Below are 69,874 nucleotides of genomic sequence, written 5' to 3' on the forward strand. Positions count from 1 at the left end.
GAGCTGTTGCCCAGCTCACGTCCACTGCACATGTGCACATGCCTCCTTCTGGCAAGCTGATTTTCGGGATGCGCATACGGGAGACGTGCACACATGCGAGGGGAGCGCATGCTTGTGTGGGGGTGTGGAGAGCGTGGGATGAGAGCGGAAGCTCTCCATTTCTTCTGGAAGTGGGGAAACGGGCTTGTTTCGAGCCTTTGGAGGGCCCCCGAAGCCGAGGGGAAGCTGTTTTCGCCCTCCTGGAGGCTCGAGCAAAGCCTCTAGAGCCTGGGGAGGGTGAAAAACAGACCTCCTGGAAGTTCTGGAAATGGGCCTGTTTCCGGACACTGGAGGGCCTCCAGAACCTGGGGGAGGCTGTTTTTGCCCTCCTAGAGGCTCAAGGAAAGTCTCCGGAGCCTGGGGAGGGCAAAAAATAGGCCGCTTGGAAGTTTTGGAAGTCCGGAAATCAGCCTGTTTCCAACCTCCAGAGGGCCTCTGGTGCCCGGGGGAGGCCATTTTCACCCTCCCAGAGGCTCGAGGAAAGACTCTGGAATCCAGGGAGGGCATTTCTGCCGCGGTGCAGGTTGCTAAAATTTTTGTATCCCACCTCTTGCATGCATGCGTGGGGTGGGGGTCACGGCGGGGGTTGCATAGTCTCTTGGGGAGATTTCAGCCTCTTGCTGGGACTCCAGTTTAGATTTGGCTGAGTCTGAAGTTGGGACAGTCCTGTCTTCTTCTGAGTTGGGAAAAGGCATCAGAGTTCCTCCCCTTTCAAAGGCTTTGGTCAAAATGTAGCAGAGAAGGGTTTTCATGAAAAATCTTCCTCCCCTCCCAATTCTGCTCCATCCATCTTGGAGACAGGTCTTTTTTGGGACAAATCTGTTCAGTTTATAATTTGAAGATCTTCCTGTGTCTCTTAATAGGAATGGCCCGGAGTCGTTGTGACTAAACAACTGTAAAATACCTCTGGGACAGGGGTGAAATGTAAAATGTTTTACTACCGGTTCTGTGGGTGCGGCTTGGTGGTGGTGGGTAATGTGAATGGGTGGGCGTGGCCAACTTTTTTTTTTTAACTTTTCAAAGCATTTTTTCTAATGCTTGAAAAGCCTCTGCCGATCAGGAAACTCAGCTGGGATCATCAGAGACTTTTCAAAGCATTTTTTTTTACCACCTCTTCAGCCAAGAGGTTGCAGAAAAAAATGCTTTGAAAAGCCTCTGAGGATCCCAGCTGAGCCACGCGATCATCAGAGGCTTTTTTTTTTTAACTTTTAAAAGCATTTTTTCATCATAAGAGGTTGTAGAAAAAATTTACTTTTACTATTTTTTACTTTTAAAAGTAAAAAAAAAAAAGCCTCTGATTATCGTGCGACTCAGCTGGGCATGGGGTGGGGGGCAGGGATTTTTGCTACCGGTTCTCCGAACCACCCACCGCCATCGCTACTGGATTGGGTGATCTGGTCCGAACCGGGAGTATTTCACCCCTGCTCTGGGGGCTTTTCTTTCTAAACAGGGGGAAATTCATATGCTCTCTGGTGGATTCTTTTGAACTTTGACTATTTTTTCTTTTTGCAGAGAAATATCAAAATAAGTACAGAGCAACATCAAGTGAGTGTCCTCTTTACATGGTAGGTCCAAGTCAGGGTGAGAATCAGAGGCAGCATCAGTTGAGATGTAGATGTGAGTATGTATGTACGAACACAAAAGAAGCTCATGAAGAGTTGTGTTAACTTCCTCTTCCTCTCAAGAAATCATCTGTGGAAAGTGGGTCTCTTTTCACAACAGCCAGGCTGTTCTTGGGAGTGGAGACCCCAAGGAGAAACATCTGGGACAAGGAGCCCTCAAGAAGGTGAGAAGATCCAGCTGAATGGAAGATCCCTCTGACTGAGAAGCTGCTCTGTTTTCCAAGAAGGTGGAAAGGAAAGGCTTGGACATCATGTTATTTATTTTATTTATTTTGTCAAGCATGTATTAGATACCAGATATAAGTGTAGACATAATTATGAATACATGAGATGGATACGAATAAATGGGGACAGTAGGACAGGGATGGTAGGCACGCTGGTGCGCTTATGCACGCCCCTTACAGACCTCTTAGGAATGGGGTGAGGTCAACAGTAGACAGTTTAAGGTTAAAGTTTTGGGGGTTTGGGGAAGAAACCACAGAGTCAGGTAGCGCATTCCAGGCATTGACAACTCTGTTGCTGAAGTCGTATTTTCTGCAATCGAGTTTGGAGAGGTGTACCAGGAAAGTCAATGCAGAAGCGGGCAGGGAAAGTGGCAGTCATGTGATGTCTCTGTTATGTAAAATGTCTAACTTGTCTATATCTTGTCTGTATCCCTACCTCCCTACAGTTCTGCAAGGGGTAACAATATCACACGCCCTCTCATTTCCATAATCCTACCTGATTCCTGACTCCTCCCCTTTGGTATAAAAAGGACTCTCTGAGGTAATCTTGTTCCAGTTCCAGCTGTGTATCTGTATGAGATAAACATAAGGTTAATAACTATTGAATAAAAGGATCTATCCAGGTCTAGAATAAAAGACTGAAAATAAAATACTCTTTGATTAGTGAGTTATTGGGTTAGAACCATCATCCTTAACAGTCTTGCTTAACGACCAGGGATTCACCTCATGTGCTCACATGAAGTTTCACTGAATGACCACACTTCTTGATGACAAGTTTTCCAGCCTCTATTGTCATACATCAAGGACTATGTGCAGGAAAACGGTTTGGGATGCAAGCAAAGCTTTTACGACAGGATAGTTTAAACTTTAAGATAACGGAGAAAAGGCAAGATGAACACACAAGTGTTTTTGGATGAGACAAGAAAAAGGAAGTTTTTCAAAAAGTTTCCAAAGAGGACAACTATTGCCTGCCAAATTAAGCTTCCACGAAGGCAATTCTCTATGAAAATTAATAATTAAATAGTTCACTAACAAAGTGTTATCTGTAAGAGAAATGGAAATCAAGATGAATTATGCAAAAAAAAAAAAAAAGAAATCTGGAATTTGCAAACACTGTGAAAATGGTTGGTATATAAATTGGGTAAAGAAAAAAAAAAACAGCCGTCAAAAGGAGAGCAGAACAGAGGTCCGATTGGTCATTGCCTAGCAACAGAGTAAATGTTCCGATGAGTGACAGTTGGCTGCTGCCTATAGAAGAGGTTGGGATGCCTTCGTTCTCTTTGCTGGAAACCACATTTAGCTCAGATGGATATGAATTTCACATTTGAATCTCAGCCCTGTAGACCTGCTCGACCTTGGGCTAACTTTAGATGATTCTTGGAAGCTCCTCTTTGAAGAACATATTTTGCAGGCCAGGCTTCACTTTGGTTGAACTTCCTGGGGATATTTGTGTTACCTGATAACGATACCTGATATTCTCTTGCAGGACTAAAATTAAATACAGGCAGCCCTTTGCCTGGGATTTCATTATTGGCATTTTAAAAGGGGACATTTGCACATTTAACATGGCAGTTTGGATATAATTTTTTTAACATTAAGGCAGCGTGTTTTTCTCTCCTTTGCCAAGGCCGTTTCTTTTGGTATGGGAGAACTTGCTTTTTCAGCAACTACACAACAGAAAGTGTCTTCTGGAAGACTTTTGGATGCACCTGCAAGTCAGTGGTGGGTTCCTACCAGTTCGCCCTGGTTCACCCAAACTGGTAGCGGCAGCAGCGAGAGGCTCCACCCATCTGCCTGGAAGTCATCACAGATGGTCTGCGCATGCGCAGAAAGTTCTGCGCACGTGCAGAAGCAATGCGCGTGTGCAAATTGCCCACACGTTCACGAGAGCGAAGCAGTAACGAAGGAAAGTGGAACCTACCCCTGCTGCAAGTATTAAGCAAGATAAAAATTTATCTGGAAAAGAGAGTATATAGACCCATGATGGCGAACCTATGGCACGCGTGCCACAGGTGGCAGGTGGAGCCATATTAGTGGGCACGCCAGCTCAGCTCTGGGGCGCATGTGCGTGCTGGCCAGCTGATTTTCGGGCCTTCTGGACCCACCAGAAGTAGGGAAACAGGCTGTTTCCTTCCTCTGGAGGGCCGGGGTGGGGGGGGAAGGCCCGTTTTTCTTTCTTACCTGGCTCCAGATCCTCTCTATTTATCTGGGAAGGGTGAAAACAGCCTTTCCCACCCCCTTGGAGGCCCTACGGAGGCTGAAAGGGCCCATTTCCCGACTCCCAGTGGGACAGGAAGTGACGTTTTTTCCTGTCCCCAGCCTCCAGAGACTCCTAGAAAGGCTCCTACAGACTCCTAGAGAGGCTCCTACAGACTCCTAGAGAGGTTCTGGAGGCTGGGCTGGTTTTATTGTTTGATCACTTGCTTTCTGTCATTTCATATATAACAAAAGCATGTATTGTTTCTGTAACCAATAACTATTTAAAAATAGTTTCTATCCTTGGGCTGTCAGACTCTTAAACATGACCACAATCACTCCATGCACACATGGAAATGTATGACTAATTTTTATTTTTATTCCCCCCCCTAATTGCATAGGGATTATTCTTTATACTATTTATGTTGTTTGTATTTTTTGTCGTGGATTGCACCAGTGAGGCTAAAACCATTTTCGTTGTATACATGATGTACAATGACAATAAAGGCTATATTATACATAAAAAGATTTGGGCCCGTCAGATTCTTTAAACTACCGTGTTTCCCCGAAAATAAGACCCTTGGATTTGCAAGGCAATGGGATGCGTGTGCATGAAGAACATGGCGGTGACGAACATGGCGGCCAGGGCGAGCGAGTGGCGACTGGGGGACAGGTTCGGGGGCGTGGCCAGCCAGCCATTACTACCGGTTCTGCGACCAATGACAAATTTTTACTAGCGGTTCTCCCGAACCGGTGCAAACCGGGAGAAACCCACCACTGGATCAGTCAGTTAAAACAGAGGAAGGTTACGCCTGCTGTGAACCCAGAGAGAAAAAAGAGGATCTGAAGGGGAGGCTCATCCTGCAGACGGCCAGTTTCCAGGGACTCCCCAGGAATTGGAAGCTCCCTCTAATGGCCTCGGCCTACTTCATCGGTAGAGATACAGACGGGTGAAAGGGAGGCAGAAGGTCCCTCTGTAAGCTGATGCCTCCGTTGGGTTCTGTTTTCTTTGCAAGGGTGGCTGGAACGAGGGAGAAAAGTTTCATCTGTTTATGTTTACAGAAATGGAGAGCCTCACCTTTAGGACAGAAGTCCAAATCTAGCATGTTGTGTAAAATACAGCGCAGATATTCACACAGAAAGTTTGTTATTTACAAGCAATCAATGGGAATTCTTTCACAGGATTACTGTTCACTCCCAATCAATTACATTTGTCCTTTTGGGTAGAAGATTACACTTATTGTACTTGGTACAAGAGAACAAAATCTTCCTATCCAATCATTGTGAGGAATTGCGTGTCGCAGGTCTATAGTTTGTCTGTGTGTCTCTCAAGGAAGCTGCCAAAGAGAAGGGAAGCTTAGACAATCCAGTAGGTAATTTGATCAGTTCAGCTTTTGCTGGCTTGTTTCTACATAATTTGATTTGTTTCTGGCTGGCTTGGTGCTTCAACACTAGTTGAGAGCTTTCTTTTGATGGGATTGTTTTCCTTTTACCCCCTTTGGTAACTGAGAGGAGAAACTTTTCCTACTGGTTGAGATCAGCCAATCACCAGCTCACACTGGATTATTGTATTGTTGGTCTTTGGGAGCGTGTCTTTCTCTGCCTGCAACTTCAGGAGAGAGGAGCGCAGGCTGAGGATCGCGGCCAGGATGCCTCTGCATTCTCTGGCTCTGTCGCTTCTGCTATTGGTGGTGGTCACTTTACGGGAGAGCTGCTTCGGTGAGTCCCTTCCGGGGCCATCAGAGGTTCTGGCCCCTTTTTCTGTTGGTGGGAATCCATCCAGGGAATCTTTCTCCTCCCCACTCCCCAAAAAAGATTATTCCCAGAAAGAGAATCCTGATTTAGTCCTCTTTCTAGTCCGCTTCCCCTCCCCCTCTGGCCACTCTCAGAAGGAACCTCAAAGGGTGGATGGGATTCTGCTGCCTCTTCTCCCCCAGGAGAGCCCCTCTGGGAACAGGACAAGGGTGGCCCCTCCAGATGTTAGTCAAGTCTACCTGGGCACCCTCAAGCACAGTTCTTTTCCCTCCCCCAAAGTGGAGGTTTTCAGCCGTGTTTCCTGGTGATCAGGTCAGTTCACAAACCTCTTGGTTACCTTCGCCCAACCCCTCCACCTGGATCCTCTTTCCTGCCTTTAGCTGTGATCTGTGGCTATTTGTGGCTTCTGGTGTTAGGACGACCGGGGTTGTGTCTGGAATCGGTTCAGTGTATTGGCCGACGCGGAGGCTGGTGTAATTGAACCGTTGGGATAAGGCTGCCTTGTGACTGCAACAGGATAAGAGACTAGAGAGAAACAGTCCTTGAATAATGTTTCTAAAGATCCCGCCTTCTTGACTGTCACTTTCTCCTCGATCCTCTGGTTTCTCCTCTAAGGCAGATTTCATTGCTCAGCAGGACAAGGGAAAGAAGCAGGTTCTGGATCACGGAGAGTCAGATTCCCCCCCTCCTATTCTTAGAGAAAAGCTCTGATCCCTTTGGATGCTGAAATCTCCCCAGAGCAGGAAGTGGATCTGGGGCTCCCTCTCCCCAAAAGCTCTGAGAAGCCCCTGGGATTGTGGGGAGGAGCAGGAAGAAGGAGACCCAGGCCTTTTCCTGTGACTGCGAAGGACTGGGAGACCATACTGGACAGAATAGGAAGTCAGACTATTTCTTTCTCTGGGCTGTGCAAGTATTTCCTTTTTCTGTGTAGATCCAGGTTCTGCCCAAATAAGTCCCGTGAATGATCCTGAAAATGATCTTTAAAATCTTTGGTGCCCTGGGACACCCCCCCCCCCACCCCAGCAGGGGGTGGGGTTTTGACGGAGGCCTTTCTGGAAGGGGAGAGGGCAGAATTGAACACGACTGCACAAAGTTTGGGGATCCTGCTCTCTCTTTGGCCCTGGTTTCCCTTCCCTTCCTCTCTCTCCCCCAACATCTCTGCCTTCCAACCCTTCAGGCCCTCCAGAAGATGCTCCTGTCAGGTTTCGTTGCTATCTTAAATAAACTTCATTCTCAAACGCAAGGTCTCTAATGAATCTTTTTTTTTATTTAAGAATAGGAGAACGACATCCCTGAATTCTGTGTGCAGCCAAAACTGGCACCTCCTTCCAACCCCTCCCTTTCCGTTCTTCAACCCCAATGTCTCATTGGCCATCGTGCAGATCCATCTCTTCGTCCCAAGCACTTTCTTTCCACAGGAATTTCCCCCCTCCCTCTGTCAGCCAGGTAACGCTATCTACTAAAGAGCAGGGAACTAGGTAAAAGTTCATCTCAGCATTAAAGCAAAGCTTCTCCCTCTTTCATTCATGTCAGCGCTGGAGGAGATCATAATTTGGAACTCTGACAGCTCCTTTGCCTCTTGGTCATTCCCTCTTTCCACCCTCTGCTTTTTCTTTCTCTCCCAACATCTCTCCCTTCATTTTCCCCTTCCTCCTCCACCCCCCAAGTCTCTTCTTCTTCCTTCCAGACCTGAAAAGGGGGCCAGCTGTGCCCCACAGGATCAGGGTTCTCCAGCCGAAGTCCATTAACTCTGTCCCTCTGGCTCCGTTCCAGGCGGTTCCTCCCACTCGCTGAAGTATTTCTACACCTCCATCTCGGACCCCAATCAGGAGCTGCCCCACTTTGTTCTTCTGGGGATTGTAGATGGTCAAGTCTTTGTTCACTATGATACCCACAGCCGGAAGCTGAAGCCTCGAGTCTCCTGGATAGAGAAGGCGGGAAAGCTGGACCCCAAGTACTGGGACAGTCAGACCCAGATATCACATGGCGAAGAGGAGGCATTCATAGTAAGCCTGGAGAATCTGAGGAGTCGGTACAATCAGAGCGAAGGTGAGTGATGGGGTAGGTGGTTCCTCCTGCACCATATTCCCCATTCCCAGGAACCAGGGGGGAGGGGAGACCAGGGGGTTGTCCATCTATATGTCTGAATATTGATAGGATGCCCCTGGTGGAGAAGGGAGGAAGGAGACAAGCCAGAGTGGATGGGAGCCTCCTTTTTCAGGCCTGTTTGTATGTTTCTGCTTAGCCCAAAATGGGAACCACCCAGTAGTGGGTTTCAAATCCCATTGCTACCAATTCGCTTTTGGGCACGTGCGTGCGCACATGCACAGAAGCATCTGGGTGGGTTGGTGGAGCTTCCTGCCACTGCTACCAGTTTGCCCAAACTGGTAGCAACCCACTACTGGAACCACCCCTTGTGACCTGCCAATATTTGTGAATATTTGTGAATATAGAGCCAAGATTTATAGTCACAGGGATCCCTGCAGGCTTCTTTGCAGATCTACCAGATCCTCTTCGAGGCCACAAGACTCTCAGTCCCTCTTTGCAGCCACAGATTCAGCAACTCTCTGGGATCCATCCCTTCCTTTCCCCCCCAAGAGTCCGCCCTGCAGAGGAATGGCAGAAGGAAAGATGGAAGGATATCCATCCCTCCAATATTTCTGCAATTCCTTTTTTTCCTGGGTCTCCCTTGGGATCCTCTGCTGGCCTTTCCAGGTTCCCTTTTCCTGGGGAGATTCTGGGGCTCCATCCTAGGTGGGGGGGGGATGCAGGGAGGCAGGTCGAAGGGGGGGGAGAAGGGCAGGTTATTGATGGGGGCTTTCTTTCCCTTGAAGGCTAGGGAGGAAATGGGGGTGTCAGTGCCCTTGTCAACGTTCCTGCAGTGAAGGAGGGTCTCTGTCTATCTTGAGGACTCTCCAAACCATCATCTTGCCCCTATTTCAGGCCTTCACACATTGCAGAGGATGTATGGCTGTGAGCTCCAGAGAGATGGGAGCAAAAGAGGGTTTCTGCAGCTTGGATATGACGGAAGGACCTTTATCACCTTCGACAAGGAGACCCTCACCTGGGTGGCTCCTAACCCCTTGGCCCAGATCACCCAGAGGAAATGGGATGCTATTCCGGGAAAGAGCCAGGGACATAAGGCCTACCTGGAGGAAATCTGCATAGAGTGGCTCCAGAGGTACCTGTCCTACGGGAAGGACACGCTCCTGAGGACAGGTGAGCATCTGGATCCAGGCGGGGCTTTCCTTCTTTATGGCTGGATCTCTTGTACACATTCAGCCCCTTTGGGTCCCTGGCCGGATTTCTTGAATGCATTTGGCCCCTTTGGGTCCATTGTCTTGGATGCCCAGGAGGAACTCTCTTTCCAGCACCTCTCCAGCACACAGGAAGCCCTGTTTGGTTGTGGAGTGGAAGGTACTGGGAGACTTTCCTGCCACTCCCAAGTTTCTCATCCACCTTCTAGGCTCTGGTAGGACTCAGTTAATTCTGGGGGTGCCATTTCTGCAGAGCCCCCAGTGGTGACAGTGACCAGAAGGACAGAGACTGAGGATGGGATGGAGACGCACATCTGCCAGGTCCACGGCTTCTACCCCAAGGAGATCGATGCCTCCTGGAGGAGGGACGGGGAGGTCTGGCTGCAGGACACCCTCCATGGGTCTGTGGCCCCCAATGCGGATGGGACCTACCACTACTGGCTCAGCATCCGGATCGATCCCAAAGAGAGGGGCCGCTATTGGTGCTATGTGGAACACGATGGTCTGCAGGAGCCTCTGGACGTGGCCATAAAAGGTAAGAAGCTGCAGGGAGGGATGGGCTGGGCTCTTTGCAGGCTGGAGGGTTGTGGGAGAGAAATTTGATCTCACCTGTGTCCAGCTGTGAGCATACCTGACTTTTAAGCTGTTGGTTTTTCCTGTGTTTGAGGTTGATGGTTCTGCAGGGACCAGTCCAGGGGTGAAATGCTCCCAGTTTGGACCAGATCGCCCAAAACTGGTAGCGATGACGGCGGGTGGTTCGGAGAACCGGTAGCAAAAATCCCTGCCCACCCCCCAAACCCAGTTGAGCCACGCGATCCTGAGAGGCTTTTTTTTTTTTTTTACTTTTAAAAGCATTTTTTCTTCAGCTGAAAAAATGCTTTTAAAAGTAAAAAAAAAAAGCCTCTGAGGATTGCGCGGCTCAGCTGGGATCGTCAGAGCCTTTTAAAAGCATTTTTTCTACAACCTCTTCGGCTGAAGAGGTTGTAGAAAAAAATGCTTTTAAAAGGCAGCTGAGCCGCATGACCATCAGAGGCTTTTTTTCTTTTAAAAGCAAAAAAAAAAAATTGTTTTAAAAGAAAACAAAAGCCTCTGATGATCAGGCAACTCAGCTGGGATCGTCAGAGCCGTTCAAAAGCATTTTTTTCTACAACCTCTTCGGCTGAAGAGGTTGTAGAAAAAATGGTTTTAAAAGTAAAAAAAAAAAAAAAGTTGGCCACGCCCACCCAGTCACATTATCCCCCACACCACAGAACCGGTAGTAACAAATTTTACATTTCACCACTGGAGCAGTCCATAGAATTGGCTTTATGTGATTTAAGGGAAGCAACTAAATCCTATGACAAGAATTGACAAAAATTTCCGCTATTGGTTCCCCCGAACCTGTCAGAACCTGCTGGATTTCACCCCTGGGCTGCAGGAAGGGAAAGGCTGGGCTATTTTTCTGGCTGGAGGGTTGTGGGAGAGAAATTTGATCTCAGCTGTGTCCAGCAGTGAGCATACCTGAGCTTTAAGCTGTTGGTTTTTCCTATGTTTGAGGTTGATGGTTCTGCAGGGACCAGTCCATAGAATTGGCTTCAGGTGATTCAAGGGAAGCAACAGAATCCCATGACAAGAGTTGACCGGTCCTGATTAAATGCCCTTAGATCCTCTTAGCCTTTGTCACTGGCCTGTTTCCTATCTCCAGCCATGGAGCAGCAGTTATACTGAGCACCCAAAAAAGATTTTATTTTCTTTAGCCTTCCCAAAGTACAAAAATCAGGCGGAGTCTCGTAGTGCCTTTTCTTAAGGCCAAATTTCATTTAAATTATTGAACTGCAGCTGACTTCAAGAAATGCACAGAGTGGCTGGACTGAGGCCTCCGTAGTCTGAGTAAAATAAAATTAAAAAATCCTTTTTTTAAAAAAAACCAAGCATCAATCCATCAGGGCCGTGGCTGCTCTTCAGTGAGAGTCCTGAGTTTTGTGCAAGAAAAATGGAAAGTTCCCTTCCTTAACTTTGCCCCCCTGGAGCCCCCACCAAATCTGATTTTGCCATTTGAGGGACCCTCTAGAAATTGGATATCACCACATTCCATTTTTTCATCCTGAAATTCTGAAAGTAAAAAAATTACAATGTCAGACCTAGAAGCCATCTTTTTCCTTTGAGCCTTCAGGCCTGCCACAAATTCTACTGTGGGAAAATGGGAGGGGGGAATTGTATGGAGTGAAGATGAAAGAGTCAAAATAACATTATTTCTAGAAAGTCAAGGCTATTGTGCCCTGCAGCTGTGCTGAGAAGAACGAGGAGGTATCTTCTGTTTCGGAGGGTACCTGATTGGTTCGTGTGATGGACATGTGGGTGAAGGGCAAGGACTTGAACTTTCTTTTGGGAGAGAAAAACCCGGAAGTTCTCAGATTCGGGTTTTCCCAGATGTGCCAATATGACATCTCTAATAAAAGTTAGCTTTGAGGAACTTCAAGCCTCGGAGTTTGATTTCGTTGGGGGTGTTACTTGGAAACCTGACATAGAATATTTCTGTTTCTGGACTGGTCACAACTCCTCACCACCATCCAGAAATCAGGAGAGGAAGTGGCATGATATAAATTACTTATTATAAATTATAAATTCCGCCCCTGGGTACTTCCCCCCTCAAATCCTACAATGCATGTTCCAGATCAGCAGAATTTTGTATTTTTTTATTTGCAGTTGAGCAGAATGAAATAGAGAACAGTTAAGGGATCTTTAAAAGATGAGAATGTCATCTGGATGTTCCATGGTATTAAAGTTTTATGGTAAATCAGGCACTTTGTCCCATAAAAACTCAATCTGGAGTCAGTCAAAGGCCTCTTCGGCTAATCAAAGGAGGCCAGATGGCTGGACAATGAAGGGGAATCCAAAGCTGGCTTGAAAATCTTCCTCCAGGAGTCCCCATTGATGGGTCCTCATCAAGTTGAAGATATCAAATGGGTGCCAGAAGAATTAGCCCGTTGTCATCTGTTCTTCAATATTCCTTTTAGTGATTTGGAGGAATCAATAGAACAAATAGTTATCGAATTTGAAGGTGATATAAAACTGGCCGAGTGAGCTAATATCCTCAAAGAAGGAAGTGAAATTCAGAATGGGCTGAGAGGAACAACAATGAAATGGAAGAAGGACTCAAAAGAAAACAATGTCCAGGAAGGATGAGAATCTCAAATGAGCTACTGAAGTCACAATCACATCCGACTGAATTTAATGGATCCTGTACCGAGCAAATGGTAAGACTAGATGACCTCTTAAATTCCTTCCTTCTAACTCTAGGATTCTAAGTGCGACATTCTTCATTTAAGAAATAAACATCAAAGGAGGAAGTATTGGGTAGGGGATATTTGGCTTGACAGGAGACAGAATATGAATCTGAAGTATAGTGTACCTTTTAAGAAGGCTGTGTGCAATTTTAGGCTACCCCAAATAAAGTATAACTTCCAAATGATAAAGGTAAATTTCTCTCTGTGTTCTGCCATGATCAGAGCCAGCCTCAAGGAGAAGGTCCAGTTCCAGGCAACACCCTTTAATTGTTCTGATCTAGGCTTCCCCAAAAAACACGAAGCAGAAACCTGGTTCCTGGTTCTTTTATTAAACAAGCAGTGAATTCCTCTCATTCACCTTCAGCAAAGTCTTTCAAGAGAGAATTTACAGTCACAGACCTTATCTGGCTTGGAGACCTGCCAGGCCGATATCTTCAAAACTTGGCAAAGAGTCTCAGAGAGTCACAAACCAATTAGCGAACTAATTGTCTATTGCAAACGCCACTCCCCTTTCGCTCCTCTTTTTTTCCCTCTGGGAGGGGTCGCCTGTCCACCTGTGGCCTTACTCCCAAGAAAGAAAGAACAAGGGTTTAAAGAAACCCTTTGTCAGGTATGCTTCCTTCAGTATCCAGGAAAGAAAACCCCAAACTCAAGCATTTTGAAGAATTTAGTAACTTTTACTGAATATGAAATGATAGCAACCCAGGTAAAGCTGGAAGTGAGCAAAACGCGCGAAATGCATCTACTAAGCATCTTCCCCCACCCTTGTCCATAGATCATCAGCCAATCCAAAGGTCTTCCAAAGGTCAGGTGGCATCACGTCTGGCAGCGTCATTCATCAGGAATGTAGGGCAGTTGGTCAGCCATCCCCTTTGAAGAATCACTTTCGTTTCTTATGAAGACACATCCTACAAGGAAAAAAAACAAGTCTTGCATCTTCCCACCCTTCGCCCTATAACTAATCCCTCCCCCGTTTCTTATGGCAGCTGAAGCAGGCAAAGCTGAGGCTGACACCCTTGTTTTTAGTTGTTCCCTTCGTCCGGCAACTCTGTGCATGCGCACAGTGGGAACAGGCTCCAGCTGCTCATCTGCCTCACTGATGTCTGACTCTGAAGGCAGCTGATAACTGTCAGACGGCCCTGGCCCCCTCTCTGCCTCCGATGCAGAGCCCTCATCAGAGCCTTCCCCAGACTCCAGGACTGGCCCATGTTCCTCCCCAACCTCCTTACTGTCTGAATCCGCTGCCAACTCCGCTGGCAGGACACAACATTAATATGAATTCGGAGCAATTGGAAAACGTTCACAGTACAGCAACAAGGCTGATCCAGGAAAGGAAACTGAATCCTCTGTAGACGAATAGAAGAAGCTCAGCATGTTTAGTCTTGAGGAAAGAGCAGTGGTGGTGTTGGGGGGGTACATTAATGGTGCTGCCATGGGATTCCCACCTCGGTTGGAAGCTCCAAATGCAAAGACTGAAACAATTTCTATCATGCCACTTCCTGGCTAGAAGGCTGAGTACGTAAAGTGAGCGTTCATTCCTTTCTTCTCCTCCAGGGGGAGAGACCCATCTTACAAGAGATAAAGAAAATGAAACTATACTTTTAAAAAAGGGGTGGGTGGATGATATGAAGCCTTTTGCTTTAAATAATAACATGCTACTATTCAAAGAAAAGAAAAAAGATAGCTACTGGATTTCCTGAAGAACATAATGAGCAAATCAGCCAGCCCTGGCCTAGGCAACCCATATCAATCAGGACCTCCCCAGTTTCTCTAGGGCAGTGATGGCTAACCTTTTTGCCGTCGCGTGCCAAAAGTGGGAGGAGCATGGGGGGTTGCAGGTACGGGTGCCCACATCCATAATTCAATGCGCCCCACCCTCCCGCGCATGCGCACGTGACCTCCCCACACTTCCCACTGCTTTTGGCACACGATGCCATGGTGGGCACGGTAGGCCTGCTTTTCCCCTTCCCCAGGCTCCAGAGGTTTTCTAGGAGTCTGGGGAGGGCAAAAACAGCCTTCCCCATCCCCCGGAGACCTTCCAGAGGCTGGAAACAGCCAGTTTCCCGACTTCCGGTGGGACCGGAAGGCCTGAAAATCAATTGGCTGGTGCGTGCATGTGCGTTGGAGCTGAGCTAGGGCAACACTCACGTGCCCACCAATATGGCTCCGCGTGCCACCTGTGGCACCCGTGCCATAGGTTCGCCATCACGGCTCTAGGGTTCACTTATAGGGTCCTTGGAACTCTTCCTGCAATTCACTCAGCCACCTGAGTTGGACCCCGGTTCTTTGTGGACTATCCAACCACAATAGACATAAGTGTTGCATCCAGAACATGTTCACTGATTCATGTTTCACTAATTGCAAAATTAAAATGACCAGGTGCAATTTTTCTTCTTGGGCCATGAGATGCTTGAAGTCAAATTAACATAAAATAATCATTCAAAAAAATGTATTAGGATCTGTTGCATGGGTATATTGGGAGCGAGTCTTCAGTCTCATAAGCTCTCCTGCCAAGGATTTTAATCATGATTTTTTTCTCAAAGCCGGTTAGATGCTGGCTGAATTAGATGTAAGAAAAGTTAAGGCAATGGTTGGGTTTAAGTATCTCTTAAACATATCGTGGTTTGATTGTTTAGACTTAGCACACAATAATCATCCTGGCCTCCTTCCCCATTCTAAATTTTTATATGCTGTTTTTATAGTTTAAGATTTTATTGTAGACTGCTTAGTGTTCTTCCATGAGGGAGACGGGCAGTTTAAAAATATGGTGTTAGAAACTGGATCTAGCCCAATAACTCAAAGACATAGCCCAATTCCTTTTAGTAGTTTTATTGTTGATCTGTTGGTACTGGAGGTCACTGACCTTGTACCTTTCTCTTTCAGGTATACATCTGGAATCAACTGTGGAACATGTCGTTGGACCTTTTGTACCCAGGAGGAGGGGTCAGGAGGTAAGGAGTGGTTACAGGGATTATGGGATATGTGGTTAGTTAACCCTTGAAGGACCGGGTGGTCAGGGAGATGTAGTAGTTAGGCATTTATCATGACAAAACCCCCTCTAAATGCCTAACTGGATACCAGGGGTAATGTATGCATACATACAGGAAATACACGAGTACAGACATGAATTACAAGCAAACACGCATTTTTGACATTAGGTAAGCATGTTGTTTATGTGGTAGGGGTTTAGTGAGAATATCTGCTGTTTGCTCCTCTGTGTCACAGTGTACTGCTCTAATGAAGCCTATCTCTGAAAACTGCCTGACGTGTTTGTATTTAATGTCAATGTGCCTAGAACGCTGACCTATGGCATCGGCCCTAGAGATCTCTATTGCTGCTTTGTTGTCTTCGTGGATAACTATTGGATATGAGGGTTCAGCCCAGATGTCGCAGAGCAGGTCATCGAACCATACTAAATTGTTTGCGGCCTTTGATAGGCAAACAAATTCTGCTTCCGTGGTTGATGTGGCCACCAGTTTTTGCTTTCCAGTGTACCAATGGATGGGGCAATTGTTGAGTAGTAGCACGTAGCCAGAGGTGCTTTTTCTGCACCCTATGTCCCCAGCCCAGTCAGCGTCAGCATAGCAGGTTAACTTTGGTTTCTCGGATGTTTCTGGTTCTAGGCAGAGTAGGGCATCCGCGCTGAATTTTAAGTATCTGAGTAGTCTTTTGATGGCGTTCCAGTGTGTTAACGTGGGCTTGCTTACATGCCTGGACAGTAGATTGACGGCTAAGGTGATGTCGGGCCTGGTCCAGTTGGATATGTACAGCAGTGACCCTATCGTTGATCTATACAATTTGTTGTCTGTGAAAGGTTCAGATTCCTCATACATGGTTTTCAGGAACTCAGGCTGCATGGGGGTCTCGCTGGGTTTCGCTTCGGACATGTTGCATTTGAGCAGCAGCTCGATGATCTTTTCTCTCTGGGAGAGGCGGAAGCCCTTGTTGGTTTTTATCACTTGGACCCCTAGGTATCTGTCAATCTTCCCAAGTGACTTTAGGGAGAAGTGGCTACCCAGGTCAGTGGCGAACTTGTCACATCTGTCCTTGTGTTTGCTGATGTACAAGATGTCGTCCACGTAAACGAGCACACCCTCGAATGTGTTGTTTTCTCTCCTCGTAAAGAAACATTTGTCGGCTGAGGTGGCCTCGAAGCCCATGGATCTGAGGGCCTTGGCCAGGCAGTCATACCACCTTTTGCCTGACTGCTTGAGTCCGTACAGGCTTTTGTTCAGCAGCCAGGTTTGGTCCTCGCCTTTGTTGTACCCAGGCGGCGCTTTGACGTATATTTCTTTATCCAGCTCGGCGTGTAAGTACGCTGTTTGCACGTCGAACTGGAAGACCTCCAAGCCTAGGATGGTGGCCACCACCAGGGCGCTTTTGACGCTTTCCGCCCTGACGGTTGGCGAGTAGGTGTCTGTATAGTCTTCGGGGTATCTTTGGGCGAAACCCTGTGCGACTAGTCTTGCCTTGTATAGGACCTTGTTGTCCTCTAATGTCTTAACCCTGAACACCCATTTGGTTCCTATTGGTTTTTTGTCCTCTGGAACTTGGGCAGGTGAGTATACCTGGAGGTTCCTTAGGCTTTCCATCTCCTTCTCCATGGCAGACATCCATTTTTCTTTTTCTTCCTGGGGGGGCCCTAGGATGTCTTCATATGAGCTGGGCGTGAAATGGGTGTCGTGGATGGTCATAACGTAGTCCTCTAACTTCTTTGGTAGCTTGTTTCTGGTTTCTCTGATTGGCCTGCTGGGGGTTGGCTCGGTTTCCTGCATGTTGTCTGCCTCATTATCCGTCAGGTCATCTATCTTCAGTGAAGGGTGCCCTTCTTTCCAACCTTTGACGCTTGCCTTGCGATGGTTGGCTTTGTGCCCTGTGACCTCTCTGACCTCCCTTTCCCCTTGGTCATGCTCGAACGTGACCCTATTGGTTGGGATGTCATTGGAGTGTACCCTCGACCAGTTTGCGTTTTTGTGGAAACTGGCTGATCTGGAAACCACAAAACGGTTATTGTTGTCGACAAATCTGTAGCCCTTTGTGCCCGGTTCGTAACCCACGAACCTTAACCTTTTTGATAATTTTTCCCCCTTTCTTCTTAGCTGCCTGGGAATGTGGACATCAGCTGGGGCGCCGAATATGTGTAAGTGAGCAATGTTGGGCTTTCTGTTGTATAGCATCTCGTATGGCGTCTTATTGATAGAGCTTGACCACAGTCTATTCAGGGTGTAATTGGCGTAGTGTAATGCCTCTGACCAGAAATGCTGCCCCATCCCAGCATCCTCCAGGGCGCATCTCATCATGGTTTGCAACATCCCATTTTTTCTCTCTGAGACTCCATTTTGGAAGGGGGAGAAAGGTGAAGAGGTGTAATGCGCTATGCCCTGCTCCCTCAGCCACCTTGTGAATTCTTTGGCCATGAACTCTGAGCCCCTATCAGTCATTATCTGCCTTATTCTCATGTTGTGTTGCATATCTACTCTCCTGTGGAATTCTTTAAACCTTTGGAATACTTCATTTTTGTGTCTGAGGGAGTAGACATACCCGTATCTGGTGTAGTCATCTACAATCGTGAGGAAGAACCGCTTCCTATGTCCTACAGAGGGTTTCATTGGCCCTACCAAGTCCATATGCACCAATTGAAAGGGGTATTCCGTGGTTCGTTTGGATCCCCTGGGGATGGCCTTAACCTTGATCTTAGAACGCTTACAAACTGAACACTCCAAGTAGTTTTCGCAGTTCTTTACTTTGAGACCCTCGGTACATTCCGTCATTTTCTTTACAATGGGGAAGCTTATGTGTCCCAGTCTCCTGTGGAGGAGGTGGGCGCAGTTATCATGTAATGGCTTGCCGATAGATACGGACTTGTTTGTCTTCTCATGGCTACTTCCTGCCTCCTGCTGCACCCCCTCTGTTTCTGGATACTTATCTATCCTGTGGTTTGTGCTGGTATCAATGCCTTCTTCCTCCCTTGCATTGGGTGTGAAGTAGGGGAGTCCCTCGTGTATGGTTACCTTTCCTATCTCTTTCCCCTGCTTGATCAAGTGTGCCTTTCCATCTTTAAATTTTATTTCTATATTTGTGTCTCGTGTTAGCCTTGTGATGGCTAGCACATTGTGGGGAATCTCTGGTATGTACAGTACCTCCTTTAAGTCCCCTAGCTGTGTGATGTGTACGTTTCCTTTCCCCACTACTCTGACCTTGCTTTGGTTTGCCACCTTTATTTCTGAGTCTATTTTTGTGAGTGAGTCTAGCAGCTCTGGGTTACAGGTAGTGTGACTTGTGGCCCCTGAATCTAGAAGCCATGAGATTCTCTCTATCTTATGTTTGTCATTTGGGTCATCGTGCCTGATCCCGTACATGGAGCCAGAGCTACTCTCCCTGGAGTGGTCTCTGCGCTCGTGGTGTTTCTTGGGGTTGGGTGACCATCCTCGCCCCCTTTCCTTTGGGTACCTGCGTTCAGGTGACCTTCCCCCTCTACTGTCGTGCTGCCCCCTATCCCTATGGTTCCTGGGGCAATCCTTCTTTAAGTGGTTCCTCGATCCACAAGAATAACATTCTGAGGTATCCCTGGCCCTATCCTGGAAATCCACCCTCTTTGTGGGTCTGGGGTCCCCTTTGGCTAGTTGGCGTTCCCTCCTCAGGGTGTCCTCTGCAACGAGCTGACTGGTCAGTGAGCCTAGTGTGAGGTATTGCAAGTTGAGGCTATTTAGTTGGGTCATGAAGATGTCCCAGCTGCTATCAAGAGAGTTTATGATTATGCTTATCATGCTCTCTTCAGTGATGATTTCCCCCCTCTGCATGAGTTCTGTCCTTGCAGCATTCATCTTTAAGATGTGCTCACTCATGGGGACCCCTGCCTTATGCTTGGTGGAGTGGAACTCCCTAGATAGTCTAGTGGTGGTGGCTCTGCTTTGGCTATAAAACAGGTTACATAATTTTTGCATAATATCATAAACAGTTAGATTGTCCTCAATAGATGGATACATAGCAGATGGAATGGAGGTTAACATGATGCAAAATGCCCTGTGATGAATGCAGTCAATTTCCAGTGACCAGGGCTTTTGGGGAGGTTTGTTAGCTAGGAACAGTGCATTCTCTCTCATGAGAGCAACTCTTAATTGCTGGCTCCATTCTATAATATTACCCCCATCTAACTGTAGTTTTGGCAAATTGGCATAATTTGCCCCAGAAATGTTAGTAAGGTTACTTACTGGGGGGAGCTGTCCATGGTCCAAGTTGTGATTAAACTCACAATAAGGCTTTGGGATGTCTGTGGCCATTCTGTACTTGCTTGGATCTATGTAACTTGCTTCTCTTATTACAGGCAGGTACTGGGCATGCGCGAAGCTCATTCCGCGCTGGAGTCCATCGGGTGAGGTTCCTGTTGCTGGAGCTCCCAGGCCTAGGCCTAGGCCTGTCGGTGGGAGGCTGGACCCGCCCCCGGTGGGTCCGAAGATTCCTCCTGAAGGTGGACACCACTGCTGGATGGCCGGATCCCCGGCGAAGAAGGGCAGAAGATGAGGGGGCGACGCGGTCGCAAGTCGAGGACTTTCGCGAGTCGGCGGCGCGGCAGCAGCGGAGGTCGTAGGTTGAGGATTCCCTGCTCCCAGCGGCTCGGCAGCAATGGCGGCGGCGGCGGCTGATCCTCCCTCGTGGTCGCTGGTCCCTGGTCGCGTGGACTGGCTTGATGGGTGTCGTGGCGTTGGTGAGTAGCCGGTTCTTCTCTTCTGCCTCGGGCCTCGCGTTGCCGGTGTAGCGGGTGGTGAGTTCGAGTCCTGCGGTTGATTTTTCCTGCAGGTGGGCGGTCTTTTGTGCCGGTTGCTGGTGCGCGCGGAGTTTTTTGTAGGCTGTGCCTCGGTTGCCTGGTCTCTGTTGGTTGTCCTGGCCTTCTTGTGCCCCCCGGGATTTTTCTTTGATTTATTGAGTGCCGCAGGGGGCTCGAAAGCAGAGCCTAGGGCAGCGGTGATGGTCTCGATTGCCTTTTGCAACTCGAGATCGGTGGGCGTTTTTCTTTTTGTTATTGCGATCTCTTCGTGGTCGCTTTCAGAGCTGGGCTCTTCGTAGTCGCTTTCTGAGTCCCCCTCGTCTGTTTCGGGGTTCGGGCATTTTCGCGCCAAGGGATTCAAATCCTGGCTTCCCATTGGCTGGTGCTCGTCCCAAGATGGCCACCGGGAAGGGGGCACGGAAATGGATTCTGCCGGCTCAGGGTCATCGGGTTGGGGTGGCTTACCCTTTTTTGCTGGCTTTTCTTTCTCGGTGGTCTTTGGGGCCTCGATCGCTGCTTCTTGTTGCTCGAAGAGGCTTTGAAGGTCCGCGATGAGGTTTTCTTTGTCGCTGTTTCCCTCCATCAGTTTCAGGATGGAGAGTTTAAATTTTTTCATTTTCTGTGCTGTTTCTTCTTCCGGGGCGATGATTTCCTTGGGTGGCCCCTCTTCATCTGATTGTGAGTCCAGGCTGGAGTCCTGTTCGCTTCCAGCTTCTGTCTCCTCCATGGCTGTGGCTTTGGTTGCAAGCTTCTCAGCCATCTTCTTGGTAAGAGCTCTGGTCTGTGCTCTGTTTGCTTCTTCAGGGTAGGTGTTGGGTTCAGTCATTGTCTGGAGTTATGGGCAACCGACCTCTGCTACCATTTTGTTAGAAACTGGATCTAGCCCAATAACTCAAAGACATAGCCCAATTCCTTTTAGTAGTTTTATTGTTGATCTGTTGGTACTGGAGGTCACTGACCTTGTACCTTTCTCTTTCAGGTATACATCTGGAATCAACTGTGGAACATGTCGTTGGACCTTTTGTACCCAGGAGGAGGGGTCAGGAGGTAAGGAGTGGTTACAGGGATTATGGGATATGTGGTTAGTTAACCCTTGAAGGACCGGGTGGTCAGGGAGATGTAGTAGTTAGGCATTTATCATGACATATGGAGAATGAATAGAAAGAAAGAGAGAGAGAGAGAGAGAGGAAAGAAAGAAAGAAAGAGACAATGAAAGAGAAAGACAGAAAGAAAAAGAAGGAAAGAGAAAGAAAAGGAAGGAAGGAAGGAAGGAAGGAAGGAAGGAAGGAAGGAAGGAAGGAAGGAAGGAAGGAAAGAGTCGGCTGCTTTCATGCTGGCTTATCTGAGACAAAAGCAGCGTCATGAGGACACGTCCTGTAAACAATGGTTTGCAAGGCGTCTTCATGCTACAGTTAGAGGGACATGAAGAGGAGCCCCTTAGACTGTTTAATGTTGGGAATTCCCAGCCCTTTGGCATAATTAGGTGCTACCTGCCACCAAATGGGGATGATTGTTTGGGGTTCTCCTTCAATGATCTGCTCTTTCTCCCAATTCAGTTCCAGAATCCAACCTGGGCCTCATCATCGGTTGCGTTGTGGCTGCTCTTGTCCTGGTGTGTGTGATTGTTGGGACTTTGATATTCTTCAGTAAGTATCTTTTTTGCGGGGGGGGGGGGGGTTGATAGTCTCTCCCTTTGGGGGAGATTCTTCTGGGCTTCCTTTTGTCCTGTTTTCTCAGCCCTCTTTGGGAGCATCGGAGATCTCGGCCTCTTGCTGGGATGCCAGTCTTCACTTGGCTAAGGTTGTTGGAGGTTGGGACAGTCCGGTCTTCATTTGAGTTGGAAAGAGGCATCCCAGTTCTGCCCCTTTCAAATGCTTTGATCAAAGAGCAACAGAGAAGGATTTCCATGAAAACCTTCCTCCCCTCCCAGCTGCTGCTTCTCCCAATTCCCCTCCATCCATCTCAGAGGCAGCAGGTCTCTCTTGGGGTAGATCTGTTCATTTGTAGTCTAAAAATCTTCCCGTACCTATTATAGGAGTGGTTTTGACTAAAAAATTGTAAAATATCTCGTGGGGTTTTTCCTTTGGGGAAATTTGAAGATCTCTGTTGGATTTTTTTGAGCTTGGACTATTTGTTGTTGTTGTTTTGCAGAGAAACGTCAAACTGCATACAGAGAAGCATCAATTGTGTGATTTGTCCTCTTTACATGGTAGCTCCAAGTCAGCATGAGAAACAGAGGCATCAGTTGAGCTGCATATGTGAGTACGTATGTACAAACACAAAAGAAGTTCATGAAGAGTTCTGCTAACTTCCTCTTCGTCTCAAGAAATCATCTGTGGAAAGTGGGTCTCTTTTCACAACAGCCAGGCTGTTCTTGGGAGTGGAAACTCCAAGGAGAAACATCTGGGACAAGGAACCCTCAAGAAGGTGAGAAGATCCAGCTGAATGGAAGATCCCTCTGACTGAGAACTTGCTCAGATGGAAAGGATAGGCTTGGCCATCACGTGATCAGCAGGAAGCATTTTGAGAAGAAAGGAGGCTTGGTAGATGCCAGCTGGATCTCCTCTTGCTCTGCCACCACAAGGCTCTCCCAACTATGAACTGATTGGAAAAAGAGACTTTGGAGTAATGTGTAGGTTGTGCTCCTTCTGTGTCTGGTTCTGGTGAAACCAGAATCTATTTGGGTAGTTTGGGACAATTGTTATGTCCTTATTTGGGCATCCGCCGGGGATTGGCTAATCCTCTGGCGGGAAATTTAAAGAACTGTCATTGGGCGGCTGAGCCTGCCGGAGCGTATTTAAAGAGCCCCGGCAGCACAGCCGCTCGTCTTTTTCTGTACTAAATAAAGTGCTGAATGGACCAGAACTGGTCGCGCCTTTCTTTCTCTGCGCCGATCTAACAGTTGGCATCAAGGCAGAAATGGCCAATCACACCTTCTTTCAGGATGGTTTTTGAGGGCCAGCCTGGAAAACAGGCCTCACCTCTCAGCCAAATACTAAATGGCCTGACCCAGTTTATATTTTTGGATTTAAAAAGGCTTGAAAGGAACCTGCCAATTCAGGTGGTGGCAGGTAGGAGTCCTGACCCACTTGAAGCAAATGAGTGAAAGGATCTTCACTGTTAACCTCTCATTGAAAGCATCTTTCCCAATGAATGGAAGGCAGGGCAAAGTGGGGCCTTACCCAGAGCGGCCATATTCCTAAAAACCTCTGTTGGAAGAAACATCCTTCTAGGTTCTGCTCCAAGTGGGGAAACAGACACTGGAAACATGGAGACTGCTTGGAAAGATGGTTTAATGGTGGACAGGATCACATGGTTTGAGTTCCTGAACAGAAAAGGGGCAGATACAATAAATCCTCGGGTTTTTATGCTCTCTCTGGCTCTGCATTTCTTGGGGCCCCGAAAGAGTATCCTGATTGGTTGTCAGACTCCCAGGGGGTGGGGGTCTTAGCGAGCCTTGCTGGCTGATGGTCACATGTGCTTCCCAGGTCACATGTGGTGAGTTTCTGCTGCTATTGTGTAGAGGGCTAATCCTATCTTTGTTGGATCTTTGGCAATTCCTACTATGGCTCTGCCTGAAGGAGGCAGATCTTTGTTATGTAGAATAGACTGGCCCAGGCCTTAATGGCCCATTGACAAAGGGTGGGGGCAGGAAGATGGGAGCTGCTTCAAAATATGCTTATCCATTTCTCATCCAGGGAAATATAATATTCTGCCTTTTTCATATTTCCCAAAATATTTCACTCTTCCAGGAAAGGGGTGGGTGCTAACTTCCTACACCTCCATCATGATATCCCAGCAGAAGGCCCTCCAACTGGGATCCAGCAGCGTCCATTCTTCCTCTGTCAAATCGAGAGCCATCTCCTCTAAAGTGATTCATCTCAGTCTATATAGGTTGGGCAAAGAAAAAAAAAGTCAAAAGGAGAGCAGAAGAGAGTTCCTATGGGTCATTGCCTACCCTATTTCCCCCCAAAATAAGACATTCCCTGATAATAAGCCCAATCAGGCTTTTGAGCGCATGGCAATAAGGCCAAGCGCTTATTTCAGGGTTCAAAAAAAATATAAGACAGGCTCTTAATTTCGGGGAAACACGGTAGTAACAGAGTAAATGTTCTGATGAGTGACAGTTTCCTGCTGCCCATGTAAGAGAATGGGCTGCCTTTGTTCTCTTTGCTGGAAAGAGAACAATTTACACATTTAGCTCAGATGGATATGAATTTCACTTTTGAATCTCGGCCCTTTAGACCTGCTGAGAATCTTGAACTCAACCTTGGACTAACTTTAGATGATTCTTAGAACTTCTCTGCAGGCTGGCCGGGATGGACTCCCTACCAGCCAAAACAGGACGTGGGGGCCGCACATGTCCCCCCCACCCAGCCCATTTGCAGCCTGGACGGCCTCCTACAGCGTTTTGCGCATTTTGGCCAGCAAAGGGCTGCAGGAGACCGTCCAGGCCAAAAACTGGCTGCAGGGGGGCTGCCCTGTTTTGGCTGCCAGAGGCATTGTGGGCCGGTCCTTTGCTATTTTCAGGTTGGCCCCGCGGACCAGATTTCAGCACCTTGCAGGCCGGATCCAGCCCGCGGGCCTTGAGTTTGTCACCTCTGGTGTAGGGTTTCCTGCCTGAGTAAAGGGGTTGGGCTAGAAGACCTCCAAGGTCCCTTCTAACACACACACACACACGTACTATTACTCAGCTTTTCCACAGCTACTCCCACTTGTATTCCTCCTTGTGAGTAAAATTAGAGAAAAACATCCGTTTCTAACTGCTTTACTTCCACACCTTCTTTCCATGCACCCTCAGTTGTTCCACAGCACAGCTTTTACTGGCAATTTTGCTGTGGTGACCCTGAAGAGAGGCCTTGAAGAGACAGGACGAAAACAGCAAAGGTCCTGGCAACCATTTGGGCAGGTTGTTGTCTCTCTCTCTCGTACCCCTTAATGAAGGCTTTTTGCTTTGCCTGAATGTCTTCGTATTTCCTATTTTCAGGTGGGCAAAGACGCCCCTTTGCAAAGGGAAAAGCATCTCTCTCAAATTCAGGGCTGAATTTCTTATCCGCTCCAGGCCACAGTCAGGGTGCCTGAGTTTGGGGGCCACAGCAGTGCCTGCCTGAAGAATCTCTCTCTAATGGACGATGCAGAGTTACAGATGGGCTGCCTGCAGTCCCTAAAATGGTGAAATATTCCCTGCAGTGTTCTTAAAATGGCAGAGGGCTGACTGCCAAAGGGGTCTAACTCAACATGGCCCCTTCCCTCCCTCCCCCCCTCAAAGCTGACAAATCCTCAGTCTCGCAATGCTTCCAGGAGCGTCACAAAGTAGTGCACGCATTTACAGGCCCAGTTTGTGAAAGCTTTGTGCAGCATCAGCACTTCATTGGCCGGAAGAAGGAGAAGGCCATCCAACATGTTGAGTCCTCTTCCCATTGTTCTCTATTTACCGTGCTTCTAAAGTGAAAACTCAGCTTAAAAATCAACCAGATCCTCCATTAATCAGTGGTGATCTTGGGAAGGTAGAAGAAAGGTGGCAGCAATTGGTGCCTTCTTAGCTGAAAAGATCTGTGTGGAGTGGGAGACAATAACATTCCCTTTTTGGCAACGAAAGGAACACACACACACCCTGGTTCATTTGGCTCCTTTCCAAAATCCTGGCTCAGGAAGCAACCAGGGATTCTCCAGCCCTACCAAGGCTTCATACACACAGTGGATTTAACTGGGTCAGTCATGCACCTGCAAGGCGCCTTCGCATAACCTCCTCACACCAGGTCTCTTGCGACCTGAGTGAATTTTCCCTTCAGGGACTTGTGTGTATTGTGTGGGAATCCCAGGATTGCAGGAGACACTGCACCATAAACCAACCAGTCAGTTAAAACAGAGGAAGGTTACACCTGCTGGGAACCCAGAGAGAAAAGGGAGGATCTGAAGGGGAGGCTCATCCTGCAGACGGCCAGTTTCCAGGGACTCAAAACCAATTGGAAGTTCCCCCTAATGGCCTCGGCCTTCTTCAGTGGCAGAAATACCGAAGGGTGAAAGGGAGGCAGAAGGTCCCTCTGTAAGCTGATGCCTCCGTTGGGTTCTGGTTTCCCTGCAAGGGTGGCCAAAAAGTCAGGCTGGAACGAGGGAGGCAATTTTCAGCTGTTTAATAGAGACCTTTGGGACAGAGGTCCAAATCTAGCATGTTGTGTAAAATACGGCTCAGATATACACACAGAAAATTTGTTATTTACAAGCAATCTATGAATTCTTTCACAGGATTACTGTTCACACCCGATCAATTAAATCTGCCATTTTGGGTAGTAGATTTGTTGTACTTAGTACAAGAGAACAAAACCTTCCTACCCCATCATTGTCAGGAATTGCCTGTTGCAAGTCCGTAGTTTGTCTCTGTGTCTCTCAAGGAAGCTGCCAAAGAGAAGGGGAGCTTAGACAGTCCAGCAGGTAATTTGATTAGTTCCAACAAGCTTTTGCTGGCTTGTTTTGCTGGCTTGTTTCTACATAATTTGCTTTATTTCTGGTTGGCTTGGTGCTTTAATACTATTTGAGACCTTTCTTCTGGTGGGATGGTTTTTCTTTATCCCCTTTCCTAATTCAGAGGAGAAACTTCTCCTACTGGTTGAGATCAGCCAATCACCAGCTCGCACTGGATTGTTGGGTTGTTGGTCGCTCGGAGCGCGTCTTTCTCTCCCTGCGTCTTCAGGAGAAAGGAGCACAGGCTGAGGATCGTGGCCAGGATGCCTCTGCACTCTCTGGCTCTGTCGCTTCTGCTGTTGGTGGCGGTCGCTTTACGAGAGAGCTGCTTTGGTGAGTCCAGTGGTGGGATTCAAAAGTTTTTACTACCGGTTCTGTGGGTCTGGCTTGGTGGGCGTGGCAAGGGAAGGATACTGTAAAATCTCCATTCCCTCCCCACTCCAGGGGAAAGTTACTGCAAAATCCCCATTTCCTCCTGATCAGCTGGGACTTGGGAGGCAGAGAATAGATGGGGGTGGGGCCAGTCAGAGGTGGTATTTACCGGTTCTCTGAACTACTCAAAATTTCCGCTACCAGTTCTCCAGAACCTGTCAGAACCTGCTGAAACCCACATTTCGGTGAGTCTCTTCTAGGACCATTGGGGATTCTGTCCCATTTTTCTTCTGGTGGGAATCCATCCAGGGAATCTTTCTCCTCCCCCCTCTAAGTTTATTCCCAGAAAGAGAATCCTGATTTAGTCCTCTTTCTAGTCCACTCCCCCTCCCCCTCCCCCTCTGGCCACTCTCAGAAGGAACCTCAAAGGGTGGATGGGATTCTGCTGCCTCTTCTCCCCCAGGAGAGCCCCTCTGGGAACAGGACAAGGGTGGCCCCTCCAGATGTTAGTCAAGTCTACCTGGCTACCCCCAAGCACAGTTCTTTTCCCTCCCCCAAAGTGGAGGTTTTCAGCCACGTTTGCAGGTGATCAGGTCAGTTCACAAACCTCTTGGTTAACTTCGCCCAACCCCTCCGCCTGGATCCTCTTTCCTGCCTTTAGCTGTGATTTGTGGCTATTTGTAGCTTCTGGTGCTAGGACGACCCGGCTTGTGTCTGGAATCGGTTCAGTCTATTGGCCGACGCGGAGGCTGGTGCAATTGAACTGTCGGGATAAGGCTGCCCTGTGAATGCAGCAGGATAAGAGACTAGAGAGAAATGCTCCTTGAATAATGTTTCTAAAGATCCGCCTTTACGATATTCACTTTCTCCTCAATCGTCTGATTTCTCCTCTCAGGCAGATTTCAGACTTCCTCATTGCTCAGCCCCACAAGGGAAAGAAGCAGGTTCTGGATCACGGAGAGTCCGATCCCCCCTCCTTCTGTTAGAGAAAAGCTCTGATCCCTTTGGATTCTGAAATCTCCCCAGAGCAGGAAGTGGATCTGGGCCTCCCTCTCCCCAAAAGCTCTGAGAAGCTGCTGGGATTGTGGAGATAAGCAGGAAGAGGGAGGCCCAGGCCTTTGCCTTGGACTGGGAAGGGCTGGGAGACCATACTGGAGGCAATGGGAGGTCAGACTATTTCTTTCTCTGTGCTGCGCAAATCTTTCTTTTTCCTGTAGACCCGGGTTCTGCCCAAATAAGTCCCATGAATGATCCTGAAAACAATCTTTAAAATCTTTGGTGTCCTGGAAGAATTTCAGAATGGACACCAGCAAAGGGGCTTTGGAGATTTTCAAGGTTAACCGATTTCTCAGGAGTTTTTTATTTTCCTTTGATTATTTTAACCCACTTACAAGCTGTTGCTTTTCTGTTCATTGGGTAGCCCTGGAGTCTCTTCCGTGTTTGTATTTTGACAATTAAAAATAAACAGTGACTTAATGTGATTTTTTTGACCTTGTTAGTAAAATTTGGCATAGTTTACAGTATGTCTGGTGAATTTAGTCTCTCCTCCAAGGAAGGGCTGAAAAAACTTGGATGCTCCTGTCAGGACTTTGTACGTTAGAAACTGAAATAATTTTCTATGTTATCTTTGGTTCACCTGAGGGGCTTTAAAGGTGAAAGGACCCTCCACACAGAGACTGAATTGAGGGAGAGGACTCCAACTGAGCCCCCCCCCCCAACATGGGTGTTTTCAGCAGGAACTCCCAAGCAGCCTCAGTGGAGGCAGGGGATGGAGCCAGGGTTGAGAGGCCCCATGGGTTTCTGGGGTGAAGGGAATTCTGGGAGTTGAAGTCCACATTGAAGTCCTAACCCTAACCTTTTGCATCAAGAGTTGCTGATGGTGAGAAGAGTTGGATAGCCGAAATTACCATCCTCCGAAGTTGGCTGAGGGGCGTTTCTGCCTTTCTTTGGGCTGACAAAGTGCAGGATCAGCATCAAAAGAGGGCAAGTTTCAGAGAAAGTGAAAGAAAGCGCTTGAGATTCAGAATAATCTGAATCTGCCTTTCTAGCACCCGGGAATAAGTTTCAGACCCTAATTGGGTGGCTGAAATTGGGATAATCACAGATTTTCTGTGGAATAGCAATAGCAATAGCGCTTAGACTGGTATACCGCTTCACAGTGCTTTACAGTCCTCTCTAAGCAGTTTACAGAGTCAGCCTATTGCCCCCAACAATCTGGGTCCTCATTTTACCCACCTCAGAAGGATGGAAGGCTGAGTCAACCTTGAGCCAGTCAGGATCGAACTCCTGGCATTGGGCAAAAATAGTCTATAATGCTGCATTCTAGCCACTGTCACCACGGCTCAAGGTATAAGGGTGAGGGTGAGCACCACTTAGTCCTGGGTTCAAAGCCAATTCCTGTTCAGATGCCTGAACTCTGGGATGGGAGGGGGAATTTTCCAGCTGTGGGGACAAAGGAGGAAGATCCCGGGGGGAGTGGGGCTACGTGGCTTCATTGCTGCTCCCTTCACTCACTCCTTTGCCTTCCCATATCTCCCAGGCAAGCAATTTGGGTTTCCCTTAAGGAGCCCATTGTCAACTGTCTGCCTAGTGCACCCAAAAGAAGTAAACGCCTTGGGGAGCTTTGGATTCCCAAAAGTAAAACTTTATTGGATACACCATTTTGGTACTGAGGAATCAAAACCAGCTCTGGTTTTCCCATGCAAATGCTTGCCTAGTTAAACAATAGCTTCTCTTTCTCCCCACCCTTGGGTGATCACATTGTCCAATTATGAGACATCTTTTTATTATGGGAACAGTCCACCTGTTGTGGAAGAAGGAATTTAAAGAACCATCCCTTCAGGGCAGACAGAATCAGTTTATTTATTTATTGCAATAAAGGATCAGACCTGGTGTCGCTCAACCAAAAGAAGTCTGAACAAAAGCATGAAAGAAAATCTCAGTCTTTATACATGGTCAGACAAAGGATTCTGTGAAGTCAGCATTTCTTATTATCACAAGACATTTGTTACACAAAATGACATACCTTAATTACTGAGTTTGTTACTATCTTTGCCAAACAGTTATAATTCTTCTTAGAAGTTACTGAAGCATAGATTCAAATTATCTTCTTGTTGAAACAATAATATAGACATCTTCGTCTCTCTGACCTTTAAAGTGTAAATCACCCAAAATGCTTGTATCTCTGACAACTGAGGGGCCTCTCCTCACTGGTTCTACATCAAAGAAGGAATGTGTCTGCCTTTTATTTCAACTGGATACATTTGCAAGCACAATTTCTCTTCTACAATACTATGAACAAAGAGGGCCCTTCAGTGATCATCTAGCTGGACCCGCTTTTCCTACTTTACACCTCCTTCTCGAGCACCTGCAGTCATGACCTTGATGGTTTCCAGGTTCTCACAGTCCATGCACAAGTTCTCAGCACTCCCCCCCACCCTGGTTCATTGGTAAGTTGAATAGCGATACAGTTTGAAAGAAGCAAAGCAGTTCAATCTTGACACCCGTGGCCTCTGGTCTCACCTGGATTCCCACTTTCTCCCCTCCCCTTCCCCATTTCATAACCCCCCCCCCTCAAATTTGCACCTATTAACAATCCATGTTGGCCCTCAATGAAGTGAGAATGTTTTTTTTTTCCTGTTGTGGGGACTAGATGGGGCTTCCTGCTGCGTTTTGAGCTTCTGAGGATGGAAACCCTAACCCTGATTTCTCTTCCTCTCTCTCCCCCAAACTCTCTGCCCCCCAACCCTTCAGTCCCTCCAGAAGATGCTGCTTTGACCCTCTGTCACTCCCTCATTCCACCCTCTGCTTTTTCTTTCTCTTCCATCATCTCCCCCTACGTTTTCCCCTTCCTCCTCCACTCCCCAAGTCTCTTCTTCTTCCTTACAGACCTGAAAAGGGGTCCAGCTGTGCCCCACAGGATCAGGGTCCTTCAGCCGAAGTCCCCTAACTCTGCCCCTCTGGCTCCCTTCCAGGCGCCTCCTCCCACTCCCTGAAGTATTTCTACACCTCCATCTCGGACCCCAATCAGGAGCTGCCCCACTTTGTTCTTCTGGGGTTTGTGGATGGTCAGGTCTTTGTTCACTATGACACCCACAGTTGGAAGCTGCAGCCTCGAGTCTCCTGGGTAGAGAAGGCGGGGAAGCTGGATCACCAGTACTGGGACAGTCAGACCCAGATATCACATGGCGAAGAGGAGGTGTTCAGAGTAAGTCTGGAGAAACTGAGGAGTCGGTACAATCAGAGCAAAGGTAAGTGGTGGGATAGGTGGCTCCTCCTGCACCATATTCCCCATTCCCAGGAACCAGCGGGGGGGAGAGAAAGGACTGATCAGTTTAGTTCAACTGTACTTACAGGTGGTTTCCCCTTAGATTTCAGTGTTTCTTGTATCCTTCCTCCCTCTCAAGCCCAGACAGGAGTAGAAACATTTCAGGATTTCCTTTTGGTTTTTTCAAACATTCGGTTTTCTTTTAAATCCAAAATCTGGTCATTTAAAATTGAAACATCTTTTCCAGGGCCATGCAAAGAGCGTGAGCTCCTTTCAAAGGTCAATAACTCTTTGGGTGTCCAGATCCGACTGGGCCACTTGCTGCTGTTGCTGAGGAAAATATTCCTTTGTGGCCCTTTGAGGCTTCATTCCCACATTGCACTAAAACATGGTTTCTTTCTGCTTAGCTCAAAGCAGGGACCATCTCTTGTGACCTGGTGATATTTGTGAATTTAGATCAAGATTTATGGGCACAGAGATCCCTGCAAGCTTTTTTTGTAGCTCAACCAGATCCTCTTTGGGGTCTTGAGATTCTCAGTTCCTCTTTGCCACCACAGATTCAGTAACTCTCAGGGACCCCTTCCTTTCCCACCAAGAGTCTCCCCTGCAGAGGAACGGTGTAAAGAAAGATGGAAGGATATCCATCCCTCCAATTTTTCTGAAATTCCATTTTTTTCTGGCTCTCCCTTGGGATCCTCTGCTGGCTTTTCCAGCTTCCCTTTTGCCTGGGGAGGTTCTGGGGCTCCATCCTGAGGGGAAAATGCAGGGAGGTGGGTTGGGGGAGGGGAGAAGGGTGGTTAGTGATGGGGGGCTTTCTTTTCCTTAAATGCTAGGGAAGAAACGGGGGTGTCAGTGCCTGTGTCAAAGTCCCTGCAGGAAGGGGGACAGCTCTGTCTATCTTCAGGACTCCTGAAACCATCCTCCTGTCTGTCTTTTAGGCCTTCACACATTGCAGAGGATGTATGGCTGTGAGCTCCAGAGAGATGGGAGCAAAAGAGGGTTTCTGCAGCTTGGATATGACGGAAGGACCTTCATCACCTTCGACAAGTTGACCCGCACCTGGTTGGCTCCCGACCCCTTGGCCCAGATCACCCAGAGGAAATGGGATGCTATTCCAGGAAAGAGTCAGGGACATAAGGCCTACCTGGAGGAAATCTGCATAGAGTGGCTCCAGAGGTACCTGTCCTACGGGAAGGACACGCTCCTGAGGACAGGTGAGCATCTGGATCCAGGCTGGACTTTCCTCATTTATGGCTGGATTTCTTGGACGCATTTGGCTCCTTTGGGTCCATTGTCTTGGATGCCCAGGAGGGAATCTCCTTCCAGCACCTCTCCAGCACACAGGAAGCCCTGTTTGGTTGTGGAGTGGAAGGTACTGGGAGACTTTCCTGCCTCTCCCAAGTTTCTCATCCACCTTCTAGGCTCTGGTAGGACTCAGTTAATTCTGGGGGTGCCATTTCTGCAGAGCCCCCAGTGGTGACAATGAGCAGCAGGACAGAGACTGAGGATGGGATGGAGACGCACATCTGCCAGGTCCACGGCTTCTACCCCAAGGAGATCGATGCCTCCTGGAGGAGGGACGGGGAGGTGTGGCTGCAGGACACCCTCCATGAGTCCGTGGCCCCCAATGCGGATGGGACCTACCACTACTGGCTCAGCATCCGGATCGATCCCAAAGAGAGGGGCCGCTATCGGTGCTATGTGGAACATGATGGTCTGCAGGAACCTCTGGACATGGCCATAAAAGGTGAGAGGCTGCAGCAGTGATGAAATCCAATTTTTTAAAACTACCGGTTCTATGGGCGTGGATTGGTGGGCATGTTGTGGCTTGGTGGACGTGGCTTGGTGGGTGTGGCAGGGGAAGGATACTGCAAAATCTCCGTTTCCACCCCACTCCAGGGGAATGATATTGCAAAATTCCCATTCCCTCCTCTGGGGCCAGCCAGAGGTGGTGTTTGGCAATTCTCCAAACTGCTCAAAATTTCCGCTATTGGTTCTCCCGAACCTGTCAGAACCTGCTGGATTTCACCCCTGGGCTGCAGGAAGGGAAAGGCTGGGCTGTTTTTCTGACTGGAGGGTTGTGGGAGAGAAATTTGATCTCAGCTGTGTCCAGCTGTGAGCATACCTGAGCTTTAAGCTGTTGGTTTTTCCTGTGTTTGAGGTTGATGGTTCTGCAGGGACCAGTCCATAGAATTGGCTTCAGGTGATTTAAGGGATGCAATAGAATCCTATGACAAGAGTTGACCGGTCCTGATTAAATGCCCTTAGAGTCTCTTAGCCTTTGTCACTGGCCTGTTTCCTATCTCCAGCCATGGAGCAGCAGTTATAATGAGCACCCAAAAAAGAGTTTATTTTCTTTAGCCTTCCCAAAGTACAAAAGTCAGGTGGAGTCTTGTAGTCCCTTTTCTTAAGGCCAAATTTCATTTAAATTGTTGAACTGCAGCTGACTTCAAGAAATGCACAGAGTGGCTGGACTGAGGCCTCCGTAGTCAGAAAAAAGGAGCCTGAGTGGCGTAGGAGGCTAATGCCTCCTAAGGCAGCATTTAACATCCAGCTGCCTGCAATTACTGCGAGTTCAATTCTTACCAGGCTCAAGGTTGACTCAGCCTTCCATCCTGTCTAAGGTGGGTAAATTGAGGACCCAGTTTGTGGGGGCAATAAGATGACTTTGTATAAATATACAAAAGTATGAAGGCTATTGCTTAACGCATTGTAAGCTGCCCTGAGTCTCCGGAGAATATATATAAATCAATTTTTTTAAAAAAAGGGACTATCAGTCTGAGTAAAATAAAATAAAAATTCCTTTTTTTAAAAAAAACCAAGCATCAATCCATCAGGGCTGTGACTGCTCTTCAATGAGAGTCCTGAGTTTTGTGCAAGAAAAATGGAAAGTTCCCTTCCTTAACCTAGCCACCCTGGAGCCCCCACCAAATCTGATTCTGCCATTTGAGCGACCCTCTAGAAATTGGATATCACCACATTCCATTTTTCATCCTGAAAATCTGAAAGTAAAAAGTTACAATTTTTCAGTTTCTGGACTGGTCACAACTCACCACCACCATCCAGAAATCAGGGGAGGAAGTGGCATGATATAAATTAGATATTATAAATGATAAATTCTGTCCTTCACTGATTGATGTTGTTAAGGATATTGTTGTTGTGTTACCAACCAGCAGAAAGGAAGAAAGGAAGGAAGGAAGGAAGAGGAAAGAATTGGCTGCTTTCATGCTGGCTTATCTGAGACTAAAGCAGCGTCATGAGGACACGTCCTGTAAACAATGGTTTGCAAGGCGTCTTCATGCTACAGTTAGAGGGACATGAAGAGGAGCCCATTAGATTTTTTAATGTTGGGAATTCCCAGCCCTTTGATTTGATTAGGTGTTGCCTGCTGCCAAATGGGAATGATTGTTTTGGGTTCTCCATCCATGATCTTCTCTTTTTCCCAATTCAGTTCCAGAATCCAACCTGGGCCTCATCATCGGCTGCGTTGTGGCTTCTCTTGTCCTGGTGTGTCTGATTGTTGGGATTTTGATATTCTTCAGTAAGTATCTTTTTTTGGGGGGGTTGATAGTCTCTCCCTTTGGGGGAGATTCTTCTGGGCTTCCTTTTGTCCCATTTTTCTAGCCTTCTTTGGGAGCATTGGAGATCTCGGCCTCTTGCTGGGATGCCAGTTTTCGCTTGGCTAAGGTTGTCGGAGGTTGGGACAGTCCTGTTTTCTTTTGAGTTGGGAAGAGGCATCCCAGTTCTGTCCCTCTCAAAGTCTTTGGCCAAAGAGCAGCAGAGAAGGATTTCCACGAAACTCTTCCTCCCTTCCCAACTGCTGCTGCTTCCCCCAATTCCCTCCATCCATCTCAGAGTCAGCAGGTCTCTCTTGGGGCAAATCTGTTCAGTTTGTAGTCTGAAGATTTAATTTAATTTAATTTAATTTAATATTTAAATTTATATACCGCCCTTCTCCCGAAGGACTCAGGGCAGTGAACAGCCAGAAGTAAAAAACATCAAATACAAAATTTAAAAAAAAATTAAAAATATATTAAACAATTTGGCCCAACAGTTAAAATCCCCCATTTAAAAGTTCAAATTAAAATTACACAATTGGAGAGTTAGGCCAGCCTGGCTTGATGAAATAAAAAAGTTTTGAGGGCCCGACGGAAAGTACATAAATCTGGAATCGTCCGTATCTCCGGGGTGAGCTCGTTCCAGAGGGCAGGTGCTCCCACAGAGAAAGCTCTCCCCCTGGGGGCCGCCAGTCGACATTGTTTGGCCGACGGCACTCGGAGAAGCCCTTCTCTGTGGGAGCGTACTGGCCGGTGGGAGGCTCTCAGTGGCAGCAGGCGGTCTCGTAAATATCCTGGTCCTAAGCCATGGAGCGCTCTAAAGGTGGTCACCAACACCTTGAATCGCACTCGGAGGACCATCGGGAGCCAGTGCAGCTCATGCAGGAGAGGTGTTACATGGGAGCGCCATGACGCTCTTCCCTCTACACAGGGGGGAAATTTGATGATTTCTGGTGGATTCTTTTGAGCTTTGGCTATTTTTTCTTTTTGCAGAGAAACATCAAACTAGATGCAGAGCAGCATCAAGTGAGTGCTTTGTCCTCTTTACACGGTAGCTCCAAGTCAGAGTGAGAATCAGAGGCAGCATCAGTTGAGATATGTGTGTGAATGTGTGTGCAAACACAAAAGAAGTTCATGAAGAGTTCTGCTATTTTCTTCTTCCTCTCAAGAACTAATCTGTGGAAAGTGGGTCTCTTTTCACAATAGCCAGGCTGTTCTTGGGTGTGGAGACCCCAAGGAGAAACATCTGAGATAAGGAACCCTCAAGAAGGTGAGAAGACTGAGCTGGGTGGAAGATCCCTCTGATTGAGAAAATGCTCTGTTTTCCAAGAAGGTGGAAAGGAAAAGCTTGGCCATCACATGATCAGGGGGAGGCATTTTGAGAAGAAAGGAGCTTTGGTAGATGCCAGCTGGATCTCCTCTTGCTCTGCCACCACAAGGCTCTCCCAACTATGAACTGATTGGAAAAAGAGACTTTGGAGCCATCTGTAGCTTGTGCTCCTTCTGTGTCTGGTTCTGGTGAAACCAGAATCTAATTGGGTAGTTTGGGACAATTTTGCTAGGGAACCTGAGGAGCAAATCATTCAGATCCATTCAGAGAGAGAAGAGACCTGGGGAAGTTGGGAGGGGATGACTGGGATTTTGTCTTCCCAGGAGATGTGGGATGAATTTGGTCTTGGGCCTCCTGAGTGAATGGATGAGGCCCTTTGCAGCAGAGGCTCTGCCAAATGTCCTTCCTGGCTGGTGAAAACCTTTGCAGTTGACAGGGTACAAGGCAACAATAAATGGTTCCTTGGCTTTATTTCACAAAAACACACACGTGCACGCACCCCCCCCACCCTCTGTTTTCCTTCCCCTCACTGTAAAGATGACTTATGGATCTGACTATCCCCACAGCGCAACCCATTTCCTTCCAGATAATGTGAATTTGCTTCATGGACACAATCAGGAAGCTTTGTTGGCATCAAGGCAGAAATGGCCAATCACACCTTCTTTCAGGATGGTTTTTGAGGGCCAGCCTGGAAAACAGGCCTCGCCTCTCAGCCAAATACTAAACGGCCTGACCCAGTTTATATTTTTGGATTTAAAAAGGCTTGAAAGGAACCTGCCAATTCAGGTGGTGGCAGGTAGGAGTCCTGACCCACTTGGAGCAAATGAGTGAAAGGATCTTCACTGTTAACCTCCCACTGAAAGCATCTTTCCCAATGAATGGAAAGTGGCAGGGCAAAGTGGGGCCTTACCCAGGGCGGCCATATTCCTAAAAACCTCTGTTGGAAGAAACATCCTTCTAGGTTCTGCTCCAAGTGGGGAAAAAGACACTGGAAACATGGAGACTGCTTGGAAAGATGGTTTAATGGTGGACAGGATCACATGGCTTGAGTTCCTGAACAGAAAAAAGCAGATACAGTAAATCCTCGGGTTTTTATGCTCTCTCTCTGGCTCTGCATTTCTTGGGACCCCAAAAGAGTATTCTGATTGGTTGTCAGACTCCCAGGGGGTTGGGGTCTTAGCTAGCCTTGCTGTCTGATGGTCACATGTGCTTCCCAGGTCACATGTGGTGAGTTTCTGCTGCTATTGTGTAGAGGGCTAATCCTATCTTTGTTGGATCTTTGGCAATTCCTACTATGGCTCTGCCTGAAGGAGGTAGATCTTTGTTATGTAGAATAGACTGGCCCAGGCCTTAATGGCCCATTGACAAGGGGTGGGGGCAGGAAGATGGGAGCTGCTTCAAAATATGCTTATCCCAGGGAAATATAATATTCTGCCTTTTTCATATTTCCTAAAATATTTCACTCTTCCAGGAAAGGGGTGGGTGCTAACTTCCTACACCTCCATCATGATATCCCAGCAGAAGGCCCTCCAACTGGGATCCAACAGTGTCCATTCTTCCTCTGTCAAATCGAGAGCCATCTCCTCTAAAGTGATTCAACTCAGTCTATATAGGTTGGGCAAAGAAAAAAAAAAGTCAAAAGGAGAGCAAAAGAGAGTTCCTATTGGTCATTGCCTACCCTATTTCCCCCCAAAATAAGACATTCCCTGATAATAACCCCAATCAGGCTTTTGAGCGCATGGCAATAAGGCCAAGCGCTTATTTCAGGGTTCAAAAAAATATAAGATAGGCTCTTAATTTCGGGGAAACACGGTAGTAACAGAGTAAATGTTCTGATGAGTGACAGTTTCCTGCTGCCCATGTAAGAGAATGGGCTGCCTTTGTTCTCTTTGCTGGAAAGAGAACAATTTACACATTTAGCTCAGATAGATATAAATTTCACTTTTGAATCTCGGCCCTTTAGACCTGCTGAGAATCTTGAACTCAACCTTGGACTAACTTTAGATGATTCTTAGAACTTCTCCGTGGGCTGGCCGGGATGGACTCCCTGCCAGCCAAAACAGGACGTGGGGGCCACACATGTCCCCCCCACCCAGCCCATTTGCAGCCTGGACGGCCTCCTACAGCATTTTGCGCATTTTGGCCAGCAAAGGGCTGCAGGAGGCCGTCCAGGCCAAAAACTGGCTGCAGGGGGGCTGCCCTGTTTTGGCTGCCAGAGGCATTGTGGGCCGGTCCTTTGCTATTTTCAGGTTGGCCCCGCGGACCAGATTTCAGCACCTTGCAGGCCGGATCCAGCCCGCGGGCCTTGAGTTTGTCACCTCTGGTGTAGGGTTTCCTGCCTGAGTAAAGGGGTTGGGCTAGAAGACCTCCAAGGTCCCTTCTAACACACACACACACACGTACTATTACTCAGCTTTTCCACAGCTACTCCCACTTGTATTCCTCCTTGTGAGTAAAATTAGAGAAAAACATCCGTTTCTAACTGCTTTACTTCCACACCTTCTTTCCATGCACCCTCAGTTGTTCCACAGCACAACTTTTACTGGCAATTTTGCTGTGGTGTCCCTGAAGAGAGGCCTTGAAGAGACAGGACGAAAACAGCAAAGGTCCTGGCAACCATTTGGGCAGGTTGCTGTCTCTCTCTCTCTTACCCCTTAATGAAGGCTTTTTGCTTTGCCTGAATTTCTTGGTATTTCCTATTTTCAGGTGGGCAAAAAAGCTCCTTTGCAAAGGGAAAAGCATCTCTCTCAAATTCAGGGCTGAATTCCTTATCAGCTCTAGGCCAAAGTCGGAGGGCCGGAGTTTGGGGGCCACAGCAGTGCCTGCCTGAAGAATCTCTCTCTAATGGACGATGCAGAGTTACAGATGGGCTGCCTGCAGTCCCTAAAATGGTGAAATATTCCCTGCAGTGTTCTTAAAATGGCAGAGGGCTGACTGCCAAAGGGGTCTAACTCAACATGGCAGATGGTATTTCCCCCTTCCCTCCCTCCCTCCCCCCCTCAAAGTTGACAAATCCTCAGTCTCGCAATGCTTCCAGGAGCGTCACAAAGTAGTGCACACATTTACAGGCCCAGTTTGTGAAAGCTTTGTGCAACATCAGCACTTCATCAGCCGGAGGAAGGAGAAGGCCATCCAGCATGTTGAGTCCTCTTCCCATTGTTCTCTATTTACCGTGCTTCTAAAGTGAAAACTCATCTTAAAAATCAACCAGATCCTCCATTAATCAGTGGTGATCTTGGGAAGGTAGAAGAAAGGTGGCAGCAATTGGTGCCTTCTTAGCTGAAAAGATCTGTGTGGAATGGGAGATAATAACATTCCCTTTTTGGCAACGAAAGGAACACACACACACCCTGGTTCATTTGGCTCCTTTCCAAAATCCTGGCTCAGGAAGCAACCAGGGATTCTCCAGCCCTACAAAGGCTTCATACACACAGTGGATTTAACTGGGTCAGTCAATGAACCTGGGAGGCGCCTTCGCATAACCTCCTCACACTGGGTTTCTTGCGACCTGAGTGAATTTTCCTTTCTGGGACTTGTGTGTATTGTGTGGGAATCCCAGGATTGCAGGAGACGCTGCACCATAAACCGACCAGTCAGTTAAAACAGATGAAGGTTACGCCTGTTGTGGACCCAGAGAGAAAAGAGAGGATCTGAAAGGGAGGCTCATCCTGCAGACGGCCAATTTCCAGGGACTCACCAGGAATGGAAGCTCCCTCTAATGGCCTCGGCCTTCTTCATAGGTAGAGATACAGACGGGTGAAAGGGAGGAGAAGGTCCCTTGGTTAGCCGGAGCCTCCGTTGGGTTCTGGTTTCCCTGCAAGGCTGGCCAGGAAGTCAGGTGAAATGAGGGAGGAAACTGTCAGCTGTTTATTTCTGCAGAAATGGAGAGCCTGACCTTTGGGACAGAGGTCCAAATCTAGCATGCTGTGTAAAATACAGCTCAGATATTCACACAGAAAGTTTCTTATTTGCAAGCAATCTACGTGAATTCTTTCACAGGATTAGTGTTCACACCCTGTCAATTACATTTGTCCTTTTTGGTACAAGATTGCATTTGTTGTATTTAGTACAAGAGAACAAAACCTTCCTGTCCTAGCATTGTCAGGAATCACCTGTCACAGGTCCGTAATTTGTCTGTGTCTCTCTCAAGGGAGCTGGCAAAGAGAAGGGGAGGTTAGACAGTCCAGTAGGTAATTTGATCAGTTCCAGGGTCGCTGGCTTGTTTCTACATAATTTGATTTATTTCTGGCTGGCTTGGTGCTTCAACAGAATTTGACACCTTTCTTCTGGTGGGATGGTTTTTCCTTACCCCCGCTTTGGGGGAGAAACTACTGGTGGGGCTCAGCCGATATCAGATCGCACTGGATTGTTGGGTTGTTGGTCCCTCTGAGCGTGTCCTTCTCTGCCTGCAACTTCAGCACAGAGGAGTGCAGGCTGAGGATCGCAGCCAGGATGGCTCTGCACTCTCTGGCTCTGTCGCTTCTGCTGTTGGTGGTAGTCATTTTACGGGAGAGCTGCTTCGGTGAGTCCCTTCAGAGGCCATTGGGGGTTCTGGCCCCTTTTTCTGCTGATGGGAATCCATCCAGGGAATCTGCCTCTTTCTCCTCCCCACAAAAGATTATTCCGAGAAAGAGAATACTGATTTGGTCCTCTTTCTAGTCCGCTGCCCCTCCCCCTTTGGCCACTCTTCGAAAGGACTCCAAAGAGTGGGTGGCATTCTGCTGCTGCTGTCTCTCACTCCCCTCCAGAAGAGCCCCACTGGGAACAGGACAAGGGTGGACACCTCAGATGTCAGTCAAGTCTACCTGGGTGCCCCCAAGTGCAATTCTTTCCCTCCCCCAAAGTGGAGGTTGTCGGAAAGCAGCGTTTGCAGGTGGTTGGGTCACTTTACAAACTTCCTGGCTGCCTTCGCCTGGATCTTCTTTCCTGCCTTTGGGAAGAGTTTGGTGGCTCTGAAACCACCTCGATATCTTCACCGCTGGACGGTCCAAATCGGACCTCACTGTCCTGTAGAGACAGTGATAGAGGAGGGCACATCCTACTGATCCCAGGGACATCGGCTTGCCAGGTGTCCACTATCTGAGCGGACAGTCCGCTTTTTTCACATTATGTTCACTATTTTTTTTTTCACAAAATCGTGGACATTTTTTTTATTCAAAAGCTTTATGATGAAATGGTACGTAATCTAAAGCTGTACAGTCTAAGAGAATAAGGATAGGAGAATCGCGTTTTGTCTTTTTTTTTTCATAAGTTAGAATGAGACAAAGATCGAATATCCATTGAACTCGATTCTCCGAAAAAATTAATGATGAGATTAAAATAAAAATATATTATAAAATTATGTACACTTCACATTTTTAAAATGTATTGTAGCTTGTGTCGACTGACTGCTTGTACCATCAGTTTGAAGTGAACTTTGTATATTTTTTTAATATTTCTCAACGTTGTACTGAAATTAAAGAATTATTCCTTAAACACAAAGAATTGATCAAAGCTGCGCAGTCAAATAAAAAATACACACGACAGCAAAGTAAAATGTAATTTAATATTTTACATATTATTATAATATATTTGATGTTTTGAATTTTAAGTAAAGTTTTGAAGTGATTATTTTAATACGTGTTAAAATGTTTGTACGAAAATATATAATTTAATTGTAATTTTTTTTTATTTTTTTACTACTTAACACCCCCCCCCCCCGCTTGTCTGCTATTTTTTGGAAGCAGACCTGGCAACCCTACGAGGGACACCGCAAAGTCCCTGGTTGATCCAGGATAAGCCCTATTTTCCGGCGCTGAAGAGGCAGCCATTAAGTTGCTGAAGTTGGGACAGCTCCGAACGGAAGAGAATGAGTAAAAGTGTTACGATCTGGTGAAAGGCTTTTTAAATCTGGACTTTAAGAACACCCTGAAATGCAAATATAATTAGAATTGAAGTTAGAAATAATTTAGTGGCGGAATTGTGCCTGAATTTAAGTTAATTTCCCTCCTTCCTTCTTGATTGTCACTTTCTCCTCAATCCCCTCCCCTCCTCATCCTAAACTCCTGATATCCTCAGAACTTTTTTCTAGGACAGGCAGGAATTTTCCCACCCAAAATACTCCTTTTTCCATTTCAGGAGCGCTCAGCGTGGGTCAGTTTGCAGAATCCAATATCCAGTTGCAGCAGCTTTTCAGAAGGCACAGAAATAGTAGGCAGGATCTTAACGTTAAATAGGTGGGTTGGACACAGAAGGAGAAAAGCAGCTCTGAATAGTGACCGTGAAATGAATGGCTTGCTTGGACACAGAGCAGCCCAAACTGACCAGCCATTCCTAAATGAGGAGGGTTCACGATTGTGAGGACGCCCATGCCCAACCTGTGTTACACTCACACGTTTCTCCTCTCAGGCAGATTTCAGACTTCCTCATTGCTCAGCCCCACAAGGGAAAGAAGCGGATTCTGGATCACGGAGGGTTCGACCCCCTCTCCTTTTCTTAGAATGATCCCTTTGGATTCTGAAAACTCCTCAGAGCAGGAAGTGGATCTGGGGCTCCCTCTCCCCAAAAGCTCTGAGAAGCCACTGGGATTGTGGGGAAGAGCAGGAAGGAGGAGGCCCAGGCCTTTTCCCGTGACTGCGAAGAACTTGGAGATGATCCCGAACGGAAAGGGCAGTGGGAGTATTTATGGGCTGTGCAAGTTATGCCCTTTTTCCGTGCAGACCCAGGTTATACCCAAATAAGTCCTGTGAATGATCCTGAAAATGATCTTTAAAATCACAGATTTTCTGTGGAATAGCAATAGCAATACTGTTTAGATTTATATACTGCTTCACAGTGGTTTACAGTGTCAGGATATTACCCCCAACAATCTGGGTCCTCATTTTACTGACCTCGGAAGGATGGAAGCAATGGTGAAATGTAAAATTTGTTACTACCGGTTCTGTGGGCGTGGCTTGGTGGGGGGGTGTAATATGACTGAGTGGCCGTGGCCAACTTTTTTTTTTACTTTTAAAACCATTTTTTCTACAACCTCTTCGGCTGAAGTGGTTGTAAAAAAATGTTTTTAAAAGCCTCTGACAATCCCAGCTGACTTGCCTGATCGGCAGAGGCTTTTCTTTTTTTTTTAAAGCCTCTGACCATCCCAGCTGACTTGCCTGATCAGCAGAGGCTTTGTTTCTGTTTTTAAAAGCATTTTTTCAGCTGAAGAGGTTGTAGAAAAAACGCTTTTAAAAAGTTTGGTGATCCTACTCTCTCTTTGGCCCTGCTTTCCCTTCCCTTCCTCTTTCTCCCCCAACCTCTCTGCCCTCCAACCCTTCAGTCCCTCCAGAAGATGCTCCTTTGTCCTTCTGTCGCTCCCTCATTCCACCATCTGCTTATTCTTTCTTTCCCATCATCTCTCCCAGGGGTGAAATACTACTGGTTTGGACCGGTTCAGCTGAACTGGTAGCAACAGCGGTGCGTGTTTCAGAAAACTGGTAGCAGCGGAAGCGCAAGGCTCCGCCCACCTGCCCAGACGTCATTACTTCCTGGTTTTAACCAGGAAGTAACCTGTTTTTGAGCCTCTGTGCATGCACAGAGGGTCCAAGCACGCAGGTGACATGCGAAGCAAAGGTAGGGAAGTTAAGTAGATTTCACCCCTGATCTCTCCCTTTGTTTTCCCCTTCCTCCTCCACCCCCAAGTCTCTTCTTCTTCCTTCCAGACCTGAAAAGGGGGCCAGCTGTGCCCGACAGGATCAGGGTCCTTCAGCCGAAGTCCCCTAACTCTGCCCCTCTGGCTCCCTTCCAGGCACCTCCTCCCACTCGCTGAAGTATTTCTACACCTCCATCTCGGATCCCAATCAGGAGCTGCCCCAATTTGTTCTTCTGGGGATTGTGGATGGTCAAGTCTTTGTTCACTATGACACCCACAGCCGGAAGCTGGAGCCTCGAGTCTCCTGGGTAGAGAAGGCAGGGAAGGTGCATCCCAAGTACTGGGACAGTCAAACCCAGATATCACATGGCGAAGAGGAGGCGTTCAGAGTAAGCCTGGTGAATCTGAGGAGTCGGTACAATCAGAGCGAAGGTGAGTGATGGGGTAGGTGGCTCCTCCTGCACCGTATTCCTCATTCCCAGGAACCAGCGGGGGGGAGGTCCGGGGTGCTGGTGGTCACTTCAAAGGGAAAGGCTGCTTCCACACCTTTTAAAAAAGAACGTCTATTCTTTTTTTAAAAAAATCAGTATAAGATTGTCCTTGCCTCCATAGCTGACATTTTCTGCCAACTACAGTTAATAAAAACATTTTTAAAGTTAGCCATCTATTTGTTTGAATATTGATAGGATGCCCCTGGTGGAGGAAGGAGATAAGACAGAATGGAGGGGAGCCTCCTTTCAAGGCTAAACAGCCCCAAATGTCCCAACTTTTTTTATTTTATTTTATTTTAATTTTATTTAGTTTGTTGAACATGTTATGTCCTTATAAGGACATCCGCCCTGATTGGCTGCCAGCCATCGGGCGGGAGATTTGAATCCCTGTCTAGGGGCAGTGCGTCTGCCGGGAGCGAATATAAGGAGAGCTCCGGCAGCGCGCCAGCAGTCTTCTTTTACTTGTTACATTGTAAATAAAGCTGTTACATGTATCGAGCTGGTCACGTCTTCTGTTCCTGCGCCTGATCTAACACTGGCGACAAAGGACTAGAGAAGAGAACCTGAGAAAGACTCACAGCACGATCGCCCAACGAGCTGAAGTCACTACACCACAGCGACTTCCAGAATGGCTACCCCGCAAGCCCCGATGACCGCGCTGAACCCATTCGACCCATCCCGGGAGAAGTGGAGATCATACATGGTCCGATTCCGGCAGTTCCTGCGAGGCAATGGATACCAGAACCTCGACGATGAGAGGAAAAGAGCCCTCTTCCTGGCTCATTGCGGATCGGACGTCCTGGAGATGGCGATTGACCTCGTGGCACCCAGGGACATCGAGGAGATGTCCTGGAACGACCTGCAGGAAGTCCTACAGGAGCACTATGCACCTACAGGCACCCCCATAGCAAACAGGTTCACCTTCCAGCAAAGAAACCAGCGGGAAGGTGAATCCATCAAGGAATTCGTGGCAGCGCTCCGCCAACTCGCTGCCAACTGTGAGTTCGACAATGTGGACAATGCCATCCGGGACCGCATTGTTTTTGGAATGAGAGATGTGGGGCTGCAAAAGAAATTCCTCAGCAGGAAGAGGATCCCGCTTAAAGACGTCCTCGACGAGGCAACAGCGGCTGAAACGTCGGAGCAAGCAGCCGCCGCAATGGTAAAAGCAAGAGGGATCCATAAGATCCACAAGTCGGGCCCGACCTCATCAGACGAGGCAACCACTCAATCCGAGTCTGATGGGGAAATGGCCGTCCACAAGGTGTCCCGCCCCCCCAGGCGGGAAAACCCACAGCATGGCGACCAGGGAGAGCGATGCGGCAGCTGCAGAGGCGACCACCCCAGGGCAAACTGCAGATGGAGGGACGCGACCTGCCGCCGATGCCTGAAGAGGGGCCACATCGCCGAGGCCTGCAGAGCCACAGACCCAGCCCCGGAACCGCCCAGACCACGATTCTGGGAAAATCGCAAAGATAATCAGAGGACATCCAAACGGTCCTCAAACCAGTCCCGGCGCGGGGAGGAGGAATATCCCCGAAACAGAACGGTGCACCAGACCACCACCATTGCTCACACAAGCGACGAGGGGACCACCAAGTTCCACGTGACGCTGATAGCAGAGGGGTCCCCGTGCAAGATGGAGGTAGACTCCGGATCCGCCTTCTCCATCATGGACTGGCAGCACCTACAACAGCTGAAACCAGCATACAAAAGGACCCAGCTGAAAGCCCCGAAAGACAAACTTGTGGACTTCAACGGGAACCCCATTGAAATCCTAGGCAGAGCCACCATCCACGTGAAGTACAATGACTTCGACGGAAAGCTACCCATCACCATCGTGCAGCACAGCCGACCGAACCTGTTGGGTGTGGAGTGGTTCAAGCCGCTAGGACTTTCACTTCAGGGCATCCACGAGATCCGCAGGGACGAACTCGACTCCATCATCGAAGAGTTCAAGGAAGTCTTCGATGGTAAGCTGGGAAAATTTGTGGGGAGGCCAATCTCTTTTAATCTGGATAAGGGAATCACCCCAATCAGGCTCAAGCCCCGCCGAGTTCCATTTGCCCTGCGGCCTAAAGTAGATGAACAGCTGGATAAGCTGATCGCCCAGGGCGTCCTGGAACCGATCGATCATGCCTCATGGGAGACCCCCATTGTGACCCCACTGAAGCATGATGGGTCTGTGCGCATCTGTGCTGACTACCGTTGCACCATCAACAAGGCGTTGGCACAGAGCGCATACCCAGTCCCAGTGGTGCAACATCTGCTGCATTCCCTGGGATCTGGATCAATTTTCGCGAAACTGGACCTGGCCCAGGCTTACCAGCAACTGCCAGTGGATGACAAAACGGCGGAGGCTCAGACAATTGTCACGCACAGAGGGGCATTTAAATGTAACCGCCTCCAATTTGGAGTCAGCGCTGCCCCTGGTATCTTCCAATCCATGATGGAACGCCTTCTCCAAGGCGTTCCAGGGGTGGTGCCTTACTTCGATGATGTGCTCATCTCCGGTGACTCAAGAGCCCAACTCCTTGAAAGGCTCAGGCTTGTCCTGCAGCGGTTCAAGGCCAAGGGTTTGAGGGTCAGGCGGGACAAGTGCATCATAGGAGTACAGGAAGTCGAGTTCCTGGGCTTCCTCATTGATAGCACAGGCATACACCCCACCAAATCAAAAGTGGAAGCAATCCATGAAGCTCCAAGCCCAAAAAACAAAACGGAGCTTCAGGCTTTCCTTGGGTTGCTCAACTTCTACGCCATTTTCTTAAAACAGAAAGCCACAGTTGCTGAGCCACTCCACCGCCTGCTGGGGAAATCGGCTTCCTGGAAGTGGGGCCAGGAAGAGGAAGCGGCATTCCGGGCCATCAAAGGACTATTGACGTCCAAAAGCGTCCTCATCCAATACAGCGAGACGCTCCCCATCAGACTGACCTGCGATGCGTCGCCTTACGGGGTGGGGGCAGTTCTCAGCCACGAACTGCCCAATGGCTCGGAAGCCCCAATAGCGTACTTCTCAAAGACTATGTCTGGCGCAGAACGGAACTATAGCCAGCTGGACAAAGAAGCCCTGGCCATCGTGGCTGGAGTGAAGCGTTTCCACGAATACCTCTACGGAAGACGCTTCACCATAGTCACAGACCACAAGCCTCTCCTGGGACTCCTCACAGGCGACCAACCAACCCCGACCTTCATGTCCCCAAGAATGACAAGATGGGCCATCTTCCTAGCTGGCTACTCCTATAGGCTCGTGCACCAGCCAGGCACAGCCATAGGGAACGCTGACGCCCTCAGCAGATGCCCGTCGAAGAAGCCGGTCGAGGACCCAGCCCCCACGCTCCACCTACTTCACATTGATGACGACGCCAGCTGCCCAGTGTCATCCGCAGATGTGGCCGTCCACACCCAAAAGGACCCCACACTCCGCCAAGTGAAGTCCTGGATCCTCAGAGGGTGGCCAGCGGAAAAGCCAGAGGAAAGGTTCAGCCCGTTCGCCAGGAAACAGGAGGAGCTGTCCACCATAAAGGGCTGCCTTCTATGGGGAGACAGGGTGCTGATTCCAAGCACTCTGCAACGGCGGACGTTAGAGACCCTGCACAAGGGGCATCCGGGCATCGTCCGCATGAAGGCCCTGGCACGGAGTTATGTCTGGTGGCCCTCCATGGACAGAGACATTGAACAATGGGTCTCCAGATGCGACCCGTGCCAAGAAGTTCGCCCAGCGCCGCCGCAATCCGAAGTCGCGAAGTGGGAGACCCCCAGCAACCCCTGGTCGAGGATCCACATCGACTTCGCGGGTCCGATGCAAGGGCGACACCTCCTCATCGTGGTAGATGCCTTCTCCAAATGGCTCGAGGTGGTGCCCATGGCATCTACCACAACAGACGCAACGATCCGAGCCCTGCGCCGCCTTTTTGCCACACATGGTCTACCGGATGTGCTGGTCTCAGACAATGGCCCCCAGCTCACATCCCTGGCCATGGAGTCCTTCCTGGCAGGACTGGGCATCCGCCACGCCCTGTCCGCCCCCTACAGGCCGGCCGGAAACGGACAAGCCGAACGCATGGTCCGGCTGACCAAAGAGGCCCTCACCAAGATGGGCCCGGGGGACTGGCAAGAGCGCATAGACAACTTCCTCCTCACCCAGCACATCACGCCACACGCCACCACCCACAAGAGCCCGGCCGAACTGTTGATGGGCAGAAGGTTGAGGTCACCCTTGGACCGGCTGCACCCCCAATACAGCCCGGAAGTGACCGCAACCGCCAGCCGCCCGCTTCGCGCCTTCAGCAACGGAGATTCAATCTTCGCGCTAAATTTCAGCGGCTCTCCTAAATGGCTGAAAGGGAAGATTGCCAGCACAACCGGCCCCAAATCCTACATCGTCGAGTTGGAAGATGGACAGTTCACGAGACGCCACATCGACCAACTCCGAAAAAGGTGGGGGGGAGCACATGAAAACCAGCCTGACGAGGGAGGCCTACAACACCCCGGCGAGGTAGGCCTCCAACACCCCGGCGAGGTAGACCTACCACACCCAGACCAGGTAGGCCTACAACACCCCGACGAGGTAGGCCTACCACACCCCTGCGAGGCAGAGCAGCACCACCCCGACAAGGTCGGCCCAGCCCACTACCAGATGCTGTCACGTCGACAGCCCAGCGAGGTAGACCGGGGCCAACCGCACGGGGGATGGCACCACCAACCCAGCCAGGTGGGCACCGGGCACAACAGGGCCAGGGACCACCAACCCAGCCCGCAAGTAGACCGGTACCTGCCCAGAGGAGGAGCGGCGCACCCCACCAGTGACAGCAGCCTACGACAGCCCAGCCAAGGAGACCTCGGTTCCAGGCGAGTAGACCGGGACCCATCCAAGACGGGCACCCCCCAACCCATGGGCAAGGGTGGCACACGACTCCCCGGCGAGAGGGACCCCCGCCCATCACAAGAGGCAGCCAGGAAACAACACCCCGACCCGGATGACCCCAGGCACCACCCGACGGTAGACCAGGGACTAGGGGGAAGGGAAAGCCGACAACAACCCGGCCAGGTAGACCTGCACCACCCCGGCAGGGGAGACCTCCGCCGCCCCGCAGAGGTAGTGCCGCAACAACAGCCCGACCAGGTCGTCCACCACCGACCAGACGGGGTAGACCAACGCCAGCCCGACCTAGCAGGCCAACACCACCCCTGCGAGGTCGGACAACGCAACACAAGCCAGCACCACCCGCAGCCGGCGGGCCGGTCCAGAGGGCACCAAACAGAACCACCACCCACCCGGCACCAGGCCGAACCGCAACCGAACCGCAGCGCCCGGGAGACCAGGGAGGAGCAAACGATGGACTTACCGAGACTCAGACGCTCTTCCCGGGTCGGAACCGAGCCACCGAGACGAGGCGACAGATCCACAGGCCAGGAAGAAGACCATCAGAACCAGCCATCCAAGGTCTGCGGTCCGGCCGGAGGCGCTGGGGGTGACCCCGCTCACTCGACAGCCGAACCAAGCCCGGTTCCGGAGAGGGAGCCGGGAGACAACAGAGCCCCGTCCATCCAGGTCGGAGACGGAGAACAAGTGAGACTGCGCAGGTCAGCTAGGGTGCCGAGGCGTCCGACGTACCTGCGCGATTACGTGACTTTTGTGGACGAGATTTGACAGTCCAGACTAAGGGGGGAGGAGTGTTATGTCCTTATAAGGACATCCGCCCTGATTGGCTGCCAGCCATCGGGCGGGAGATTTGAATCCCTGTCTAGGGGCAGTGCGTCTGCCGGGAGCGAATATAAGGAGAGCTCCGGCAGCGCGCCAGCAGTCTTCTTTTACTTGTTACATTGTAAATAAAGCTGTTACATGTATCGAGCTGGTCACGTCTTCTGTTCCTGCGCCTGATCTAATAGAACATGTACAAGATAACAGGTATAGGTATAAACATGGACATAAACAAGGAATGAGTATAAATAAATGGGGACAGTAGGACAGGGACCATAGGCACGCTGGTGCGCTTATGCATGCCCCCTTTACGGACCTCTTAGGAACAGGGTGAGGTCCACGGTAGACAGTTTAAGGTTGAAGCTGTGAGGGTTAGAGGATGTAACAACGGAGTCAGGTAGAGCATTCCAGGCATTGACCACTCTGTTGCTGAAGTTGTATTTTCTTCAATCAAGTTTGGAGCGGTTTACCTTGAGTTTGTATCTATTGTTTGCCCGTGTATTGTTGAGGTTGAAGCTGAAGTAGTCATTGACAGGCAGGATGTTGTAGCAGACAATTTTGTGTACTATGCTTCGGTCAGACCGTAGGCGGCATAGTTCCAGGTTGTCCAAGCCCAAAATTTTAAGCCTGGTGGCGTAAGGGATTCTATTGTGAGCAGAGGAGTGGAGGACTCTTCTCGTGAAATACCTCTGGACCTGCTCAATTGTATCAATGTCAGATATTCCAGGCAGATGAGCTGTATTCAAGAATTGGTTTGATGTGACTGTGATGATGCAACTTATTATCATATATGGTGGACTTGTAAAAAAATCAAAGCATTTTGGATAAAGATTTGGTGGGTGATGCAGAATATTTTTTAAAAAAGATTGAAATTTACTCCGCACTTGTTTCTATTGGGTATAACTACGGACTGTACAGTTGTAGAGACTAAACTGATCCTGAACTTGATAACAGCAGCAAGATTGTTGATAGCACAACATTGGAAGAAGGACTTTTTGCCTACTATTGATGCTTGGATATTGAAAGTAACTAACTTAGCTGAAATGGCTAAAATTTCAGCATATTTGAAGGATCATACACAAGAAAGATATATACAGGACTGGAGAAGATGGATTGATTATATTCAAAATAAGTATCAGACTAAAAAATATCAAATAGCTTATGAATGAATCTTTAATTGTATAAGCGCTACATGAGTGATATTAGAAGTATTATATCTAAGAAGCAGGATTTTATCTATGGGGGGTTAAGAATTATTTTTTAGAGGGTGTTAGTTTACTGGTTGGTTAAGCAATTTAGTTTATTGTTAAAAGTTAATAGAAATACCTTGTGTTCTGCTCTGGGAAGTCGGGGAGGGGGAGGGAGGGTTGGGTGGGAGGGTTGTGGGAAAACTGTGTTTTTTTCTCTAATAAAACTTTTTCAATAAAAAAAAAAAAAGAATTGGTTTGGCAAAGGTTTCGTATGCCCTAGTTTGCAGTACAATGTTATCAGAGAAGAAGCTTCGCAAGATTAGGTTAACAACTCTTAATACCTTTTTGGCAATGATGTTATGGTGAGCTCTGGCACTTAGATCATTTGGGATGAGTACTCCTAAGTCCTTGACAGAGTGAAGGTCGTCTACGAGGTCATATCCACCCAGCTTGTATTTGGTGTTCTGATTTTTGTTGCCAATGTGTAGGACAGAGCATTTGCTAGTTGAGATTTGGAGTTGCCAATTTCACAATCATTCTGACAGATAGTGAAGGTCGCTTTGCAGGGCAGCAGCATTGTTGGTGGTGTTAAATAGTTTTACGTCATCAGTGAAGAGGACGCAGCTGCTTATGAGATGATCACAAAGGTCATTTATGTAAAGCAGAAAGAGTGTGGGTCCTTTCCTCAAAGGGAGGCTCCTTCCACCCTCCCATCGCCTGAGTTGCCTCCTCTGGACCTTCTCCAGCTCCCTCCTTTCCTTTTCGGAGGTCTTTGACCAGAACTGCACATAATATTCTAGATGTGGTCCAGGGGTGTGTTCTAATTTTTTTTACTACCGGTTCTGTGGGCATGGCTTATTTTGTGGGTGTGGCTTGGTGGGGGGTAATGTGACTGGGTGGGCGTGGCCAACTTTTTTTTTTAACTTTTAAAAGCATTTTTTCTACAACCTTAAGAGGTTGCAGAAAAAAATGCTTTTAGAAGCCTCTGACGATAAGGCAACTCAGCTGGGATTGTCAGAGGCTTTTAAAGGCATTTTTTTTCCAGAAATTTTTTTTTGGGAGAAAAAAATGCTTTTAAAAGTTTTTTTTAAAAAAAAGCCTCTGATGAGGTGGGCAGGGAAAGCGATTGGTGATCGGGCTGGGGACCGGTTCGGGGGCGTAGCCAGCCAATGTTATTACCGGTTCTTTGAACTACTACAAATTTTTACTACCGGTTCTTGCGAACCGGTGTGAACCGGGAGCAACCCACGACTTATGTGGTCCCACCTTGGATTTATGCAAAGGATTTATTTATTTATTAAATGTATTTATATGCCGCCATTCTCCCAAAGGACTCAGGGCGGCAAACACAAGTTAAGAAACAAGTACAATAAAATCATAATTTAATCCAAATAATTAATTAGTAGTAAATAATAAAGCCCGGAATCAGTCTCAGCCTATTTGTTTGAAAAGCCAAGTCTTCAAGTCCCGATGGAAGGAGCGGAGATCAGGAGCCGTCCAGAGCTCAGTAGGCAATTTATGACAATAGCTTCTGTGTTTTCAATACCATTTTAATGATTGCTGACATCCTGTTAGTCTTTTTCATTTTTTACATATAATTTGTACTAAAACGTTTCAACAAGAAGATAAAAGCTAATATAAAGTAATAAAAAGTCAATCAAAGAAAAATAAAAAAGTACAAGAAAAGAAAACCAGCCTAAGAAAATTAGTAAAGAAAAAAGACATGAAGAAATGATTTCTGATATTCTTCACAGCAGTTATAAATATAAATATATTTTAGCCCCTCTAAAGCAGCCATTCTCAATATTTTGACCCTGGAGGAACCCTTGAACTATTTTTCAGGCCTGCTTGTAAGTTTCTGCTTAGCCCAAAATGGGAACCACCCCTTGTGACCTGGTGATATTTGTGAATATAGAGCCAAGCTTTATAGTCACAGGGATCCCTGCAGGCTTCTTTGCAGATCTACCAGATCCTCTTCGAGGCCTCAAGATTCTCAGTCCCTCTTTGCAGCCACAGATTCAGCAACCCTCTGGGATCCATCCCTTTCTTTCACCCCCCCCCCAAAAGTCTCCCCTGCAGAGGAACGGCAGAAAGAAAGATGGAAGGATAACCATCCCTCCAATTTTTCTGCAATTCCTTTTCTTCTGGGCCTCCCTTGGGATCCTCTGCTGGCCTTTCCAAGTGCCCTTTTCCTGGGGAGATTCTGGGGCTCCATCCTAGGTGGGGGGGGGGAAATGCAGGGAGGCAGGTCGAAGTGGGGGAGAAGGGCAGGTTATTGATGGGGGCTTTCTTTTCCTTGAAGGCTAGGGAGGAAATGGGGGTGTCAGTGCCCTTGTCAACATTCCTGCAGCAAAGGAGGGTCTCTGTCTATCTTGAGGACTCTCCAAACCATCATCTTGTCCCTATTTCAGGCCTTCACACATTGCAGAGGATGTATGGCTGTGAGCTCCAGAGAGATGGGAGCAAAAGAGGGTTTCTGCAGCTTGGATATGAAGGAAGGACCTTTATCACCTTCGACAAGGAGACCCTCACCTGGGTGGCTCCCAACCCCTTGGCCCAGATCACCCAGAGGAAATGGGATGCTATTCCAGGAAAGAGTCAAGGACATAAGGCCTACCTGGAGGAGGAATGCATTGAGTGGCTGCAGAGGTACCTGTCCCATGGGAAGGAGACTCTCTTGAGGACAGGTGAGCATCTGGATCCAGGCTGGACTTTCCTCCTTTATGGCCAGATTTCTTGGACGCTTTTGGCCCCTTTGGGTCCCTTGTCTTGGTGTCTGGATGCTTGTGGAGTGGAAGGTACTGGGAGACTTTCCTGCCTCTCCCAAGTTTCTCATCCACCTTCTAGGCTCTGGTAGGACTCAGTTAATTCTGGGGGTGCCATTTCTGCAGAGCCCCCAGTGGTGACAGTGACCAGAAGGACGGAGGCTGAGGATGGGATGGAGACGCACATCTGCCAGGTCCACGGCTTCTACCCCAAGGAGATTGATGCCTCCTGGAAGAGGGACGGGGAGGTCTGGCTGCAGGACACCCTCCATGGGTCTGTGGCCCCCAATGCGGATGGGACCTACCACTACTGGCTCAGCATCCGGATCGATCCCAAAGAGAGGGGACGCTATCGGTGCCACGTGGAGCACGATGGCCTGCAGGAGCCTCTGGACGTGGCCATAAAAGGTAAGAAGCTGCAGGGAGGGAAAGGCTGGGCTGTTTTTCTGGCTGGAGGGTTGTGGGAGAGAAATTTGATCTCAGCTGTGTCCAGCAGTGAGCATACCTGAGCTTTAAGCTGTTGGTTTTTCCTATGTTTGAGGTTGATGGTTCTGCAGGGACCAGTCCATAGAATTGGCTTCAGGTGATTTAAGGGAAGCAACAGAATCCCATCACATGAGTTGACCGGTCCTGATTAAATGCCCTTAGAGTCTCTTAGCTTTTGTCACTGGCCTGTTTCCTATCTCCAGCCATGGAGCAGCAGTTATACTGAGCATCCAAAAAAGATATTATTTTCTTTAGCCTTCCCAAAGTACAAAAGTCAGGCGGAGTCTCGTAGTCCCTTTTCTTAAGGCCAAATTTCATTTAAATTGTTGAACTGCAGCTGACTTCAGGAAATGCACAGAGTGGCTGGACTGAGGCCTCCGTAGTCTGAGTAAAATAAAATTAAAAAATCCTTTTTTTAAAAAAACCAAGCATCAATCCATCAGGGCCGTGGCTGCCCTTCAGTGAGAGTCCTCAGTTTTGTGCAAGAAAAATGGAAAGTTCCCTTCCTTAATCCTGCACCCCCTGGCACCCCCACCAAATCTGATTCTGCCATTTGAGGGACCCTCTAGAAATTGGATATCACCATATTCCATTTTTCATCCTGAAAATCTGAAAGTAAAGAATTACAATTGGTCTGGACTGGTCACAACTCCCCATCGCCATCCAGAAATCAGAGGAGGCAGTAGCATGATATAAATTAGACATTAAAATTATAAATTCTGTCCCCGTGTACTTCCCCCCTCAAATGCTACAATGCAGGTTCCAGATCAGCAGAATTTTGTATTTTTTATTTGTGGTTGAGAAGAATGAAACAGAGAACAAGGGATCTCTAAAAGATGACAAGGTCATTTGGAGGTTCCATGGTATTAAAGCTTTATGGTAAATTGGGCATTTTGTCTCATAAACACTCCATCCAGAGTTAGTCAAAGGCCTCATCGGCTAATCAAAGGAGGCCGGATGGACGGACAATGAAGGGGGATCCAGAGCTGGTTCGAAAATCTTCTTCCAGGAGTCCCCATTGATGGGTCCTCACCAGGTTGAAGATATCAAATGGGTGCCAGAAGAATCAGCCCTTTGTCCTCTGTTCTTCAATATTCCCTTTAGTGATTTGGAGGAATCAATAGAGCAAATAGCTATCCAATTTGAAGATGATATAAAACTGGGCGAGCGAGCTAATATCCTCAAAGAAGGAAGTGAAATTCAGAACAGGCTGAGAGAAACACAATGAAATGGAAGAGGAACTCAAAAGAAAATAATGTCCGGGAAGGATGAGAATCTCAAATGAGCTATTAAAGTCACAATTGCATCTGGCTGAATACCTTAATGGATCCCGTTCTGAGCAAATGGTAAGACTAGATAACCTCTTAAGTTCCTTCCTTCTAACTCTAGGTTTCTAAGTGCGACGTTCTTCACTTAAGAAATAAACTTCAAAGGAGGAAGTATTGGGCAGGGGATATTTGGCTTGAAAGGAGACGGAATATGAGTCTGAAGTATAGAGTACCTTAAGAAGGCATTGTGCAATTTTAGGCTACCCCAAATAAGATATAACTTCCAAATGATGAGGGTAAATTTCTCCCTGTGTTCTGCCATGATCAGAGCTTGTCTCAAGGAGAAGGTCCAGTTTTGGGCAACACCCATTAATGCGGATTCAGAGCCATTGGAAAAAGTTCACAGTTTCCGGAACGAACTTCTATTCATTCTGTAGATGAATAGAAGAAGCTCAGCATGTTTAGCCTCGAGTGAAGGTGCTGGTGGGGTACGTATTAGGGCTGCCCTGGGGCCCCCACCTCAGTTGGAAGCTCCAAGTGCAAAGACTGAAACAATTTCTATCATGCCACTTCCTGGCTAGAAGACTGAGTACGTAAAGTGAGCGTTCATTCCTTTCTTCTCCTCCAGGGGGAGAGACCCATCTTACAAGAGATAAAGAAAATGAAACTATACTTTTAAAAAAGGGGGGGATAGATGATATGAAGCCTCTTGCTTTAAATAATAAAATGCTAATATTCAAGGGGGGAAAAGAAAGCTACTGGATTTCCTGAAGGACATAAAGAACAAATCAGCCAGCCTGGCCCAAAATCAACCAGGACCTCCCCAATTTCTCTAGGGTTCACTTACAAGGTCCTGGGATCTCTTCCTGCAGTTCTCTCAGCCGCCTGAGGAGGACTCAGGTTCTTTGTGGACTATCCAACCACAATAAACTTAAGTGTTGCATCCAGAATACCTTCACTGATTCATGTTTCCCCAATTGCATAATTAAAATAACCAGGTGCAATTTTTCTTGTTTGGGCCATGAGATGCTTGAAGTCTAATTTACATAAAATAATCATTCAAAGAAATTTATTAGGATCTGTTGCATGGATAGATTGGGAGTTGATCCTCAGTATCATGAGCTTTCCTGCCAAGGATTTTAATCATGATTTTTCTCTTAAAGCTGCTTGAGCACTGGTTAAACTAGATGTAATAAAAGTTAAGGCAATGGTTGGGTTGAAATATCTCCTAATCATGTTGTGGTTTGATTGTTTAGATTTAGCACACAATAATCATCCTGGCCTCCTTCCACATTCTAAATTTTTATATGCTGTTTTTATAGTTTAACATTTTATTGTAGACTGCTTAGTGTTCCTCCATGAGGGAGATGGGCAGTTTGAAAATATGAAGAATGAATAGAAAGAGAGAGAGAGAGAAAAGAGAGAAAGAAAGAAAGAGACAAAGAAAGAGAAAGACAGAAAGAAAAAGAAGGAAAGAGAAAGAAAAGGAAGAAAAGGAAGGAAGGAAGGAAGGAAGGAAGGAAGGAAGGAAGGAAGGAAGGAAGGAAAGGAAGGAAGGAAGGAAGGAAGGAAGGAAGGAAGGAAGGAAGGAAAGAAAGAAGAAAAAGAAAAGAGTCAGCTACTTTCATGCTGGCTGATCTGAGACAAAAGCAGCGTCATGAGGACACGTCATGTAAACAATGGCTTCCAAGGCGTCTTCATGCTACTGTTAGAGGGACATGAAGAGAAGCCCTTTAGACTGTTTAATGTTGGGAATTCCCAGCCCTTTGGCATAATTAGGTGCTACCTGCCACCAAATGGGGATGATTATTTGGGGTTCTCCGTCAATGATCTTCTCTTTCTCCCAATTCCGTTCCAGAATCCAACCTGGGCCTCATCATCGGCTGCGTTGTGGCCTCTCTTGTTCTGGTGTGTGTGATTGTTGGGACTTTGATATTCTTCAGTAAGTATCTTTTTTTTTTTTGGGGTGTGTGTGTGTGATAGTCTCTCCCTTTGGGGAGATTCTTCTGGGCTTCCTTTTGTCCCGTTTTCCCAGCCCTCTTTGGGAGCATCGGAGATCTCGGCCTCTTGGTGGGACGCCAGTCTTCGCTTGGCTAAGGTTGTTGGAGGTTGGGACAGTCCTGTTTTCTTTTGAGTTGGGAAAAGGCATCTCAGTTCTGTCCCTCTCAAAGTCTTTGGTCAAAGAGCAGCAAAGAAGGATTTCCACGAAAACCTTCCTCCCTTCCCAACTACTGCTGCTTCCCCCAATTCCCATCCATCCATCTCAGAGTCAGCAGGTCTCTTTTGGGGCAAATCTGTTCAGTTTGTCCTCTGAAGATCTTCCTGTGTCTCTTAATAGGAATGGCCTGGAGTCGTTTTGACTAAACAACTGTAAAATACCTCCTGGGGCTCTTCCCTCTACACAGGGGGGAAATTTGATGATTTCTAGTGGATTCTTTTGAGCTTTGGCTATTTTTTCTTTTTGCAGAGAAACATCAAACTAGATGCAGAGCAGCATCAAGTGAGTGCTTTGTCCTCTTTACACGGTAGCTCCAAGTCAGAGTGAGAATCAGAGGCAGCATCCATTGAGATATGTGTGTGAATGTGTGTACAAACACAAAAGAAGTTCATGAAGAGTTCTGCTATTTTCTTCTTCCTCTCAAGAACTAATCTGTGAAAAGTGGGTCTCTTTGCACAACAGCCAGGCTGTTCTTGGGTGTGGAGACCCCAAGGCGAAACATCTGGGGCAAGGAACCCTCAAGAAGGTGAGAAGACTGAGCTGGGTGGAAGATCCCTCTGACTGAGAAAATGCTCTGTTTTCCCAGAAGGTGGAAAGGAAAAACTTGGCCATCACATGATCAGCAGGAAGCATTTTGAGAAGAAAGGAGCTTTGGTAGATGCCAGCTGGATCTCCTCTTGCTCTGCCACCAAAGGCTCTCCAACTATGAACTGATTGGAAAAAGAGACTTCGGAGCCATCTGTAGCTTGTGCTCCTTCTGTGTCTGGTTCTGGTGAAACACGAATCTATTTGGGTAGTTTGGGACAATTTTGCTAGGGAACCTGAGGAGTAAATAATTCAGATCCGTTCAGAGAGAGAAGAGACCTGGGGAAGTCAGGAGGGGATGACTGAGATGTTGTCTTCCCAGGTGATGTGGGATGAATTTGGTCTTGTCCCTCCTGAGCAAATGGATGGGGCCCTTTGCAGCAGACGCTCTGCCAAATGTCCTCTGCACTTCCTGCCCTTCATGGCTGGTGAAAACCTCTGCAGTTGACAGGGAACATGGCAGGGGTGAAATGCTCCCAGTTTGGACCAGATCGTGTGATCCAGTAGCGATGGAGGCGGGTGGTTCGGAGAACCAATAGCAAAAATCCGTGCCCCCCACCATGCCCAGCTGAGCTCTGCAATCATTAGAGGCTCTTTTTTTTAGTTTTTAAAAGCATTTTTTCTACAACCTCTTCGGCCGAAAAAATGCTTTTAAAAGTAAAAAAAAAGCCTCTGATGATTGTGCGGCTCAGCTGGGATCGTCAGAGGCTTTTAAAAGCATTTTTTTTACAACCTCTTCAGAGGTTTTAGAAAAAATGCTTTTAAGAGCCTCTGACGATCCAAGCTGAATTGCCTAATCGGCAGAGGCTTTTTTTTCTTTTAAATGCCTCTGACGATCCAAGCTGAGTTGCCTGATTGTCAGAGGCTTTTTTTCTTTTAAATGCTTCTGACGATCAGGCAACTCAGTTGGGATCGTCAGAGCCTTTTGAAAGCATTTTTTTACAACCTCTTCACCGAACCCCTTGCTAAAATTTTTGAAGCCCACTCCTGCCCACAGTGTTACCAACCCATTTCCTTCCAGGTAAGGTGAAGGTCTCTCTTTGCTTCATGGACACAAACATGAAGCTTTCTTGGCTTCGAGACAGAAATGGCCAATTGTACCTTCTTTCAGGATGGTTTTTGAAGGCCAGCCTGGAAAACAGGCCTTGCCTATCAGACAAATACTATACGGCCTAACCCAGTTTGTATTTTTGGATTTAAAAAGGCTTGAAGGAAGTCTGCCAATTCAGGTGGTGGCAGGTAGGAGTCCTGACCACCTGAAGCAAATGAGTGAAGGGATCTTTCATAAACACCTTTCCCAATGAATGGAAGCCAGAGCAAAGAGGGACCTTACCCAGAGCAGCTATATTCCTAAAATCCTCCAGCATAACTTCCCTACAGAAGGCCCTCTGGCTGGGATTCAACAGCGCCCATTCCTCCTGTGTGAAACCCACATCCACCTCTTCAAAAGCACCAGAGCTCTAGAAAAAGAGAGAAAATCTTCCTCAGTAGACAATCCTGCAACAGGCTTGTAAGTTGTCTCTCTTATTGTACAAAACAGGAAACAGAGCTTTGCCAAATACCAAATGGGCCTTTTTTGCAGAACAGAGTTGGATGTCCATATAGTCAACCACATTATTGTGTGCTTTTTATTTTTTTCCTCTAAAAAAATTCAGTTTGTTTTTCAACTGAATCATTTAGTTTATACTTATATGATATATTAAAGGAGGAAAAAACTCTGAAGTGGTTTGTCTTGGTCTGATTTTCTTACCTTAAAAAAAAAACTGGTATTTTAACAGTGTTGTGGAATGAAGGGACCAAACAACATTCCTGGGTCAGCCAGAGACAGTTTTATTGCGCAAGGTTCAGAGTCAGATTTATACCTGAAACTTTGAACAAGGAAAGAGCTCTGATACAACTGTTTTTATACATTTCTAAGACAAAGGATTCGGTGAGATCATGCATTTTCCATATGGTTAACATACATCCGATTTTCCCTATATGATTAACATACATTTGATAATATATTCATCTAATTACTAAACCACTACTTGCTAATTTTATAAGATTATTTTAGCTACACAACTTTTTCTTAAGTGCTTGTAGTTGCTAATGGGAGATTTACTGCTGTCCTTGGGTAATAAGAGGTAATAAGTGACTCTTTGTTTCTTGTGTCTGTTTTTGTGTATCTTACAGTGAGGCCATTCAGATATATTCCATCTGGCTGTCCTTCCATGACGGCTAGGCCTCATCAGAAGATTTATTACCACTAATGGGGTTTAGCTGTTTTTAATGTAATCTCCAACAAGCACGTTTCTCTCTTATAATAATGTGAATAGAGAGGGTCTTTTAGAGTTCATGTAGCTAAGCAGTTTTTCTCTTATAATAATGTGAATAGAGAGGGTTTCCTAGAGTTCATGTAGCTGACTCTGTATGATTCCTTCTTTTATCCACATTATTCCTCCCTTTGAAAGTTTTTCCATGCAAAAACTTTCACTACTCCCTACATAACATTCTATTTCTTTTAATAAACAGGGCTAATATATAATATCTAACAAAATATGATCAATCTAGGCCAGAGATAGGTATTTCTTGATCTTCACTCTCTTAATCCTTGGAGGTACTCCCTCCATTCTTTTCCAGACTCCATTTCTACATATGTGTCTGTTTCAGAGTTTTTATCTTCAAGAAAGCGCTCTGTCAAAACTAATTCCTTCGCAGTCTGTATCTCTTTCACTGCTCTGATAGATAGCTGTTTCAGCACAGGGATTGCACAAGGAATAAAAGCTAGGCCTGCCACGGCACATATCAACAAGAATAACATTTGTTTAATCCACCCGGATCCAGGTACCCAAGAAAACCACATGTCCATTGTTTGTAACATCTGACCTATCTTGGATGCCCTATCCTGCAATTCCTTGGCAATTTCTCTGACCACTCCTAATTTATTCATATAGAAACAACAGTCTTCTCCCAGAAATACACACATACTTCCTCTCTCTGCGGTTAGGAGGTCTAAGGCATGTCGATTTTGTAGGACCACTGCTGCCAATGAATCTATCTGGTCTTGGACTTCTACCAGGGTTCCAGCAATTTGGTTCAGGCTTTCTTGGAGCTCCTCTGATAATTGCTGAAACTGTATTACTGAGTGTGTCACTCCACCTATATCTGTTCCAACTGCAGTTCCTATCCCCATGATTACTAATAGTGGGACTAGGATTGGTGCCCGTTTCTGAACATGCCCCATGAGAGGAGCAGGGATGGTATGTTCTCCACTGACAACACCTATTTTAGGAAAAAGGTGTACTAGTGTGCATGTTCTGGTCCAATTTGTTGGCAAACATAAATACGCATCCTTCCCGCAGAAGAAGAAAACTCCTTTTTCCCCTACACACACGCCTATGTTCATGGGGAAAGCATGGGTCCGATGGTTCTTTTCATTAGTCCAGACCCCCAAAGTCCCCACCACAAACATTCCAGCAAGCGGCTGTAATGGGACTTCTAGTGAAGGGTCCTTTTGCTTATCTCTGAGGATTGGGCCTTCAAAAAGATACCGGTAGGTAGTATTCCCAGGGGGAAAGAGGATACAGAAACCTGTGCTGGACCTAATGGAAAGCCAGATAGGGAAGCGAGGGGGCTGGAATAGACTGGGGCATCTTTCCTTGAATACATTCCAGGACCCCTTCCATCCTCCCCATCTTGTGATAGTGGCAGTTGGTGGTAGTGAGAAAGTGACCTTATGGTGAACTGAGTGGTGTGCAGAAAGAAAAAGATCTTTGGTTAGTTTTACATCCCTAAAGTTCATTCTAGGACCAAGGTACACTTCTGATGGACATTGGCTATTGGGCTGGCAATGGGGAGGCGGCTTTTTCCCAGCCATTGGAATGCCTTATAAAAATCTCCTTGTATCGGAGATACTGGTGCTTTGTTTCTACTATCTTTTTCAAGGACTATTGAAGCCTTTGTCCTAGCCCAGAGTTGTGGCTTGACAGGAACGGCATGATAAAATGAAGGGCTGGCAGATAAACACAACCAGCATTTTTGACCTAAGGTAGGGTCATACTGATTAACAAGGTTTTGACCCAATTCCAGTATCCTTGATATGTAGTCTACTCTTCTCAATTGTTGCAGGGGCCCGTTCTCCTTTTCTATTCCTCCCTTTACTGGGATTGACAAACTCTTGACATTAGGTCTTGAAGTCGGCTCAGGTCTAAAGAAACGACCCCACCTACTGACAATACATCGTTGGCGGGAGCAGACTTGGCCTAAAGTATCTCTACTTAGTGATCTGATGCTGGTCGGTTCCTTGGGGTTCTCACTATTTCTAGATCCTTCCTCATGGAAAAGGGGGATTTCTCGGACACACACACAACATTGGGAACTACTGTTCAAGATAGTCTCACTCACTAGTCCCTTAGCTAATAGTACCCAAAGCCCTAAATAAATCATAATGCCACAAGGCCTTAAGAGCACAAGACCCGTAGTTTATAAATTCACCACGTCAGGAAGAGGGTTAGGGGTATGCGTAACCTGGGGTAGGGCAATATCAATTGTATTCCTAGGTTTCCCACAGAGCCGGTCCTTATATATATACCCCAGACCACCCCAACAATGCCCTTGAAGTGATGTCCCGGTGCCTGGAGGCTGTGCGGATCTGGATGGGGAGGAATAGGCTCAGGCTCAACCCATCCAAGACCGAGTGGCTGTGGTTTCTGATGTCCCAATATAGTCAGTTGGTGCCATCACTGGCTATTGGGGGCGAATCATTGGCCCCCACGGAGAGGGCGCGCAACTTGGGTGTCCTCCTGGATTCACGGCTGTCTTTAGAAGAGCACTTGACGGCCGTGACTGGGAGGATTTTTCATCAGGTTCGCCTGATCCGCCAGTTGTGTCCCTTTCTGGATCGGGACTCGTTACACACAGTCACTCATGCCCTTGTCACTTCCCGCCTGGACTATTGTAACACTCTCTACATGGGGCTCCCCTTGAGGAGCACCCGGAGGCTCCAGCTGGTGCAGAGTGCGGCTGCATGGGTGGTAATGGGAGCGACATGGCATTCCCATGTAACACCCCTCCTGTGCGAGCTGCACTGGCTCCCGGTGGTCTTCCGGGTGCGCTTCAAGGTTTTGGTTACCACCTTTAAAGCGCTCCACGGCTCAGGACCTGGGTACTTGCGGGACCACCTACTACCACCAATAGCCTCCCACCAGCCAGTACGCTTCCATAGAGAGGGGCTCCTCCGGGTGCCGTCGGCCAAACAATGCCGACTGGCGGCCCCCAAGGGGAGAGCCTTCTCTGTGGGGGCACCTACGATCTGGAACGAGCTCCCCCCAGAGATACGGAGGATCCCAGATCTGCGCACCTTCCGCCGTGCTCTAAAGACCTTATTATTTCACCAGGCGGGCCTGGCCTAATTTTCTCCCTCTTTTATAAAAGATTTTTAATTTTTTAATATCTTTTAATATTTTATATATTCAAATTTTAAAATTGGTTTTAAACAGTTCAGGGTTTTAATTTGTCTGGGCCAAAACTATTTAATTTGATTTTAATTCTATGTCAGCGTTCCAAATTAGGCTCTCTTCCAGCGCTGACATAACAAGATGAACTTTTACCTAGTTTTGTATGTACAGATAGTGTTTCCTGGGAGACGAGGGTGGGGGCTACATTCCTGTGAAAAGAACGTGCCGGGAGGTAGAGATGGATCTGCATGATGGCCAATGGGATATTGGGGTTGGAGAGCGGAAGAGGAGGGGGTTGGAAGGAGGGGCCAGTTTGGCTGCATAGTGTTTCCTGGGAGACGAGGGTGGGGGCTACATTCCTGTGAAAAGAACGTGCCGGGAGGTAGAGATGGATCTGCATGATGGCCAATGGGATATTGGGGTTGGAGAGCGGAAGAGGAGGGGGTTGGAAGGAGGGGCCAGTTTGGCTGCAAAAATGAAATCAGGATTGTTGGCTTTTTATGTTCTTAAATAAAAATGTTTCATTAGAGAGATTGCGCTTGAAAATGAAACTCATTTAAGATAGCACCGAAACCTGACATTCTACTTATTTTTTTATTTAAAAAATTTTACAAATACATTTTCTCCCCAATTCCCACCCCCCAAACCCTCCCTAACCCTCCCCTCCCCCCATGACTTCCTCTAGATAAAATCCAAATCAAAATTACATTTTTTGAAACTTAAACCCCTCCACCCCCTGTGTACTATTTATATCTTCATAGAACTCAGTTAATCTATCCCTACATAATACATTCAGCTAAAAGCTATCTGATATTTCCTAGTTTGATATTTATTCTGCACATAATCTATCCACTTTTTCCACTCCCATACATAAGTCTCTTGAGTTCGATCTTTTAAATATGCTGAAATCTTCGCCATCTCTGCAAAACAGGCCATCTTCAAAGTCCATTCTTCAATAGTGGGCATATTTTGTATGTATGTGTTTTATTGTTTGGCTGTGCACCGCCCTGAGTCCTTCGGGAGTAGGGCGGTATAGAAAGCAAATCAATCAAATAAATAAATAAATAAATAAATAAATAAATAAATAAATAAATAAATAAATATATAACAATACCACCAGAAGGGCTAAAATAGTTGTTGCCCAGAGTCCCCACACCCAATCTTCCTCAAACATGAGTGTCTTTAAGAATTGCTCACTGGATTCTATTACAGTTAATGAGTTTTATATTACAAATTACAGTCATGGAATGTTGTCTTCCTCCGTTCCAAGCTTCGGCCATGCGTGGGGAACCAGCTTCCGGGGTGGTTCAGCAAGGCTGACAATCACCACCGTGCGTTGAGAGTCCGTTGCCGGTAGGACTCAGCAGGGTGTATTCTTCTTGAACTTCAGCACCAATGGCCTGTCAGTTTTTGTCACCTGGTATGTGACCGGATCACTCTGGTCTACGGGCTTCAGCCTCGTCCAGTGGACCCAGGATCTTCCTTCTAAGGTCTTAACTGCAAGAGGTGAACACATCACAACAGTATATGGCCCTTTCCATCTAGGTTTTAAGGGCTCATTTTTCCAATGTTTTATCCATACTCTATCACCTGGTTTGTAGTTGTGACCTGCAGTCGTAATAGGGGGAGGTCTACATTCTTGCATATAATGCCTCAGTTAGCTGACATGATTGTTGTGCTGTTGTAACTGCAAAATTAATTTTCTTGCTTCTACCCCCCCTCCACTTTTTGAACTAAATCTGGCCAGCCTTGAAAGTGGTGCTTGAATAAGGCAGGGGGTCTCCCATACAGAAGTTCAAAAGGAGACAGCTGGTATTTGGTTCATGGGGCTGTTCTACAAATGTACAAGGCCATGGGGAAAACTTGAAGCCATGGCAAGTGGGTTTCTAAGCACAGTTTGGTAATAATTGCTTTCAATGATCGATCAGCTCTCTCAATTTTTCCTGAGGATTGGGGCCGAAATGCACAATGATATCTCCATTTCAGGCCTGCTGCTTCAGCTAGGTGGCGATTTATACGTTGCACAAATTTGGGGCCATTGTCTGAACTGATGGTAGATGGACATCCAAATCTAGGGATTATTTCCTTTAAAAGAAAGCGTGCCACTTGTATAGCTAATTTATTTCTAGTAGGGTAGGCCTCGATCCACCCTGAGTAAGTGTCAATGAAAATGAGCAGGGCTTTATAACCATTGCATTTGGGCATGTCAGTAAAGTCCACAACTAAGTAGTCCATGGGCAAGTAGGAGATGGGCTGCTGTCCTGGTGGTAAATGCGGTCCTTGCTTAGCATTCATTTGCGCACACGTAGGACATTGAGAAGTTATTTTGGCAACCAGGCTCTGCAAGTTAGGTATGTAGAACGTTGCTTGCAACTGTTGGGCTAAAGCAGTCTTGCCAATATGTGAGGTCTGATGTGCCTCTGATATTAACAGCCAGGCAAGTGAAACTGGTACCACTAGGCGATTGTCTGGAAGGGTATACCATCCTTTACAAGAGTGGCTTTTAGATCTCCTTCAGCCTTGTCCCTCTCCACATGAGTATAGGTGGGATGTGATCTTTCAATGTATGATTCTATTTCTTGTGCTAGATAAAGATAGTAATCATTTTTATCTAGGGGACGGTGTGCTGCCAATTTGGCCTCTCTATCAGCAAATCGATTGCCCTGTGGAACGAGAGTGTCTGCCTTCTGATGACCTGGACAATGGATGACAGCTAAGGATTTAGGATATTGTGCAGCAAAGATCAATCCTTTAATGAGAGGGTAAGGTGACCAGATTTTAACATTGGTAAAGAGGGACATTGTGGGCGTGGCTTATTTTGTGGGCGTGGCTAGCTGGTCATGTGACTGGGTGGGCGTGGCTAGCTGGTCATGTGACCGGGTGGCCATGGCTATGTCTATAGGGTAAGGTGAACAGATTTTAACATTGGTAAGAAGGACACCATTGTGGGCGTGGCTTATTGTGTGGGCGTGGCTTGGAGGCCATGTGACTGGGTGGGCGTGGCTACCTGGTCATGTGACCGGGTGGTCATGGCTATGTCTATAGGGACTACTCAGAGGGCTGAAAAGTCATTTCTGACAGGTCCTCACACTTTTGACTGGTCCTCACACTTATGACCATCCTCACATTTATGCCCGTGCAGCATTCTTAACAACCATGTCACTCATTTCACAACTGCTTCTCTTCAACAAGGTGACAAGATAGGGCAAAAATGTAAAATGTGAGGACAGTCGTAAGTTCAAGGACTGGTCAAAAGTGTGAGGACCAGTCAAAAATAACTTTTTCAGCCCTCTGAGTAGTCCATATGCACAAAAGGACTAACCAGAGGGCTGAAAAAAGTCATTTCTGACAGGTCCTCGCACTTTTGACTGGTCCTCACACTTATGACCATCCTCACATTTATGCCCGTGCAGCATTCTTAACAACCATGTCACTCATTTCACAACTGCTTCTCTTCAACATGGTGACAAGATAGGGCAAAAATGTAAAATGTGAGGACAGTCGTAAGTTCGAGGACTGGTCAAAAGTGTGAGGACCAGTCAAAAATAACTTTTTCAGCCCTCTGAGTAGTCCATATGCACAAAAGGACTAACCAGAGAGCTGAAAAAAGTCATTTCTGACAGGTCCTCGCACTTTTGACTGGTCCTCACACTTATGACCATCCTCACATTTATGCCCGTGCAGCATTCTTAACAACCATGTCACTCATTTCACAACTGCTTCTCTTCAACATGGTGACAAGATAGGGCAAAAATGTAAAATGTGAGGACAGTCGTAAGTTCGAGGACTGGTCAAAAGTGTGAGGACCAGTCAAAAATAACTTTTTCAGCCCTCTGAGTAGTCCATATGCACAAAAGAACTACCCAGAGGGCTGAAAAAAGTGATTTCTGACTGGTCCTCGCACTTTTGACCGGTCTTCGCACTTATGACTGGTCATCATTTATGCCCATTGTAGCATTCTTAACAACCGTGTCACTCATTTCACAACTGCTTCTCTTCACCATGGTGACAAGATAGGGCAAAAACGTAAAATGTGAGGACAGTCGTAAGTTCGAGGACTGGTCAAAAGTGTGAGGACCAGTCAAAAATAACTTTTTCAGCCCTCTGAGTAGTCCATATGCATTAAAGGATTACAGCAATAGAGAGGGATGAAGGAATGGAAATTAGAGTAGGAGTGAGGGTAAGAGAGGGAGGAAGAGAGGAGGAGAAGGAGAAAGAAAGAGGAAGTAGGGAGGAGAAAAAGAGGGTGGGGGGAAGAGAAAGTAAGAAGGAAAGAAAAGAGAGAGGTGGTAGGTTTGAGGAGAAAGATTGCTGTACAATAAAAAAGATGAAAGGGAAGAAAGCCAACCCCAAGCAAATATAAAGATATTAAGATAAAGAATGAATTGTTAAACTTTAAAGAATAAAAGAGAACAAATATGAATAAATAGCAATAATTAGAAACACACATACAAACATACAATGTATTTTCTTTGAACAGAATATTTGGCTGGTTCACAAATTTAAACAGCGTTTAGTCATTTCAATTAAATTTACAATTTCTATATTTCCTTTTTGCCATATTTATTCCTCATCTATTTTTTAAAAAAACCAATATTACCCTTCATCCTCATCTCTAATCTTAATCAAATTCAATTTTTCCCTTCTATTCTATATTATACCCCTTCCCATTGTCATCTATTTTTATATCCATCCTCACATTGTTTAATTATGTAATTATGTAATACAGTTGTTTAATACAAATTCAACATTTTAATATAAATCAATTAGTTATAAAACTATCTTTTTTGTATATTAATCAATATGAACATGAATATTCCAATTATTTCCATGCAATCCAATTTCTTACAAATCAATTAATTATATTTACCAATAATAATAAACCAAATAATTTCTCCCATATATTCCTCCGAACCACAACTTAACCATTTCTGCTTTCAACACAATATACAATTAATAGTATCTCAATTATTACAATTCCCTAGTTAAATACAGCTTTTTTTCCTTTGTGTTTTAAAATCTTGAACTCTCCTCCTAAATTTCCCATTGTTTGCAGTTTTTCACCTACCTTTTTTGGGGAGGAAAAATAAAAATAAAAATAAATCTCTCTCTGCCTCATTTTGTCACGCTGCACCAAAGATTCTGGTTTCGGTTTCGTTTCTGAAGCTTAGCTAGGGGAAAAAAAAACTGCTTTACACTGATTGCCTGTAGGGCGGCCCTTTGAAGCCCCGGGCAAGAGTTTAAACAGTTTTTTTTTCTTCTAGCCATCAGCTGGGGCTCAAGAAAAATCGGGACTTTTTTGAAACGCCGCGGGACGCGGGACAAATTGCTCAAAAGCGGGACTGTCCCGCCAAAAGCGGGACGTCTGGTCACCTTATGAGAGGGGCATGTTGGATTAGTTTGTCTGCAGAATCAGTGAAGCCTATTTGCTTGTAAATGGCTGCATGTGCTTGAATAGTCAAAAAGGCATATTTACTGTCTGTGTACACATTAATAGTCTTGTCTGTGGCTAACTCTAATGCTCGGATGAGTCCCCATAACTCAGCTGCTTGGGCACTTGTACCCACTGGAAGAGGATCACTTTCAATGACTGCATGTTGGCTAACTATAGCATACCCTGCATAACGAGCACTATCTTCCATAAAGCTGGAGCCATCAGTAAACCAAATAAGCTGGGCATATGGAAGAGGTGTGTCCGTTAGGTCTGGTCTACAGGAATACTGATGGTCTAGTACATGTAGGCAGTCATGTAATGGAAGGGATGCATCGGGTATAGGCATAAGAGTGGCAGGATTGATAGTTGCACATTGGTGAAGGCTTACCTGGGGGTTTTCTAACAGCAGTGCTTGGTACTTATGAAGCCTCTGATTACTTATCCACAAGTGTCCTTTATTTTCCAGAATGGTTTGCAATGCATGGGATGTGAAGACTGCTACTTCAGAGGTGAAAGTCGGTTTGTTGGTGTCTTTCATAAGTTCTGCTACAGCCGCCAGAATTTTAAGGCAGTGTGG

General features: G+C 47.2%; 3 protein-coding genes across 3 annotated transcripts; all 3 read left to right on the plus strand.

The window, feature by feature from the left end:
• Positions 1 to 5,727: 5,727 nt before the first annotated feature.
• Positions 5,728 to 9,696, plus strand: LOC139309894 (major histocompatibility complex class I-related gene protein-like). Its single transcript, XM_070934081.1, has 4 exons — positions 5,728 to 5,800; positions 7,610 to 7,885; positions 8,780 to 9,055; positions 9,347 to 9,696. Exons 1-4 carry the CDS (start codon positions 5,731 to 5,733, stop codon positions 9,694 to 9,696), a joined length of 972 nt encoding a protein of 323 aa, XP_070790182.1. The 5' UTR covers positions 5,728 to 5,730.
• A 17,119-nt stretch (positions 9,697 to 26,815) lies between these two features.
• On the plus strand, positions 26,816 to 37,193 carry LOC139311805 (class I histocompatibility antigen, F10 alpha chain-like). Its single transcript, XM_070936323.1, has 6 exons — positions 26,816 to 26,919; positions 30,933 to 31,208; positions 32,164 to 32,439; positions 32,691 to 32,972; positions 34,677 to 34,766; positions 35,776 to 37,193. Exons 1-6 carry the CDS (start codon positions 26,850 to 26,852, stop codon positions 35,835 to 35,837), a joined length of 1,056 nt encoding a protein of 351 aa, XP_070792424.1. The 5' UTR covers positions 26,816 to 26,849; the 3' UTR covers positions 35,838 to 37,193.
• A 3,371-nt stretch (positions 37,194 to 40,564) lies between these two features.
• On the plus strand, positions 40,565 to 58,186 carry LOC139311809 (major histocompatibility complex class I-related gene protein-like). Its single transcript, XM_070936331.1, has 6 exons — positions 40,565 to 40,634; positions 43,878 to 44,153; positions 53,515 to 53,790; positions 53,995 to 54,276; positions 57,481 to 57,564; positions 58,090 to 58,186. Exons 1-6 carry the CDS (start codon positions 40,565 to 40,567, stop codon positions 58,149 to 58,151), a joined length of 1,050 nt encoding a protein of 349 aa, XP_070792432.1. The 3' UTR covers positions 58,152 to 58,186.
• The last annotated feature ends 11,688 nt before the right edge of the window (positions 58,187 to 69,874 follow it).

The sequence above is a fragment of the Pituophis catenifer genome, unplaced genomic scaffold (genome assembly GCF_029215685.1).
Source record: "Pituophis catenifer annectens isolate HBS135680 unplaced genomic scaffold, rPitCat1.0.hap2 SCAF_2, whole genome shotgun sequence".
Lineage (NCBI taxonomy): Eukaryota > Metazoa > Chordata > Lepidosauria > Squamata > Colubridae > Pituophis > Pituophis catenifer.

What these genes read in the sequence shown, in the direction of transcription:
- LOC139311809 (XM_070936331.1), top strand. Translation starts at nt 40,565, where the DNA reads ATGGCTCTGCACTCTCTGGCTCTGTCGCTTCTGCTGTTGGTGGTAGTC. An exon ending in TTTACGGGAGAGCTGCTTCG is followed by an intron (nt 40,635 to 43,877) that starts GTGAGTCCCTTC and finishes GCTCCCTTCCAG; the next exon opens with GCACCTCCTCCCACTCGCTG. An exon ending in GGAGACTCTCTTGAGGACAG is followed by an intron (nt 53,791 to 53,994) that starts GTGAGCATCTGG and finishes CCATTTCTGCAG; the next exon opens with AGCCCCCAGTGGTGACAGTG.
- LOC139309894 (XM_070934081.1), top strand. Translation starts at nt 5,731, where the DNA reads ATGCCTCTGCATTCTCTGGCTCTGTCGCTTCTGCTATTGGTGGTGGTC. An exon ending in TTTACGGGAGAGCTGCTTCG is followed by an intron (nt 5,801 to 7,609) that starts GTGAGTCCCTTC and finishes GCTCCGTTCCAG; the next exon opens with GCGGTTCCTCCCACTCGCTG. An exon ending in GGACACGCTCCTGAGGACAG is followed by an intron (nt 9,056 to 9,346) that starts GTGAGCATCTGG and finishes CCATTTCTGCAG; the next exon opens with AGCCCCCAGTGGTGACAGTG.
- LOC139311805 (XM_070936323.1), top strand. Translation starts at nt 26,850, where the DNA reads ATGCCTCTGCACTCTCTGGCTCTGTCGCTTCTGCTGTTGGTGGCGGTC. An exon ending in TTTACGAGAGAGCTGCTTTG is followed by an intron (nt 26,920 to 30,932) that starts GTGAGTCCAGTG and finishes GCTCCCTTCCAG; the next exon opens with GCGCCTCCTCCCACTCCCTG. An exon ending in TCGGTACAATCAGAGCAAAG is followed by an intron (nt 31,209 to 32,163) that starts GTAAGTGGTGGG and finishes TCTGTCTTTTAG; the next exon opens with GCCTTCACACATTGCAGAGG.